Genomic DNA, 72,089 nt, shown 5'->3' on the forward strand with positions numbered 1-72,089 from the left:
CATGGTAATGTTTTCCTACTCCATGTGGAGCTTGATATTTCCTGTAGTATGAATCATTTATAGTTACCAGATTCATGGCACCTGTACATCTTCCAAAACTTAGTACTTAAAGCGTCAGTGTCCGCTGTTGCGTAATCACAAGCAGACCAAGACACAAAGACTAAGAATATTGCTTCTTGATATCTGTGATAATCCCCGTAGAAGGAACTAACATTCGTAAACGATTCCGGAGGAACGCTCATAGCTGTTAAACTGTTCATTAAGTCTCCGAATGAAACGTATTTATCAGTAGAGCTATAAACGAAGTGTTGTCTGCTACTCTGCGCGTGTCTATTCTGTACAGCCCTGGCTGGTAGTTCACCCGTCGGCCACGGGCGTCGCTGCCTGCGGCGTCACGACAGCTCGGTTCCGCAGTTTTAATGACAACGACGTGAGCCAACAATAACTCTGCGGCTCGGAAAAAAACTGCCTTGTGATTATCCACCGTGTTGATTACAGTTTCTTGTTGCTGCCTGGCTCCGAAATTACGCCTCGTAACAAATAGATTTGGCGATAAGCACCAATCCCGAATTACGCCGAAATCGTATTTACATGACTTCAAACAAGGTAAAAAACAGATGGCTACTTCTCAGGCATGGAATTTCGAGATAAGGAAGTGTAATGAACGTTACAACGGTGCAATTCCACGAATAAGGTGAGCTATCACGTGGACGTATTTTAGGCTTCGAGGACAGTCTGCAATGCGGAATTTGTTCTGCTAGTCATTTGGGCCATTTACGGTCACGGGTGGCTGCCCGTGTTAGGGCTGTACACCTCGCGAGCTGAAAGTGTTTCACTTAAACAGTGGCATACCGCTGAGCAAATTGGAGAGTTCAAAGTAATGATCACATAGCACTGAAAAATTGTTTGGGTGCGCGCTCTTGCCCTTTGCTCCACGCCAAAAAACACTATACGTGCTAAAGAAATGAATCCGTATGAAGAGACAGAATCTATAAATTCCCGTAGCCATTAAAGAAATATTAGTATCAAGTCTGTGAACAGTCTTAACTGTTCTCTTTTTTTTATTTTGACTCTTCTTTAATCCTCTTCATTTTTTTGGCTGCAAACTGAATATTAATATTGTTTGATGTTTTACACTAATACATAAATTGTTGTTCTCAATGGAGCAGAGTACTTCACAGATTCGTCGTCAATAGATGTCATCTAAGTAGTAGCATGAATATACAGGGTGGTCCATTGATCGTTAACGGGCCAAATATCTCACGAAATAAGAGTCAAACGAAAAAACTATAAAGAACGAAACTCGTCTAGCTTGAAGGGGGAAGCCAGATGGCGCTATGGTTGGCCCGCTAGATGGCGCTGCCATAGGTCAAACGGATATCAACTGCTATTTTTAAAAATAGGAACCCCCATTTTTATTACATATTCGTGTAGTACGTAAAGAAATATGAATGTTTCAGTTGGACCACTTTTTTCGCTTTGTGATAGATGGCGCTGTAATAGTCACAAACATATGGTTCACAATTTTAGACGAACCGTTGGTAACAGGTGTTTTTTAAATTAAAATACAGAACTTGGTACGTTTGAACATTTTATTTCGGTTGTTCCAATGTGATACCATGTATCACATTGGAACAACCGAAATTGTGAACTTATCATTTCTGAGAACGCATGCCGTTACAGCGTGATTACCTGTAAATACTACATTAATGCAATAAATGCTCAAAATGATGTCCGTCAACCTCAATACATTTGGTAATATGTGTAACGACATTCCTCTCAAGAGCGAGTAATTCGCCTTCCGTAATGTTCGCACATGCATTGAGAACGCGCTGACGCATATTGTCAGGAGTTGTCAGTGGATCACGATAGCAAATATCCTTCAACTTTCCACACAGAAAGAAATTCGGGGATGTCAGATCCGGTGAACGTGTGGGCCATAGTATGCTGCTTCGATGACCAATCCACCTGTCATGAAATATGTTATTCAGTACCGCTTCAACCGCACGCGAGCTACGTGCTGGACATCCATTATGTTGGAAGTATATCGCCATTCTGTCATGCAATGAAACATCTTGTAGTAACATCGGTAGAACAATACGTAGGAAATCAGCGCACATTGCACTATTTAGACTGCCATCGATAAAATGGGGGCCAATTATCCTTCCTCCCATAATGCCGCACCATACATTAACCCGCCAAGATCGCTGATGTTCCACTTGTCGCAGCCATCGTGGATTTTCCGTTGCCCAATAGTGCATGTTATGCTGGTTTACGTTACCGCTGTTGGTGAATGACGCTTCGTCGCTAAATAGAACGCGTGCAAAAAATCTGTCATCGTCCCGTAATTTCTCTTGTGCCCAGTGGCAGAACTGTACACGACGTTCAAAGTCGTCGCCATGCAGTTCCTGGTGCATAGAAATATGGTACGGGTGCAATCTTTGTTGATGTAACTTCCTCAACACCGACATTTTTGAGATTCCCGATTCTCACGCAATTTGTCTACTACTGATGTGCGGATTAGCAGCGACAGCAGCTAAAACACCTACTTGGGCATCATCATTTGTTGCAGGTCGCGGTTGACGTTTCACATGTGGCTGAACACTTCCTGTTTACTTAAATAACTATCCGGCGAACGGTCCGAACACTTGGATGATGTCGTCCAGGATACCGAGCAGCATACATAGCACACGCCCGTTGGGCATTTTGATCACAGTAGCCATACATCAACACGATATCGACCTTTTCCGCAATTGGTAAACGGTCCATTTTAAGACGGGTAATGTATCACGAAGTAAATACCGTCTGCACTGGCGGAATGTTACGTGATCCCACGTACTTCTACGTTTGTGTAGAATAACGTTTGTTGTAGGCGAATAAAGTGGTCCAACTAAAACATTCATATTTCTTTAGGTACTACACGAATATGTAAAAAAAAAAAAATGGGAGTTCCTATGTTAAAAAACGCAGTTGATATCCGTTTGACCTATGGCAGCGCCATCTAGTGGGCCAACCATAGCGCCATCTGGTTTCCCCGTTCAAGCTAGACGAGTTTCGTTCTTTGTAGTTTTTTCGTTTGATGCTTATTTCGTGAGATATTTGGCCCGGTCACTATCAATGGACCACCCTGTATACGGTGCCGGAAAAATAATTAGCGCATTTGGAAAGGCGACGTCGATTTTGATGCGATGACGGCATATGCCACCTAAGGGATAGCAGATGTACTGACGATGGTTTCAACATTGTCGGCCAACAGATAGCGTAGTGCCATAGTTACCAGAGTGCTGTCTGTGCCCATTCTTTAATAGGGAATGCTCACAGCCAGAAGGCTCCGTATGGTGCAAACGTGTGAAGCAAGCAGGCAACCATGTCACGCAGACGCACTTATGCTTCTTGCAGCCACATGAGCGAGTTTGAAAGGCGTCAAATTGTGGCCTTCTGAATGCGGGGTGGTGCTTTCGTCGAAATGCCACGCAAGTAGGACGTGTTGCGTCAGTTGTGCAACAACGTTGGTATCAGTGGACAGGTGAACGCTCGGACGAGTTGGCTCTGAGCACTACGGGACTTACCGAGCGAGGTGGCGCAGTGGTTAGCACACTGGACTCGCATTCGGGAGGACGACGGTTCAATCCCGCGTCTGGCCATCCTGATTTAGGTTTTCCGTGATTTCCCTAAATCGCTCCAGGCCGGGATGGTTCCTCTGAAAGGGCACGGCCTACTTCCTTCCCTAATCCGATGAGACCGATGACCTCGCTGTTTGGTCTCTTCCCCCAAAACCAACCAATCAACCAACCACTACGGGACTTAACATTTGAGGCCATCAGTCCCCGTGGACGAGTCTCCGGATGTTCATGCAGCATACACGCCAGCCAGGATCGTCGTATTGCAAAGATGGCAGTGGCGGATCGTATAGCTACCACAACATAGATAAGAGAAGTTGTGATCTCAGACGTGTCAACTCGAACTGTTGCGAACTGTTTATAAGCAGAACTACGGACACGCACACCTCTAGACCGTCTTCCACTGACGCCACGGCATCAATGTACACGGCTCCATTGGTGCCGTCGGAGTATCGCGTGGAAGATGGAATGGCGAGCCGTGGTCTTCAGGAATGAAAGCAGATTCTGCCTCCACGCAAGTGATGGTCGTTTTGCTGGTACGGCGGAGACCTAATGAGCGTTGTCTCGTAGAGTGAATTCGTCCAAGACATACTAGCCATATCCAAGACTTGTAGTCTGGGGTGCGATAAACTACAGCTCTCGTTCAGATTTGCTGTTGCTGGAGGGGACAAGGAACAGCGCACGGTACGTGCAGAATGTTGTTAGACCCGTTCTTTTGCCCTTCTTGCCACATGAAGGTGATGTGTTGTTCCAACAGGATAATGCTCGCCCACACACTTCTCGTGAAACTCAACGTGCCCTGTAGGATGGGCAGAAAGTTCCCTAGCCAACGCGATCTCCTAACTTGTCTCTAATCGAGCACGTGTGGGATATGATGGGACGAGAAATCTCGTGTGCGACTCGTCAGCCAACAAATGTCACCGAATTACGTGATAAGGTTGAGCAGGCGTGGCATAACGTACCCTAGACATATTTCGCCATCTGTACGACCGAATGGATGCCAGATTCAGAGCCTGCACTGCCGCCCGTAGATGATTCACAGTGCGTCGAAACCTGGTAATTCAGAACTGCTTGTGCTATTGATCTGATTATATAATCATTTCAGTCCAAAATATTGAATAAATTGGAAATCTCTGAAAGAGTGCACTATTTTTTTCTGACAGTGTGTGTTGTTTCTTTTACGAAAAATTTTGTCTGCTGAATGTACATTATTCCTATCGCACTACTATAATTTTTTAAAGACCGATTAACAATATCTCATAAAAGAAATATTAAGTCGGAGACAATTTTGAGTTAGCATTGAAGTCTCCTGCGCCATCTTGTGAGATGTGCCTTGCCGTCCCCTTTTTTCGCTCTGTTCAGGAGACGATATTTTCTTCACTTTCCGTTGCGTGATGACAGGGCACCGCACACCAGATACTCAGGACCTGCTGAAAATGAGATAAAGATCAATGGGAAGCAGATAGTTCTGGGCTAGGTGGGTTGTTTGGGGGAAGAGACCAAACAGTGGCCGGCGGTTGTGGTCGAGCGGTTCTAGGTGCTTCAGTCCGGAACCGCGATGCTGCTATGGTCGCAGGTTCGAATCCTGCCTCGGGCATGGATGTGTGTGATGTCCTTAGGTTAGTTAGGTTTAAGTAGTTCTAAGTCTAGGAGACTGATGACCTCAGATGTTAAGTCCCATAGCGCTCAGAGCTACACTCCTGGAAATTGAAATAAGAACACCGTGAATTCATTGTCCCAGGAAGGGGAAACTTTATTGACACATTCCTGGGGTCAGATACATCACATGATCACACTGACAGAACCACAGGCACATAGACACAGGCAACAGAGCATGCACAATGTCGGCACTAGTACAGTGTATATCCACCTTTCGCAGCAATGCAGGCTGCTATTCTCCCATGGAGACGATCGTAGAGATGCTGGATGTAGTCCTCTGGAACGGCTTGCCATGCCATTTCCACCTGGCGCCTCAGTTGGACCAGCGTTCGTGCTGGACGTGCAGACCGCGTGAGACGACGCTTCATCCAGTCCCAAACATGCTCAATGGGGGACAGATCCGGAGATCTTGCTGGCCAGGGTAGTTGACTTACACCTTCTAGAGCACGTTGGGTGGCACGGGATACATGCGGACGTGCATTGTCCTGTTGGAACAGCAAGTTCCCTTGCCGGTCTAGGAATGGTAGAACGATGGGTTCGATGACGGTTTGGATGTACCGTGCACTATTCAGTGTCCCCTCGACGATAACCAGTGGTGTACGGCCAGTGTAGGAGATCGCTCCCCACACCATGATGCCGGGTGTTAGCCCTGTGTGCCTCGGTCGTATGCAGTCCTGATTGTGGCGCTCACCTGCACGGCGCCAAACACGCATACGACCATCATTGGCACCAAGGCAGAAGCGACTCTCATCGCTGAAGACGACACGTCTCCATTCGTCCCTCCATTCACGCCTGTCGCGACACCACTGGAGGCGGGCTGCACGATGTTGTGGCGTGAGCGGAAGACGGCCTAACGGTGTGCGGGACCGTAGCCCAGCTTCATGGAGACGGTTGTGAATGGTCCTCGCCGATACCCCAGGAGCAACAGTGTCCCTAATTTGCTGGGAAGTGGCGGTGCGGTCCCCTACGGCACTGCGTAGGAACCTACGGTCTTGGCGTGCATCCGTGCGTCGCTGCGGTCCGGTCCCAGGTCGACGGGCACGTGCACCTTCCGCCGACCACTGGCGACAACATCGATGTACTGTGGAGACCTCACGCCCCACGTGTTGAGCAATTCGGCGGTACGTCCACCCGGCCTCCCGCATGCCCATTATACGCCCTCGCTCAAAGTCCGTCAACTGCACATACGGTTCACGTCCACGCTGTCGCGGCATGCTACCAGTGTTGAAGACTGCGATGGAGCTCCGTATGCCACGGCAAACTGGCTGACACTGACGGCGGCGGTGCACAAATGCTGCGCAGCTAGCGCCATTCGACGGCCAACACCGCGGTTCCTGGTGTGTCCGCTGTGCCGTGCGTGTGATCATTGCTTGTACAGCCCTCTCGCAGTGTCCGGAGCAAGTATGGTAGGTCCGACACACCGGTGTCAATGTGTTCTTTTTTCCATTTCCAGGAGTGTATTTGAACCATTTTGAACCAAGCAGTTAGGTCTGATCGGGAAGGACGAGGAAGGAAGTGGGCCGTGCCCTTTCGAAGGAACCATCCCGGCATTTGCCTGGAGCGATTCAGGGAAATCACAGAAAACCACAATCAGGATGGCCGGACGCGGGACTGAACCGTCGTCCTCCCGAATGCGAGTCCAGTGTGCTAACCACAGCGCCACCTCGCTCGGTGCAGATATTTCTATTGATACGATGTGACAAATATGAGAATGTCATACTGGGCATCGATATTTGGTCATACTCAAGGAGATACTTTCGGTGTGGACACCATACGAGAAATGATTTATGTCAGTGTATAGGAAACAACACTTTTGTGGAGATACTGCAAACTTGAGCAATTCAAAAGGTTATTCGATCTGATGAGTACCAGCGGCACCAGCGAACTCTGAAAATAGGGAGGCAGCCGAGCATGACTGCTGTTCTAAATTTAGGAACGGAACCAAACTATCCCAGGAGCTTTTGCGGAACGTCACTGACTAGTTATGGTTCAAGCTAACCGACTTACAAATGAAAGGGATGGATATGTAGCAACAAGCAAACTGATGCCGCAGAATATCGTACTGTGTGCAGATGTATCCAGAATCGTTTCAGGAAGAGCAAGATCACCGTTATTGCCTTCATTCGGCTTACGATGCTACAAACTAAAAACCAGTACCAAATAAACCAAATCGGATGACGAATTACTGTCTATTGCTATCGATGAGAGACATCTTCTTTCGTAAGAGAAAATCTTAAGTCTGCGTTAAGGGAAAGAGTGCCACAGGATGAACTGAGAGGAATGAGTTATTCAGTAGTCGCCTGTTACCACCAGTGTCTTCCAGTGAACCCGAACCATGAGAAAATAGTGACAAGCAGTTGGCATAAGGTCAGAACAGATGATGGGCCGGGGGATGGCGTGTTAGCCTTGATGGAATAGTAACGAGGGTCACAGATTGGGAAGCAATTTAACTTACGTTCATTTAATTTACCCATTATTCAAGGGGCTTTAAATAAGTTCAAATGGTTCAAATGGCTCTAAACACTATGGGACTTAACATCTGAGGTCATCAGTCCCCTAGACTCAGAACTACTTAAACCTAACTAACCTAAACATCAAAAACAGCCACGCCCGAGGCAGGATTCGAACCTGCGACCGTAGCAGCAGCGCGGTGCGGGACTGAAGCGCCTAGAACCGCTCAGCCACAGCGGCCGCCTTTAAATAAGTAATGTAACACATCTTTTTTTCTGAAAACAGGTTGTTTTTATTCAGGATTCCAATACGCCATATTATTCCCCACTCTTTTGGCTAGAAAACCCTTTTTTCCAACATAATCTCCGTTCAATGCGTCGGCCTTAAACGCCATCTTACTTTGTGCCTGTGTGCCCACATGCTACCACTTGTAATGGTCGCCTAGTCGTAGATATTCCTAATTGCTATAATCGCACTATTTCACTCCCATTTACGGAGCTTGTTAGCACTTGATGTTAGGTTGGCACCATTAAAATGCATTGTGGTAATCGCTGCTGCTTGCTGGATCGCTGCTGTGTCTCGATGCTGATGCTGGCTCTAGATCTGGTTGTCTAGGGTTAAAAACATGAGGTCCCGTGTGTTTTATGTGCTTTTGATGATAAAGAACGAGCGAAACCAACAAATATGTAAACTTCAAATATTTATTACTTTGGTGGCCATCTTAATTCCACTGTCCACCAAAGACCATGACACAACACAAAGTAGTACTTCCGTTACATGTTCTTTGCATTGTTTATCCACCTCAAACAATAACACACAAACACGCTTTACCAAAGTGATATTCTGACTACGCCCCCGACCCTTCTTGCTGCTGGTATTTATAACATTGTCAAAGAACTGCTAAAAAGAGATATAGTTTATAAGTCACATGTACATCTGTTATCATAATTTGTGCAGAAAAGTTATTAATTTGCATCGAGTGACATAATTTAACATGTTATTAAAATGACAGACAGATTTGTTGACTTGACAGAATAATTCTTTGTTACAAAAAGGCAGTTTTTTAGAAGTTTGTCAATTGACTTCTCTAATTTGCATAAATAAGTAAATAACATGAATTATTAAGAATTACATTGGTTTTCGTCTAAAATAGGATTGATTACATGAATACTGAGTGAAAACGCTCCTAGTGAACAAATAGGTTTCACTGGGTGATTTTTATTTACGGAGATCCAAAATACCTAAGTTGGCCACTATTTTTCGTACTTCATATTAATTATTTAAGATGAACTTAGTGTTTTTACATGATGACATTTGCTGTATCAGTGATCAAGTGATATTAACTTTTGTGTGGGTCAGTTATTCAGTATAATTTAATGGGTTGACTGTTTATGGAGACATGTTATGCAATCATTGTTAACATACACAATAACTTTTCTATAATCATAAATACTCGTTAAACTGGTTGAATTTGGAGGGTATCGCATACTTCGGTAAAGTAAAGCCTTTAATATGTTCCGTTACACACTCTACTGGTCGACGTTGGAGCCAACGTCTTGTCTACATCAGTAACCTCCCCATCATCTACATACTGCTTCTCGCGGAGTTGCATTCGTCATTTTGCGAAACAGATATAAATCGGAAGATGCGAGATCAAGGCTGTATGGTCGATCAGGAACAACAGTCCAGTGAAGTGAAGTGAGCTCCTCTGGGCTGCTCAGGCTTGAGTGAGGCCCTGCGTTGCCACGCAGGAGGAGAAATTCGTTTGCATTTTTGTGGCGACGAGTGGGAGTCTCCGACGTTCCAATATCCGAGGAGTCACAGCTGTATGCGGACGGCCGGCATGAGTGAGATCGAATAGATTTGCGTTATAAGGACAGTCACCTCATCTATCGACTCACCGTGATTTCGTTTACTGCCAGGTGTCTAGACATTCAGCAAGTGACTACGAATACCTGCGATGCTCTGGTTTTCCGCCAAAAGAGTCAGTGACCGATCTCTGCTTGGAACTCACCTCCGTTACAGACACCATTTTGAAGTTTACATATAGCGTCGCCACCTATCGGAACTGCTCGAAACTACAGGGGCTGAAGCAAGATTATTCCACGATGTCGCACAACGAATGCCGAATTTTGTGAAACGAAACTGACGGAGAAAAAAAGTGTTACATTACTCATTGAATGACCCTCGCAAGACAATAACAATTGAGTGCAGCAGCTGCAAATGTTTTAATAAGACATTAGGAACCCTAGTTGCAGGAGTGCCAAAAGAATACATTGCAGTGATAATACATGCATAAAATGTTTCTTTTTTGGATCACTGTTTGCTGATGTCAGCTGTTGCTGTGTTCTCCAGTCCCAGGATGGAGCTTGATGCACCTATCCTGTGCAAGCCTCTTCACCTATGCATTACTGCTGCTACCCACATCCCTTTGAACCAAACTGACGATTCCATTATGCCTCACAATTTGTCCTATCAACAACTCCCTTCTTTTTGTCAAGTTGTGCCATAAAGTTATTCAGCGTTCTTCTGTAGCACCACATTTCTCTTCTTGTCTGAAGTGTTTATCGTTCATGTTTCTCATCTGCGTACTGTTACACTACCGGCAAATATTTTCATTAATTCCTAACACTTAAATTTGTATTCGATGTTACCAAATTTCTTTTTTCAGTATTTTTTCCGGCCAGCATTTTATATTATCTTTACTTAGGCCATCATTGGTTATTTTGCTGCCGAAATAGCAAAAGACATCTACTCCTTTAATATCTCATTTCCTATTTTGATTCCCTCAGCATCGCCTGATTTAGTTCGACTAGATTCCATTACCTTTGCTTTATTTTTGTTGTTGTTCATTTTACATCCTATTTTCAAGATACTATAAAGTCCATTCACCTGCCATTCCTCTACCATTATAATTTGATTGAAAAACTTCAACGCTTTTATTCCTTCTCTCAGAACACTGATCACTTTACCAGAACTCTCCATGGTTTCCTTCACTGTATAAGACCGTAGACATGTTACAACCCTGTCTCACTGCCTTCACAACTACTGCTTCCCTTTTATGCTCCTCGATTCTTAGAACAGCGTCTGGTATCAGTATAAATTATGAATGGTTTTCCGCTCTCTCCATTTGCTTTGCTTGACAGGTGTATCCCCTTTTCTCTACTTCATTTGCTCCATTTTTAAATTTTCTCCTTTTGGCAATTAAAGTGAATATCCCGTGAGTAATGGGACTGAGGAGGTACAAGGACAGCCTGCATTGTTACAAGATACCCCCACTGTCCCTACCCCCACCCAATATCCCTCCTACTTCGTCATTTCCCCACTTTTCTAGGCCAATTGCCTTACATATAGGATTGGCGAACTTTTCTCCTATAAGCTGAGCCATGTAAAGGAATGTATGTTTGCTGGATTTCCTGCGTGTTTATTTAGAGCTCTTATCACTGTGATTTATTGCCCTTGCAGCTATAATTTGTGACCCAATACGGTTGCCAGGCGGTTTTACCAAGATAGCCTTATCTTAATCAGCATTATTTATGACCCCACGTGACCATCACAATCAAAATATTGCTACAGGCATCACAACTGCTGTGTTATATATAAAACGGCATTAAATATGAGGCTGTTGGCTGCCACTAGCCTGTAGCCAACTCAAAGGTCCAGTGGACAATGGCTCTCCATATGAGGACAGGCAATAGCTGGTAGCATACCTGGATAAACGTATTTATCACGCCACCATTTGCCAGGTACACATAAGACGTGTCTTAGAGCTGTTTCGTTTCCATTTTAAGATAGAGCCTGGCCTGGCTACTGTTTGGCGTTATGCACTGCTCTGTGAGCAACCTTGTTTTGGTATAGCCCGTATATGCATAAAAAAGATGGGTGCCGTGTCTGCACTTGGTTTAAACACACTACGGACCACAGCAGTTAGAATACAAGTTTATATCTTAGAAGAAGTGGCCACACAGCATCAACCTCATCTCGTCTTTATATGCACAGTTGCAGAGAGAGATTTTTCAGCTGTAGTATATTATTTCAGCTTTTGTCTAGGTACAGCCTACAAATCCAGCCATTTGGACTGTGTATGTACATTAACTTTCTCTCCTCTTAGCTGTGTAAGATATTTTCAGGAATGAGACATTATTAGCATTCCAGCAAGCTTTCCGTATAGAACTCCATAAACTTTGGTCATAAGCTTCAAGAGGGTGAAACTCCAGTACAGCTGCCATACAGGGGCTGCAACACAACAACAACATACGTCTTTGGCAGATTATTGATCTCTGTGATACATATATTACAATGGTCCTAGAAAGTTTCATCATTCCTCTATTGAAGTTCACGTATTTAGTGTCATCTCTCTCTTGTATCTCATGTTTATATTAAAGCCCCACACCTTCTGTTGCAGAGTCTGATTATTTCCTTAGAATACTGCTTTTCCTAAGTGTATCTACAAATCAGTGTAATAGTACTAACATGGGAACTGTAAAGGATTTTGGCAAATCTCTGCAATGCATATTGTGTGTGTGTGTGTGTGTGTGTGTGTGTGTGTGTGTGTGTGTGTGTGAATCCTAGAATATTCTGTTACTCCTTTGTTAAAATATAGTTAAATACTTATGAGCTCCCATCTCTCTTTTATATTGTAGCATAATCCTATTCGACAGTATGTGATTGCATAATTTATTCGACCCATCTAGTATTTTACAGGATGTATAATGAATCTGACATTGCTATGGGGCCCGCATTTTATAAAGAAAATCATGAAGGGCAATGGAAAAATGCTAGTTCATAAACAAACCCATTACTTACACTTCTCTCTAATGCTGGAACTCTTGCTGCCCTCCATCATTTGATCCCAGTCCCTGTTCCATTCACAAATGGCATGTGGATTGAATTATTTTTGTTAAGTTATTTGTGATAAACATCCATATTAGCTCTAATTTCTCCAATTTTCTCACTGTGATCATTTCAGTCATTTCTTGGGACTTACATGGAAGGAAGTAATATGTTACCAAACTCTTCCCAGAACGTACTCTCTTGGCTTTGTTTTCAACAGCAAACCTCTCCATGCTGTAGAACACCTCTATTGTAGTGTCTACCACTAGGCGGATGTGTGTCACTATGTACTAGATCTTGTCCACCTGTTGGGTTAATGTGATCTGGTAATGGTCCAAGACTGATGAACAACGCTCAAAAACTTGTTTAGTAAGTGTTTTGTAAGCCACCGCTTTAGTGAGTATATTATGTTTCCTTAACGTTCTTTCGATTCATCTGAGGCTGACATCTGTCATGTAACATGGTGGATCCACCTCTGGACGCTACATCATACTTCATCTGGCAACAGTGTAGGCTTCCTCATACCTGCTCTGCAGCACTGCTCTTGTATGGTATCCAGCGACCTTGCCTTTAGGCGTATATGATCCACTGCAATCTTAACTATTTCATCTCCCAAAGCTGCTTATTCTAACATATTCCTTTCCAGCGTTTCAGTTAATCGTTGATTGAAGTTTGCTTTGAAACTCTCACCAACCTGTGGTTCTGTGAAATTAATCAAGCCCATTATCATTAATATCCTACCTTTCTGCAATATCTACTGTTTTAATCTGCACTTCAAAACCAATAAATCATGGACAGAGTCTACACCTGGTTCTGGAAATGCTTTGCCGTTTAAAATCTGGTTTCGTTCGTCTGAAACCGTACGGTGCATCCAAGTCTCTTCTACACACAGAACCTTCTTTCATGGTACTTAAACCTACGAATAGCTATTAGTAAATTATGCTCTGTGCAAAATTCTATTCTGCAAAGTTCCTTTTCTTTCCTTTTCTCCAGTCTATGTTTTTCTACTATTTTCCCTTCTCTTACTTCTCCTGCTGTCGAATTCCAGTTTTCCATTACAATTAAATTTTGTTCTTTGTTAAAGATATGAATAATTTCTTCCACTTAATTACACATTATTTTAACCCCTTCTTCGTCTGCTGAATTAGTGGTTATATAAAGTTGTTCGACTGTGGTAAGAGTTGGCTTCGTGTCTATTATAGGCTACGATAGGGTATTCACTACGCTATTTGTAATACCTAAGTTGCATCCCTATTCTGTTCATTATTAGCCCTACTCCTTGCTCTTGACAACAACATCCTCCCGAGTAATCCCCATCCGGGCATCCAACTGGAGGCCTATTTAACCTAAGGAATAATTTACTCAAGATGACTCCATTGTCATTGAGCCGTATGGTAGAGCGGCATGATGTTGAGAAAAACAGCAGTTGTGTATCCCCCTGATTTCAGGAAATCACAGGCACACTTCGAGTTGCAAAGTTTTACTGATGTCGAAGCTAGCCACAGGAGAATGAAGTATTATGTAGTAGCAACGTTTGGAAGTATATATAAACAAAAGTCTTTCATACAACATGTCGACGTCAAGGCACTAGATTCATGTTCGTGAGGTGTTTTAATCAGATCCACGCCTGATCTTTAGTCCGAATGTTATCAGGAAGCCTAAAAGCTTTCATTTGTTCTCTCAGAGCTTTACCCCTTTTTCCGAAATACGCTTTGTTTCCTTTACGGCTTTCTCTATATACAAGTTGAATAACTTCAGGGATAGGCGACAGCGATCTCATTCCATTCTCAACCACTGATTCCCTTTCATCTCATTGAGCTCTTGTAACTGCAGATTGGTTTTGAACACACGTTGGGTAACTTTCACTTCTTGATTTTGCTCATGCTACGATCAGAATTTTAAAAAGTGCGTTCAAAAACTTTCCCTAGATCTATGAATTCTATAAACGAAGGCTTGCCTATTTTCAATCTATCTTAAAAGATAATGAAAAGTTTCAATATTGCATCTTGTGCGGCTGTATTTCTCCGAAACGAAAGTTAATTTTCTCCGAAGTTTATTTCTACCAGCCTTTCCATTCTTCTATAAACAGATCGTGTCAGTATTTTGCAATCGTAACTCATTAATCTGATAGTTGGGTAATATCGACACCTATCAGCACTTGCCTTTTTGCGAACAGAAATTTTTACATTCCTCTTGAAGTCTGTGGGTATTTCGCTAGTCTTTTTATCCTGCTCAATAGATAGAATAGATTTTTCAAGGATGAATCTCCCAAGAATCTTAGTGAACTTATATCTAAGACCAAGCACTTTTAAAAAATTCTATGAAGAAAGTGTAGTTCGCGAATGGACTCAATTTGGGCGATGCGAAGGTCTAGTTCTTGTGAAATGTTCTTTTTTTTAGCAAATAGCTTCAGACGATTCTTAGGTTGCTTCCTTTTACAAAACCAGGGCCGAACTTCTGCCTCACACACTCAACATCGACGAAACATCCAACTCTTAGCTTCCATTAACGTCAAGATTTGATACCACCAAAGAATCGTCTCTTACTGGAAACGAGTCCTGCTCTGTTGAAACAGTCTACGGAGAACCACGTGCAAGCCAATATACAAAGCCGTCCGAACAGCCCCCGGAAGAAGAAACGTTACCTACCGACTTCTGTGTCTTTTCAGCCGACTGGCTTCACCTGACGGAGTGACATACGGCCAGCCCGCCGCTCACCCGGCCGTTGTCAGTTTTCGCGATTTGGAACCGCTCATCAACTGGCATCACGAGGCAGAGAGCTCCCCGTAGATCAACAACGTATGGTAGCCCGGATGGCTACCCTTCAAAGTGCGAACATAGCCCAACAGTGCTCAATTTCAGTGATCCGACAGGAACCGGTGCATCCACGATGGAACGGCAGTTAACCGACTTCATCGTATCCTTACAGATTGCACAAGTATTCTGAGGACTCTTAGACTGCCTTTCAGGCTCACCTGATACACTTCGTAGGAGGAAGAGACCATGAGAAACTCAGAATTAGGCATCCCATTGTTCAAGATGGTCATCCCCTCCACATGAGTATTCTCTCTTCATCTCTTCCACATGGGTATTCTCTCTTCTCGAGCTCTGTGGAGTGTCGACTGCTGAGTAAATACAACTGAGGACGACACGAGTATAATGTTACGACCTGCCTCATCCCTCTACCTTCCCTTGCCTGCATTCTAGCTATCCCACCTTACAGTTTACCTGGTAGTGAACCGGAGGAACGAAGGCACCTGAAAACACTGGTCAGTATCTGATAAACAAATATCTTTCCTACCTTGTTTAAGCATGCTCTTTATAAGATTCCGAGTTACTCGAGTCAGAACATGAGAGTTATATGTTCGATGTTCTGCTTCTCTTACGTACAGAATGTATGTGACTGGCACATACTGTTGTGGACTGACAAGACAGACAGTCCACAGTGACGGGTAACCGAAATGCACGCATACACACACGCCGGCTGGCGTGTGGTCTGGAACAGGATACGTAATGAACGCTATAAAGAAAAGTACGTAGCTTCTATAATACTTATCTTTAATCCATCATTGTGGTACATCGCTCTTGACGATACAAATGAGACTTTAATTACAAGCACTGTAAGGCTAATGGCGCCTTGCTAGGTCGTAGCCATGGACTTAGCTGAAGGCTATTCTAACTGTCTCTCGGCAAATGAGAGAAAGGCTTCGTCAGTGTAGTCGCTAGCAAAGTCGTCGTACAACTGGGGCGAGTGCTAGTACGTCTCTCTAGACCTGCCGTGTGGTGACGCTCGGTCTGCGATTACTGACAGTGGCGACACGCGGGTCCGATATGTACTAATGAACCGCGGCCGATTTAAAGCTACCACCTAGCAAGTGTGGTTTCCGGCGGTGACACCACACATACCATCATACTTTCGGAAAGACATCATCCACACGGTTGCGAAGATATCAAGAGCCAACAACTGCGAGAATTATCGCACAATCAGCTTAACAGTTCAACCATCTAAGTTACTAGCAAGAAGAATATACAGAGGAATGGAAATGAAAACTGACGATCTGTTAGGTAACTACCAGTTCGACTTTAGGAAAGTTACAGGCACCAGAGAGGCTGTTCTGAAGTTGCTGTTGAATACGGAAGCAAGAGTGAAGGAAAATCAAGACACTATAGAGAGATAAAATGCAATTAGATGACAAAAGTCATGGGATACCTCCAGTGTCGTGTCGGACCTCCTTTTGCCCGGTGTAGTGCAGCACTCGTTGTGGCATGGACTCAGTAAGTCTTTGGAAGTCCTCCGCAGAAATATTGAGCCAGGTTGCCTCCGTAGCCGTCCATAATGGCGGAAATGTTGCCTGTGCAGGATTTTGAACACGAACTGATCTCTCGATTATGTCCTATTGAAACATCCCCTTAGAACAATTATACATGACTGTCCTTAAACTGACACACAATATTTTTAGCGCAACGGAATCTGACTTTCAATAATCCCTACAAAAGAATGGCCCTGACTAACATTAACCTATACCTTTCACAAATCACTAACCTCACAAAAATCTTCGTTACTCGAACTACTGCAATACAGCGAGCGCCACTACTGCCAGCTAAATAAAAGATTCAAACTACGGAAGGCACTAACTACTGATAGGCATAGTTAGCAAATGAAAGATTTTAATAGAGAACAAACATTGTATTTACCTTAATAGTGTTGAAAAATCATAAAATACATAGCAGTTCATAATATCCAGTCTTATAAATTTCAAAACTCCGCCATTTCTCTCCCCACATCCACCACTGCTGACGGCTCACCTCCAACTGCGCAACGCTACGCGCTGTTCACATCCATCTGCCCAACACTGCAATAGCCAACAACAATGCAAACCAGCCACAGACTGCACACAGCACAGCCAGTGATTTTCATACAGAGCGCTATGTGGCGTTACCAATAAGAAAACATAAACAGCCTACTTACACTATAAATGTTCGGTGAGATTCATGTCAGGCGACTTGGGTGGCCAAATCATTCGACCAAACTGCCCAGAATGTTCTTCAAACCAATCGCAAACAGTTGTGGCCCGGTGATATAGCGCATTTTCATCCACAAACATTACATCATTGTTTGGGGACTTGAAGTTCACGATTGGCAGGAAATGGTCTCCGCGTTGCGGAACATTAGCATTTCCAGATGACGATCGGTTCAATTGGGCCAGAGGACCCAGTCCATTCTATGTAAATACAGCTGACACCATTATAGAGCCACAAGTAGCCTGCACATTGCATTGTTGACAACTTGGGTGTATGGCTTCGTGGGAGCTCCGCCACACTCGAACCCTACGAACAAATTCTTACCAACTGAAATCGGGGCCCATCTAACCAGACCATGGTTTTTCAGTCGTCGAAGGTCCAACCGAAATTATCACGAGCCTAGGAGAGGCGCTGCAGGTGAGATTATCCTGTTAGCAAATGCACTCCCGTCGGACGTCTGCTGCCACAGCCTATTAATGAGAAATTTCACAGCACTGTTCCAACGGATGCGTTTGTCGTACATCCCACACTAATTTCTACGGTTATTTCATGTAGTGTTGCTTGTCTATTGGCACTGACAACTACGCAAACGCCGCTGCTCTCTATCGTTAAGTGAAGGCCGTCGCCCACTGCGTTGTGCATCGTGAGAGATAATGCCTGAAATTGGGTATCTCGGGAAACTCTTGACACTGTATACTTATATGTGTATGGTGTCTGTTCAAAAAATGTGTGTGTAATCTTATGGGACCTAACTGCTAAGGTCATCAGTCCCTAAACTGACACACTACTTAAACTAAATTATCCTAATGACAAACACACACACCCATACTCGAGGGAGGACTCGAATCTCCGCCGGGACCAGCCGCATAGGGTGTCTGTTCATTCGGACATGTCCGAAAGAACAGACACCATATCCATATAAGTATATAGTTCTGGCAATACCCGCCATGACTCTCTTCTTCTGTGCGAATGCACACATATTCCCCGAACACTTACGGGACTTGGTAAGAATGTCTTCCACGAGTAATGAGTGTGTTGGAGTGGGACACTACGAGTGTAGTGTGTGGACATACAAGGTGAAAATGTGGGTCTTGCGGGAGGCGTGCGCGAGATAGTCCCTGCAGTCGCTTTGTCATCTGTTCCCTCGGTGGCTCAACGGGCGTCCGGGGACGTTCTCCACGAATAATTGCAACGAACTATAACGAACAAAATGAGATTAAAATGGCTCTGAGCACTATGGGACTCAACTGCTGAGGTCATTAGTCCCCTAGAACTTAGAACTAGTTAAACCTAACTAACCTAAGGACATCACAAACATCCATGCCCGAGGCAGGATTCGAACCTGCGACCGTAGCGGTCTCGCGGTTCCAGACTGCAGCGCCAGAACCGCGCGGCCACTTCGGCCGGCTAAAATGAGATTATATATATATATATATATATATATATATATATATATATATATATATATATATATATGGATAGAGCGTCTGCCATGTAAGCTGGAGATCCCAGGTTCGAGCCTCGGTCGGGGCACACATTTTCACCTGTCCCCGTTGATATATATCAACGCCCGTGAGTAGTTGAAGATATTACTATAATTCTAATTTCGTTATTGACACTGTGGATTTCGGAATAGTGAATTTCCTGACGATTTTCGAAACAGAATGTCCTATGTGTCGCCGGCCGTGGTGGCCAAGCGGTTAAAGGCGCTACAGTCTGGAACCGCGCGGCCGCTACGGTCGCAGGTTCGAATCCTGCCTCGGGCATGGATGTGTGTGATGTCCTTAGGTTAGTTAGGTTTAAGTAGTTCTAAGTTCGAGGGGACTGATGACCTTAGAAGTTAAGTCCCATAGTGCTCAGAGCCATTTGAACCATTTTTTTGTCCTATGTGTCTAGCTCCAACTAACATTTAGCTTTTAAAGTCTTTTAATTCCCTTCGTGCGGCCATAATAACGTCGAACGCCTTTTCACATGAATCATCTCAGTACAAATGACAGCTCCGCCAGCACACTATTCTTTTACACTTTGTATACGAGATACTACCGCCAACTGCATACGTGCATATAGCTACCCCATCACATATGTCGCCTCAGTGTATATATTGTGTTGGTCCATTTAGTTTGTACGACGTGTTTGTACATCGAAATAAAGTATATAGTTGTTTGTCATGGGTGATCGAAAACTATTGACCAGCTTTGTAGGTTGCAGGTCTTATTCGAAGATGATACAAAAGACAGAATAGCATCGAAACAGTCTTCGGGCTGAAGGCCACAAAAACAGCACTCCTAATGTACAAATGGTCAAAGATTTTCTCCATCCAGAGGAGACGTCTCGCATCATCTAGGTCGCAGAGTAAAGTAATAATGGAAACCCGGAAGAGATCTGCGGAAAAGTGTAGCGATCGCGGGATATAGAGAGAAACAGCGAAGCTCCATCGGCAGCAGTGCGCGCTTCGGCTGGGACTCGTGGAGAAGACAGTGGTGTGCCGGCGAGACCAGAGCAGGGGAGGAGAAACTGCGCCAAGTTGTCCGGCGCGGCCGCCATTAGGGACAGCGCTAATGTCAGCTGCCGGCCAAGTTGGGCGCAATTAAACGCCGCCTTGGCCCTGGCGGACGCAGCCGCTGCCGCTGCCTGCGCGCTTATTGACTTTGGCCGCAAGTGTTGCCCGAGCTGCCCGCTGCGGCTGTAATTGCCGCCCAACAACACGCATTAACAATAACCAGCCGGCGCCGAGGACTTGGGAGAGAGCCAACCGGCGGCGGCCGAAGCCGCGCCGCTCCGGGCCCTTCTTCTGCTGGCGAGACTCTGCAGCTCTGCCGACAACGCGCGAATACAGCTGTGAACTGAGACGGCACATCACGGTGTCAGACTCAGGGGCTAAGTACGATGATGGCCATTAACATTTCAACACGAGAAAGGACACGTAGCGCCAAAACTTTACTTGTTGTGCCTATGCAGTACAATGAGGTGACAAACGCCATGGAATAGCTATATGCGTATATAGAGGAAAGGAGCCTAATATGAGACACACTTTTGTAAACCCATTTGAAAGACCTAAAAGTAAGTGCAATTGTATTTTTATGATGGTAATAATATCTTTCATTATTTAATTTTATCATACAATTATCGTATTTGCAATAATAAAACAATCTTTTAGAGTATTTATTAAATCTTCACAAATAAGGCATTTCGTAGAAATGAGATCAAAGTTTCCTAATATGGGAAAGTAATAATATTGTGCTTTAATTATTTTATTACAGAATAATGACATATGAATATACAATTTTTACATGTTCATTCATTTCTGTTATCCTTCACTGATTTGCCGGCCGCAGTGGTCTAGCGGTTCTAGGCGCTCAGTCAGGAACCGCGCGACTGCTACGGTCGCAGGTTCGAATCCTGCCTCGGGCATGGATGTGTGTGATGTCCTTAGGTTAGTTAGGTTTAAGTAGTTCTAAGTTGTAAGGGACTGATGACCACAGATGTTAAGTCCCATAGTGGTTCAAATGGCTCTGAGCACTATGGGACTCAACAGCTGTGGTCATAAGTCCCCTAGAACTTAGAACTACTTAAACCTAACTAACCTAAGGACAGCACACAACACCCAGCCATCACGAGGCAGAGAAAATCCCTGACCCCGCCGGGAATCGAACCCGGGAACCCGGGCGTGGGAAGCGAGAACGCTACCGCACGACCACGAGATGCGGGCATAAGTCCCATAGTGCTCAGAGCCATTTGAACCTTCACTCATTTCACACTACTTAGGTTTATACACTCCTGGAAATTGAAATAAGAACACCGTGAATTCATTGTCCCAGGAAGGGGAAACCTTATTGACACATTCCTGGGGTCAGATACATCACATGCTCACACTGACAGAACCACAGGCACATAGACACAGGCAACAGAGCATGCACAATGTCGGCACTAGTACAGTGTATATCCACCTTTCGCAGCAATGCAGGCTGCTATTCTCCCATGGAGGCGATCGTAGAGATGCTGGATGTAGTCCTGTGGAACGGCTTGCCATGCCATTTCCACCTGGCGCCTCAGTTGGACCAGCGTTCGTGCTGGACGTGCAGACCGCGTGAGACGACGCTTCATCCAGTCCCAAACATGCTCAATGGGGGACAGATCCGGAGATCTTGCTGGCCAGGGTAGTTGACGTACACCTTCTAGAGCACGTTGGGTGGCACGGGATACATGCGGACGTGCATTGTTCTGTTGGAACAGCAAGTTCCCTTGCCGGTCTAGGAATGGTAGAACGATGGGTTCGATGACGGTTTGGATGTACCGTGCACTATTCAGTGTCCCCTCGACGATCACCAGTGGTGTACGGCCAGTGTAGAAGATCGCTCCCCACACCATGATGCCGGGTGTTGGCCCTGTGTGCCTCGGTCGTAGGCAGTCCTGATTGTGGCGCTCACCTGCACGGCGCCAAACACGCATACGACCATCATTGGCACCAAGGCAGAAGCGACTCTCATCGCTGAAGACGACACGTCTCCATTCGTCCCTCCATTCACGCCTGTCGCGACACCACTGGAGGCGGGCTGCACGATGTTGGGGCGTGAGCGGAAGACGGCCTAACGGTGTGCGGGACCGTAGCCCAGCTTCATGGAGACGGTTGCGAATGGTCCTCGCCGATACCCCAGGAGCAACAGTGTCCCTAATTTGCTGGGAAGTGGCGGTGCGGTCCCCTACGGCACTGCGTAGGATCCTACGGTCTTGGCGTGCATCCGTGCGTCGCTGCGGTCCGGTCCCAGGTCGACGGGCACGTGCACCTTCCGCCGACCACTGGCGACAACATCGATGTACTGTGGAGACCTCACGCCCCACGTGTTGAGCAATTCGGCGGTACGTCCACCCGGCCTCCCGCATGCCCACTATACGCCCTCGCTCAAAGTCCGTCAACTGCATATACGGTTCACGTCCACGCTGTCGCGGCATGCTACCAGTGTTAAAGACTGCGATGGAGCTCCGTATGCCACGGCAAACTGGCTGACACTGACGGCGGCGGTGCACAAATGCTGCGCAGCTAGCGCCATTCGACGGCCAACACCGCGGTTCCTGGTGTGTCCGCTGTGCCGTGCGTGTGATCATTGCTTGTACAGCCCTCTCGCAGTGTCCGGAGCAAGTATGGTGGGTCTGACACACCGGTGTCAATGTGTTCTTTTTTCCATTTCCAGGAGTGTATTTACGACATCCGAGGCAAACAAAATTGTCTTCTATGACACCGCAATCTTCATGAGCCCAGCGATAACATTTCATGCACTGTGCCCATTTCTCCGCGTGTTTGTCTTCGGAAAAGCGCCCCGTACAGAACAGACATTCCTCGTCATCGTCGTCTCTGCTGTCTGAATCCCCACTGTCATCGAGATGGACATCGGATGCCGAGTCACTAGACGATTCTTGCGCTTTAGGTCTACGATTTGAAGATTTTCCACTCTTCTCCCCAAATACCTTTCTGGCTGCTTTCTTAGCTTCAGCCTCTGATTTCTTCTGTTTAGATTCTTGAAATTGCTTCACATAAGGAGTTGAAGTTATATTTGACTATCTCCAGGTGGTTTTGCGATGCGTGGGAGAGGTCTGATGTCTGCCGCGCTGACAGCTTCACCATCAACATCAGTAGTTTCATTTTAGTTTTTGGCATGTCTTTCTTGAAGAGTGGCAGAATGCCGATGAATCGAAAATTCATGTTCCGTAAAGATGTTACTGTTGCATGGAATGAGACCAGTTTTTGTGAAGGCATTCACAGATGCTTCCATTGCTGCTGCTCGGTTGTAAGCTGCCCCAAATAACCTGGCTATTAATAATGGGGAGATAACACGACCTGGGTTACTTGCCAACCACGTTTCTATCACTTGGGCATAGTACGTTTTCAAAGGCCCCATAAATCCGACGTCAAGTGGCTGCATTTTATGCGTTGAGTGAGGTGGCAAATATACAATATGAACATTGTTTTCCGTGCTTTAACACATCGAGATTCTTTGTGTGGGAATAATGCCCATCAAGAATCAAAGTGACAGGGTCATTTGAAGATGGCTTTACATGACTCACAAAATGATCAAACCACTGAGCAAAAATGTGAGTTTGTATCCAGCCACTTGGATGACAAGCTGATATTGATCCTGGAAGTGCACCGTCCATCAATTCCTGCCTCATATTTTTCCTTGGGAAGACGATTAGTGGTGGAACGTAAGTGCCAGTTGCGTTCATACACGTAACAACTGTGATGAGATTTCCCCTTTCTGCTGAAGTCAAGGCAGCAACTTGTCTCTTCCCTTTCATAACAATAACCTTGCTGTATTTGTGCTGCACAGATGTCACCCCAGTTTCATCAACATTTTCTGCAGTTAAAGCTTTCACTCTTGCTGCTGAGGAGTTCTCATTTATAAAATGGGATGTCTCTTAAGGAAAGCTCGGAGCCATTTCTTTCCTGCTGAAGCCTTTTCTGAATTGAAGGGATTCTTCTGCCTATTCCTGACAGCTAACTGGAAGGCCATGCTTCGTGTGTCCTTACATTTAAGAGCATAAAATCGCTCTTCCATTCCAAGGCAGTATTTCACTTGCCAAATTTTACTACTATAAATGATAAAATATTGTTATCTTATGATAGTATTGCGTAAATTACGAGGTGCATTCAAGTTCTAAGGCCTCCGTTTTTTTTCTAATTAACTACTCACCCGAAATCGATGAAACTGGCGTTACTTCTCGACGTAATCGCCCTGCAGACGTACACATTTTTCACAACGCTGACACCATGATTCCATGGCAGCGGCGAAGGCTTCTTTAGCAGTCTGTTTTGACCACTGGAAAATCGCTGAGGCAATAGCAGCACGGCTGGTGAATGTGCGGCCACGGAGAGTGTCTTTCATTGTTCGAAAAAGCCAAAAGTCACTAGGAGCCAGGTCAGGTGAGTAGGGAGCATGAGGAATCACTTCAAAGTTGTTATCACGAAGAAACTGTTGCGTAACGTTAGCTCGATGTGCGGATGCGTTGTCTTGGTGAAACAGCACACGCGCAGCCCTTCCCAGACGTTTTTGTTGCACTGCAGGAAGGAATTTGTTCTTCAAAACATTTTCGTAGGCTGCACCTGTTACCGTAGTGCCCTTTGGAACGCAATGGGTAAGGATTACGCCCTCGCTGTCCCAGAACATGGACATCATCATTTTTTCAGCACTGGCGGTTACCCGAAATTTTTTTGGTGGCGGTGAATCTGTGTGCTTCCATTGAGCTGACTGGCGCTTTGTTTCTGGATTGAAAAATGGCATCCACGTCTCATCCAGTGTCGCATCCGACGAAAAGAAAGTCCCATTAATGCTGTCATTGCGCATCAACATTGCTTGGCAACATGCCACACGGGCAGCCATGAGGTCGTCCGTCAGCATTCGTGGCACCCACCTGGATGACACTTTTCGCATTTTCAGGTCGTCATGCAGGATTGTGTGCACAGGACCCACAGAAATGCCAACTCTGGAGGCGATCTGTTCAACAGTCATTCGGCGATCCCCCAAAACAATTCTCTCCACTTTCTCGATCATGTCGTCAGACCGGCTTGTGCGAGCCCGAGATTGTTTCGGTTTGTTGTCACACGATGTTCTGCCTTCATTAAACTGTCGCACCCACGAACGCACTTTCGACACATCCATAACTCCATCACCACATGTCTCCTTCAACTGTCGATGAATTTCAATTGGTTTCACACCACACAAATTCAGAAAACGAATGATTGCACGCTGTTCAAGTAAGAAAAACGTCGCCATTTTAAGTATTTAGAACAGTTCTCATTCTCGCCGCTGGCGGTAAAATTCCATCTGCTGTACGGTGCTGCCATCTCTGGGACGTATTGACAATGAACGCGGCCTCATTTTAAAACAATGCGTATGTTTCTATCTCTTTCCAGTCCGGAGAAAAAAAAATCGGAGGCCCTAGAACTTGAATGCACCTCGTACATATAACAAACCGTTAGAGAACGAGTTCCCCCAAGATGCGATAGGTATCGTAATATGCAACACTGTCGCGTATTTGGATCCCCATACTATCGCATATTAGGAATTTCGCCATATTACATAAAGAATCACGCACTTGCTAACAACGTTTGTTGGAAAATTAACCTAATTGTCAATTATTATAGGTAATACCGTCACAAATAACACCAATAAAAGAGTTCAGTAATATCCAATCACCTTTATGCTGAAATATTGTCGCAAAAACTCCAAACACAAGAAATTTTGTATCAACCTCTACGTACTGTGTCCGGCTCGACTATGGGGTCCTACCTACTGTGTCGTCGTCTGGCACGCTACAGACTTGTTTGAGAAACTCTCCAACGGATTGCAACCCCTAACATGAGCACAGTTGACGTGTCTCATATTAGGGAACTATCGCATAATAGGCACCTTTCCTCTACAGACGGCGATAGTATCGGAATTGTCACTTGCACTCAGGTGAACCATGTGTAAATGTTTCCGACATCATTGTAACTGCACGACGGGAATAACAGACTTAGGACGGGAACGGTAGTTGGAGCTAGACGCATGGGACATTCTGTTTCAGAAATAGTTCGGAAATTCAATACTCCGAGATCCATAGTGTCAAGAGTGTGCCGAGAATACCAGGTATTATCTCTCACCACGTACAACAGCAGTGGCGTTTGCGTAGAGCTGTCAGTGCTGACAGACAAGTACCACTGCATGAAATGACCGCAGAAATCAATGTTGGACATACGAAAGTACTGTGAAATTTGGCGTTAATGGGCATGGCAGGAGACGAACGACGCGAGAGCGTTTGTTAACAGCACAACATAGCCTGCAGCGTCCTTCCCGAGCTCGTGACCATGCCGGTTGGACCCTAGACGACTGGAAAACCGTGGCCTGATCAGATGAGTCACGATTTCAGTTGGTAAGAGCAGATGGTAGGGTTCGAGAGTGGCGCAGGCCTCACGACCCAAATTGTCAACAAGGCACTGTGCAAGCTGGTAGAGGTTTATGATCGTGAGGGCTGTGTTTACATGGAATGGACTGTGTCCTCTGGTCCAACTGAAACGATCATTAACTGTGAATGGTTATGTTCGGCTACTTGGAGACCATTTGTAGCCATTCGTAGACTCCATGTTTTCAAAGAACGATGCACCGGTCGATAATTGCTTGTGATTGGGTTGGAGAACATTCTGACATCATGGGCAAATCATTTAGCCACCCAGGTCACCCGACATAAATCCCATCAAACATTTATGGGACGTAATCGAGGGGTCAGTTTGTGTACAGCAACCTGCACCTGCAACATTTTCGAAATTATGGACGTCTGTTGAGGCAGCCTGGCTCAATATTTCTGCAGGGGACTTCCAACGACTTCTGGAACCGTGCTACATCGAGCTGCTGCACTACACCGGGCAAATGAGACCAGACACGGTATTAAGAGGTACCCCATTGTCCCCCAGAGTATAATAAGAAGAATTCGTCAGTAAATCTGCAGTTGATCTGAGGGTATACTGGGAGCGAAATTTTTACACATAGCTGTCACCAGGGAAAGCAAGATTTACTTTAACCTTGCAGAGTATCGTGTGGCATTGGTTTTGAATGGCAGGCATCCATGCTTCATTCGATGCCGCTTCAGTACTACGTAAAAGCTCATCAATCATTGTGGCTTGCGAGAGATCGGGTGCGAGTGTCTCGATAACACATCCCCTGATGTTTTCTGTTAAGACAGAGATCTGGAGAACGTGCCGGTGAGAACTATAATCGAACAGCGTCTTTATCGATGTAGGTGAAGACAGTACAGGCAACATGCGCTGTCTTGTGTTATCTGCTTGAAAGATAACGATACGGAGACATCAAAGAGAGGGTGAGCCCACAGCCTTAAGAGGTTAGAAAGATATCGGATGCTGTCCAGATTACTGGCTTTTGATAACCAATGATGTTGTGTGCCCAGAGCTACCTCATACCGCAAACTGGTACATCCATCATGATGCTGTACGCAGAAGAGGGATTTATGCTGCTCCTGTGTTCAGTGTTGTTGCTCGTCGTACCACATTTGGCGCCCTGACTTCTGTTGCAGAGTGAAGGGAAACCGCAACAATGACCGCCGTGTTGACAGTCCATCGTCTTCCCGACATCGTTTCAATGTCTTTGTGCATTCTTGTCTTGCTGCAAATAAGTCCACTTCGCGATTCAAGAACAATAATCCAATGAGCAATACGTCCTTTATCTCGGATGCTAGTCGCGTAGGTCTCTTAGTCGCTGCGTGGCGTTGGGTATGACTGCTTATTCGCATGACTCTCATGAGATCCCGACCAACGTGAGCAGCAATACCATCGAACAATCAATCGTCCTCTCGATAGGAGCCGCTGTCGTACTCTTAGGAATTTCTTCTTGATACGCGAGTCGTAACATGATTTTGCAGCACACAAGCAACATTAAAATTCGATTACTTAATGAGAAACCCGGTGCGTAATCTTTTCTTATACCCTGAATGTATTTGGTCATACTCCTACCCCCTTTTTGCAGTTGTACTGAAATACTAATCATTTGAATATTCAAGCATGTAGTACACTTCATTCCTATTAGACTTTTGTTGCAGGCCACTTTAAAGATACTGAAATTTCAGTGGCTAGCAGTGTAGAGTCGCTGCCACCCCAGGAAAAACTTCGACGACTTCACGCACTCCCTGCCCTCTTGTGCTCCCTCCTTCTTGGCGACATCACGCTGTTTTGGTAAAATCCTCATAGCTTCTTAACTTGTTTACTCTTTAGTTAAGGTCCACACGACTTTATAAGTAAAAAGTACGTATTAGTATAATTCTTATTTGTATGCTACAGTTGAAAAGATGGAATTACAGACACTCGAAAATTGTAACAAATGAAAAATACATTGCTCATTCTTTCGTAACACTGGTTCACTTGACGGAAAGATATTGACTCCACTAACATCCTAAATCAAGAAATAACTGTCGCTTTACCAAGGAGCGTAGGTCATACGGATCTGTTGCTCGACGTAAACCAGTCCAAATCCTTTCCCTTCTGCTTCTTCTTATTCTTCACCCACCTCCTTCTTCGCTTTCCCTCGTCCCGTTTTCCTTTGTTCTTTTTATCCGACATTCCTCAAAGCTACGTCTCTATGGAAACGGCACCTAGGGCACATACCACAGTTGCCATACTCAAGTTACGCCACTGGACCCATCTAGCTTTCGCATCCAGAAGAATTATACTAATTTTTATGCGACAAGAAAGTGATTCATAGAAAGGTTGTTTGGTTACAAAATCAATAACTACGTATCTGTAATAAATAAATAAAAAGAAAGTGTTCGTGTTCTTGCTGCCTATTGAATGACACTCCGGCAAGAATTTTACGCTACTTTCCACAGAAAACAGCGCCGCCAAATCAAGCGATACACGATTTTTACGCCAAGCTAAGAATGTGGAATAAACTCCCGGTCGGTTTTCGGTAGCACAAGCAGACAGGGCGTTAGGAAACAAACTCCTCTGCATGAACTAATTTCTTGTCGCACAAAAGCTGACGTAGTACTTTAAGATGCCAGAGTTCGTGAAACACTCTGCATATTCCGCAAAGCACTGTACAGATAATGGATAACATTAGCCGGTGCCTATGCTATCCTATTTCCTTACCTAATTCTGTACACGACACAATCTCTGTTATGTTACTCCTACGGCCCCAGTGTAAGATATACCGTGGAGCCAGTAGAAATGCGCATGCTGTGACCAGTAAGTGACACTCAGTTCCCCGTTAACACTTGAGTGAAAATGATAATTTTACAAAAATAAAATTATTGATGCTATGAAACAATTTATTTGTTGCACTTTAAATCCATTTCCTACATCTTTATGCATTTTTGTGACAAGTGACTATCACCGTCACAGATAAAATAATCGTCGGATGGATAAAGGTATTAGACAATAAAAGAGTTATTTGCCTCAGTGGCTTGGTACTTCAATGTGTTTTCTGTCCCAAAAGGAAACCCTTTAGTACTACAAATGCAGTTCGTAATAAATAAACGAACCCAAATTAGAATTGACAACTATCAGTAATTACGCCACCACAGTAATGCAATGATATGTAAATAATACGCACACAAGGAAACTTTTTTTTAGATGTTGCATTATTAATATGATTAATATGATTAAGTTAAGAATATAAGAAAAAAAAGTCCACCAAGCGTTAATTTAGTTCAAAACAAAAACAAATAGTCTTGACTTACATGAACGAGATGCGTTTAGAAAAACGTCTAGGTTACTAAGGAGGAGGCTTCTAAACTTACTTTATTTCATGTTTTTATTATTGCTGCAGTTATGGCGTCTTTCTCTATTTGAATTCCAGCTGGAGAAGCTCCCTAATTTAAATTTTATTGAAGTAGGGAATTCCTTTCATTAACATAACTTTGATTTACCAATTGTAAAGATATATATTTAAATAAGTACCGCTACGTTAAGAAACAGAACAGAAATGCGTAAGAAACAAGGTCAAGAAGACACAAAAGGGAGAATGAAAAGAAAGACTCTAATGGAAGACCTTTCAAAAAGAAAAGAATTAGGGTACTGTGAGACTACAAGTTCAAATGGCTAGGTGTTGAATTCCCTGTTGGCACGAGTAGCTTTTTCTGTACTTCCCGCCTCTGAAGCTCCGGCAATGATTTGTTAATGTTAAAAATTTCATTTTTCACAGTGGAACGGAATACATATCAGACTGTCCCACGGTAACTTCTTGTGTATTTCGTTCGAAGATCCAAAGATGTCAACAACATACTACTTAAAACTATGCCTCGAAAAGCTCGGCACCGGTCAAGACAACTTTCATGTTGAAGACTTCTTTATTGAAGTTGCTACCACAGACATTTTAAACCGAAGCAGACAGATGTGTTAAACAAATAAAGTTTGTCTAATATATGTTTCACACATACAAGTCAATTAAACAATAGTGAAACTGTCCTTGTTTCTTCAAAGGTAACTTGGAATAGTGTGGCAAATGGTGGTGGATTACTAATATTTTCACTCGTATCATTTCGTTACATTTATTGGGTGCACGCAGAACATCACATTGTGCACAACAACGAAGCTTTATATTTCGAATCTGTTCTGTCCGAGCTTAATCTTCTGTATTGTTTAATGTATTTGTCTGTCCTACAACTACTTTTATTTAAAATTACAAAAACTATCTGTAACTTAAGAACGATATACATAAATTGCCGACTAATGATACTCGAGTAAATCAAAATAGTTACAGAATATCAAGAAAATTTTACATAACGTGATTGGAGCTCAAGCAGCGATTTTTTTCTATTAAGAAAATTGTTGTATTATTATTATTATTATTATTATTGTTATTGTTATTGTTATTATTATTACTATTATTAATTTTCTTCAGATACACATCGGTGATAATAAGGTCACCTTTCTTTAAAAGATATTCTCTAAATGATTTCTATTATACTACCAAATTGACCATACTGAGCATTGACGATCATAGGAGCTTGTTTCTGCATTCCTTGATGCCAATTTCATAAGGAACTCAAATACTCTGACAACAGTAAGCACAAAGAAAAAGAAATTTCTTTCCAAGCAGCTGCTCTGTACCTGTCCAGATTCCTCCGACTAATCTAAACTTCCATTCGCTTTCCCTCTATTGGTTTTTATTTTTTTTCCTTCAGTTTCATATCAATTATTAGTGCAGTTCGAATGTACTTGAACGATATGACAGACTTCATACATTTATCTCTGTTGCTTTAATCTTGCGACATGGGCTTCTTTCTTTCTTTTAAGTGCATCTTCCAGTTTTTATCTACTATTACGTATAACGGTCGTGAATTTCCTTAGAATGACATGTCCATGTTATTTTCTTGTAGACAACAATATCATCAGTGAAGAATCTGACGATTCTGCTGACCCAGTTAGATACACTGTCAACGAACGTGTCAGTCTTCGTCAACACACAATCACCCTTACTTTCGTTTCTGTTGAACACTCTACCTCCAGTATGGCGTTTGTGTCGTAACAATCAAAAACTGTTCGAGACAGTGATGGATTTCAGAATGTACTGAGTATTTTGTTAATTTGAACAGTTACCAGTGCAATCGGAAATATGCGGATGCGGAAAATGCAGGGTGTTTTATGAAACGTCCCCTTAGAACAAATGTACACGACTGTGCCTAAACTGACACACAATATTATTTAGCGCAACGCAATCTGACTTTCAAACATCCCTACAAAAGAATGGCCCTGACTAACATTAAACTACACCTTTCACAAATAACTCACCTCACAAAAATCGTCATTACTCGAACTACTGCAATACAGCGAGCGCCACTACTGCCAGCTAAATAAAAGATTCAAACTACTGAAGGCACTAACTACTGATAGGGATAGTTAGCAAATGAAAGATTTTAATAGAGAACAAACACTGTATTTACCTTAATGTCATCAAAAGTCATAATATATGTAATTTCAAAACTCCGCCATCTCTCTCCTCACATCCACCACTGCTGGCGGCTCACCTCTAACTGCGCAACGCTACGCGCTGTTCACATCCAGCTGCCCTACAATACAATGGCAGACAACAATGCAAACTAGCCACAGACTGCACACAGCACAGCCACTGATTTTCATATAGAGCGCTACGTAACGTTGCCAATAAGAAAACATAAACAGCCTACTTACACTAAAGAAAGCATAAACAGCCTACTTACAGTTTTAAAAGTAACACAACCTTACAAGAAAGTGACAAAGTTACCACCAATATGCGATTCATATAATTGAATACATCGTTGTGTGGCCTTAAACATGTACTGGAACGTTTCTTGCTGTCTGCAATTCCGTAATAATATGAAGCTTCATTTTCTAAGCAGCCCCTTTAAGGAAACATCCAAGAAAAAGTCAGTTAGGGAAAAACCAGTAACGAGCATTCGCCTACGCTACATTGTACGCCAACAAAAATTTTCGTACGTTCGGTAGAGACTCGTGCAACTCATGCGGATTTTCCGTAGCCCAGATACTTAAATTATGTACATCCATTACAATGGAGCCGTACGTCGTCGGACACAAATCAAACGAGCCCTTCTGCCATTACACGCGACATGACCCATTCACATAAAGCTACAAATTTTATATTGTCTTTAGTAATTCATGAACTGTATGTAATCTGTAAATGCATCCTCAAACACTTGTGCTAAGCCGCGTGGTAGTTTAGACTTTCTGGATGGCTGTCACACAGACTTTGTAACATTCGAGAATATGCAACTTCTCTGGTATTTGTATTTTCATTTCGTCACGTTGTTTGCAATTGCCTCATTCCCTTTCTTTTGAGACCTCAGCTGCTTGACAGTTGACGTGATTAACGCATCCGCATCACAATTTTACATGCAAAAGAATTAGTGACACATTTAATACACAGGGTGAGGCTGCTTCGTTTTTTGAACATCTTGTACGTGTTCATTTGTGACTTAAGTTCACCAGGTGCCGTGAATGAAAGAAGTTTTCTGCTTTCTACACGAATAATGGTGCCTAAACTCTTGCAGATTTTCTGAGATTTCTCATGAGAAATCATGACCCGAGTTTAGAATTGAATTTTCTCTAAGTCATTTCTCGGATATCGTGTGTAACCGCTCTTTTTCCCTTCTTGCAAACTGGAAAGGCTAAGTATTTTCTGCCGGCCGCGGTGGTCAAGCGGTTCTGGCGCTGCAGTCCGGAACCGCGGGACTGCTACGGTCGCAGGTTCGAATCCGGCCTCGGGCATGGGTGTGTGTGATGTCCTTAGGTTAGTTAGGTTTAAGTAGTTCTAAGTTCTAGGGGACTTATGACCTAAGATGTTGAGTCCCATAGTGCTCAGAGCCATTTGAACCATTTGAACCATCTAAGTATTTTCTATAGTTTCTTGAGACAGTTCGCTCTGCAGGAGTTTCCCGACAAATGTGAGATTAAAAATGGCTAGGAGGAATGAGCACCACAAAAACTGCGTGTCAATTTTCGACTGGTACATTTCAGTCAACACTGACCCTAATGATAGGAAACATTGTTGAAGCAATTAGTATTTATTACAGCCAAAGTCCAACTACAAGTATCGTACATATTCTGCTAGAACTGTCGTCTCAAGATTCGCGTAAGTGAATTTTTATTATTTCATAGCAAAAAGCAATGCCATTATTTCGGTGTGTACAGTATTTTATAGTGGTATACATTGTTTGATGCTGTCCTCCAACGTTAATCATGTTGCCTTTTCTTTCCAGCACCTGATAAATTCGTACTTCTCGTCCAAAAAATTTTTAGCATCCTTCTGTGCCACCACCTTTCAAGCAGTTCGAGTTCCTTCAACTTAGGTTTACCCGCTGCCCATGTTTCACATACATTCAGTGTTGCGCTACTAACGTTCAAGGGAAAGACCCTCTCGAAAGTATATTTATCGTTACGGAAATTATTATTCGTCTTCTACAAACAGCTCCCGATGTATATCTTTTTTCGGTCACCTTTGTTAATCTTGCATTTTCTTTCTCCGTTTTCCTTCTCTATGAGGATTTGTAATTCGTTCTTCTTTTTGTATTGTCTCATATCATTTCCCTCTTTGCTGTCATTATCCTTAACCAAGTTCTAAAAAGCCTAGCCATTCAATTTAACAACCGTATTCAAGTTTTCCTTCGTTACATCCTCGACTCAGTCACCTGTGAAACTCAACACTGTTATCTGTTCCCCTTGCACTTCTTCAGAGATCGGAAATTTACTTTGATTTCCTTCTTTGCTTTCTCAGGCATACGTGTCAAACATCCCATTCTGAAAGGACGAATATTTGATGTTTTGCCAGTGTAACATTCACAACCGTTCTGTTTGTATGTACTTCTGTCTCTGTAGAAGATTCCAAATCACCTTACAATAACATATATGAGCTCTACATTAACAATCGTCATTATTGTAGAGTCGCATTCGTGTACCAGTTAAAATGTGTTTTACTAATTTCTGATACATTTTTAGTACATTAGTCAATGACGTTTTATTTCAAATTAAGGCAACAAACTACAACTGTATGTCATTTGAGAAGTGAGTTGGTCATCCATTTCTATCTCCTGCAAGCATTATAAATTTTTGTAACTGTGACTCTTTCAACATCAGTTTCTGAGAGTGCACTGAATAAACTTTATTATAAAAATAGAAGAGTTTTAGTATTATGCTGTGTCTGATCCCTTGTTAAAGTAGAGAACACCTACAAGTGCGAAGGAACGATTATCAGTTCTAGTAAGTAAGCTTATAAAAGCTACATTTTGGAAAAAATGAAGTTGAACTATTAAACTGGTGTTAACTGTTTAATTACTTAAGGGCACAAATCAAATCAATATATGAATAAGAGAAGATACAAAGTTAAAAATGAGACGAACGTATAACCAATTACTTGTTTTACTTCAAACTTTTGTCCTAACACTGAAACGCGTTGTATCTGAACAAAAATTTAAAGATCTTGTTTCCAAAGCCGGAATGTTATTATGAAAGTAATTTTGCCTAAAAGCAAACGAATGCCCTCACAACAGAATAAGGACGGATTCCACAGAAACAATATATGAGCATTCAGTATTCATACAGCTTCTCTGCTCTTCTGCGAGAATATCACCTGCAGAGAAGTTTGGAGACAGAATATCTGAAGTCTGTGTAACATCCAACCCGTGTATTTTTCCTCAGTTGTAAAAATACCGAGCTGAGAACTAGAAAGAAAACTCATTTGCCTGGAAAGGAGCAACGGCAGCGCATTGTATGTATTTGTCTGAATAAAATCAGCAGTTAATTAATATTCATCGATCACAATGTGCTTTGGACGCTTAATTTCATCTTCAGTCAACTATTTCGGACCTTAGGCCATCACTACAGAAGGCGACGTCAACGACAAAGCTATAATAATTGAATTTACATCCCACATTGCATTGCTTCAGGTAACCATGCAGATGTCCTTTAGAAGAAGCATGTATTTGTTGTAAATTTAATGTGCAAGAAATAACGATTTATTGATGACAGTATATTACAGTTTATAGTGCATTCCCTCGAAGTAATTATTATGACATCGCGGGAAATGTTAGCACCTTTATGTCAGTAGGACTGAAAGTGCTTATTACGAAGATAATATGCAACCATATTAGCGATCAGTACTACGGTACACTCTGTAGGAAGTTCATCATCTGAAAATTGTGAATCCTATTTTAGAATAGCTTTTTCTTAATACAAAATAAATCAAACAGAACTTCGGTCCACTTTACATAGATACGTACATTCTGGAGGAGTCCGCCTTGAACAAACCATAGTGTCTTCTTGCTCCTTACATTCCGCACATATGTTGCTACTGATACACAGTCCTTAACAAGATTTTCTTTATTTTAAATGCTGGCACATTGGATTTCCCTTGTTTCTGTTTGCCTTCTTTATTATAAATGAGTGTGTAGCATAAATTTTCAGCGGTTGGTGTTTTGTGTAGATTGATACAGTTGATCAGCAATAAAACCATGATAAAAGTTCAGTTACATAAACTTTAAAAAAGAAGTAATAACTGTAAGTGAAAAATTTGGTCAACATAATTATAATTGCAGTATGGAAAGAGTATTGCAGATTTGAAACTCATAATTACAATCACATATAAAAAAGTATTGCAGATTTGAAACTCTTAAAATATTAGTTTTAATTGGGAAGGTAGATAGTAACTCGATCAAACTGACGAGTTGCTAAGTAAAATAAATGTAAACCTACTGAGGATGGTGGAACAGAGTCGAAAGATGGAAGGGAATTGCTCAACAAGATTATATATTTTACAGAAGAAAGATTTTTTTTGTTTTGGAAATGGGTTAAGCGTCAGAATGCCTTCTGTTCTTGACGATTCGCTGTTAAATAAAATTCTCTGAATTTTTTGTTTGATATTATGGTTAGTACAATTATACAGAAAAATATCGATACTAATTTTTTCTTCACTACTGGAGACGTATCTTGTATTATAACAGAAATGATATGTGCAGACTGTATTTTTTCTCTGTAGTAAATAATTAACCATAAAAATTAGTTTAACAGCAGGAAGTACATATTATGCATTGACTGCATAAGTCTGTTTTGCCTAGTAACAAGGAAGTAACAGCAACATGAATTAGATAACGTAGTAATGTTAATAATAGCACAGTTCAATATCTGAACAAACAGGCACAGTTCAATATCTGAACAAACAGGCTTCAATTACCGCTCTTGAAACATTAATTGAGGTCGCTATTTCTTTACAAATAAATAAATAAAATAAAAATAGTAATAGTGAATTAAGAATAGAGACGAAGGTAAATGCACCATTCCATTGTAGATTCTTATACCAATCACATTAGATAGTAATTTTTATATTAAACCTACAAATACCACAGGATTCTCAACATGATGCACGTGTTAGTGAAGTATGTATTTTACACCTAAGTTAGACAGTAGTCTGCTATTTACTAATTATTCCGAGACGCCTCATATATATATATATTGTGTTCTAAGATTAAAAATAGTTGTAGAATCTATTAAAAAAATACCGTCACATTCCTACCGTAATACCTGGAGGCATCTGGTGAGAATGTGAGACGCATGGTGTTGATATTCTGCCTTGGGTAACCAGTGACATGCTTGTCGGCAGCGTTCTCAGACGTGTTAGGCGGGTTGTCTGCCTCCACGGCGCTTCCCGCTGAGCTGTAGAAAGTGGACGCCACAGTATTTCCAACGGCCGGTGACTTGTCGCTGCCGTTGCAGAAAAAATATTTAGTGTTTACCAACAGGTCTTTGATGTTAGTAGCCTACGACTAGAAATGTGTTCCACTCAAGTGTGTTGCAATCCATCAGTAACTACATAACCTGATGCTTCTGGTAGATTTCCAAAAGGATATAAGAATGCAAGAAATGTGAATCAGATCCGAACGTCTCGTCGACGAGTCATTATCTGACATTTTTGTAGTAATTTGTCTACGGTCTTTTTGAATGAACTATCTCAGTCATTACATTAAAGTGGTTTAGAAAAAAACATGGGAAACGAAAGGAAGGTAACTGGACGTGCATTCGGAACTCTTTTGCTCTCTTTAGTGTCCTAACCACTGCACCATTGACGCCTGGTAGTAAGATTGCATGTTTATGCATCGACTGAATATGGTATTATTATTCAGCATCGTGCATGTGGAGAATGGCAATCTGAAACGCACACAGTGAGAACATTCTAAGGAAATCTTGTTTGCAGAGAAAAATTCAGTGCATTTTTAACCAATTTACAGATTAAAAGACGAGTATAAACATTAAAGTCAGCTGAATCAAAAATGTTAAATTTGAGGCTTTGATTTCTTTTAGATAGGTGTTTATTTAGTAATTTAGAATAAATGTTGTGTAATGAAGTATAAAAATGTTCATATCTAGTTTATTTCTAAAAAAAAGTCGCTATTTACGTAAATTTTTGATTAAAAAAAATAAAAACATGTTGAAGGATTCCATCTTGAATAAAACAGTATATCATCACATTCGCTGTTATCTGTACATGTTTCTCTGCATTTCCAATATCCTGAATGGGTTTTTCTTTATTTTACTTGGACCCACACTGGGTTTGTCTCTTTTCTGTTTACCTGTTTTACCGAAACTTAAGTTTTAGCGGCGGTTGTTTGAAATAGAATGATGATTTAATAGTTTGAAAATCGTAGAAAGTGCATTTGTAGAGACCCAAAAAAACATTGTAAATAACAGACTTCTAAGAAGAAGACAACGCAGTTGTAATAGGACTATGGCAGAGCTATTGCAAACGACAAACTCTCATGGTACCACCTTTAACAGAGAAGGCAGACAGCGAAACGAACAACAAAATATGCTGTTAAACAGAATAAAGGTAAAATTACTGAGAATGTTAAACTATTATCAAATATTTATGGGAGTTAGTGAAAAAGAAGACGAGTTTGACACATGGAGTAATCCTCAAATATGTTTTAATGGGAGAATATATTCTTGTAAATCTTTCGTTCCAAAACACCTTGTATGTGTGACTATCCCCTGATAGACAGAATTATTTTGAAATATTTTGCATGATACTGAATGCGTATTACCAGTTATATATTAAGAGAAATGTATCAACATTAAAAACGCTACAAACAAGGTGTTAGTTGTACATGTTTCAGATCTAAACTGCAGAGATAAAAATGCAAAACTCTCATTTTCAAGTAAGAATTAAGAGAGAATTTTGTGGACCAATCTTAATCTGACGAAATGTACACTGTTTACATGAGTGTTAAACGTTTTATATGTTTTCCGTATATTTCCAGCTGATTTCCAAGCCTGAGCTGAAGGCCTGAAAAGTATGAAGACAAATAATAAGAAATATAAAGGAAGACAAAAGATTTAAAATATTGTGCTAGTTTTTGGGGCGTAGTCCAATTTACTAGTAAATAACATTCATCAGCTAAAGTTAATTACTTAGAGATAAATATTTTTATTATTATAAATGTCCGGGGCAGTAACTATTCGTTCAATGGAGACTTACTTGACGAACAAGAGGTTCTACAGCAAATCCGTTTTAGGTGTGTAACGAAATGTTTTTGGTCTTCATACCTCGTGAAATGAGCCATTCTTACTTTCTACATGAGTTACACCATCATTTGTAAGTGCCGTACCTTGAAAGGATTTACGCAAATCGGAAATTACGATCTCTTTTAAATATCTATCTTCTCTGTTTTACTAGATTATTAAGAAGATATTTATGTGTTAATTGCTATTTTAAGATTAATCAAGTAATACAATTACGTCACAAATAATACAAATAATAATAATAATGCTAGTATTTTGCCCTGAAAAACAGTTACAGTCGTAACGATGTGTTATAATGTTAGTTTTTTATGTATAAAGTGAATATACGTTGAACTTTTAAATGTACACAAGCGATAATCGTTTAGTAAATTATTACTGAATTCTCAGCTCGCGTCTCGGAAGCTTAATTCCATTTACAGTTAACAATTTCGAGTTTTAAGTCGTCAGGACAGCTCATAGGGTCGCAGTGTTAACTGAGGAGTTATTGAATTAACTTTCCAGATGGGAAAACTGCAGATAATGTTGCAGCTGTTTTTCAGAAGAATAAATATTTCTGTGAAAAATTTAATATTCTATCTTCTGTTATGTCCATTTCAATTATTTTGAAGCTTCTAACAGCGTTGGGTCAGTAAGAGTTACACGATTGAGTTAAATTCAGTGATTGTCATAATGAGAATGAGCAAAGCATCCGATATACATCGTGAGTAATAGATATAAAATGTAAAATAAGGTTATGGAAGATTTCTGTTGCTTCAACGATATTATGTACTGCACATTTAAATAAGTAACGCACAATACTTTAGTTCGTGCTACTTGTTGCAGCATGTTTCTAGATTTTGTACACAAGGTCGCACAAATTTCCTGTTTGAGGTAGTAAAAATTACGTGGGAAGTAGTTCGAGACAACTCTGGAAACAATATTGTAATTTTGTTATTTGCTTAGCACGTAATGGAATGGATGCTTCCTCTGATTGCTACATTGACCCTTTGCACCATTTCCTCGGCCGCTTTTGACAGTAATCCGATTAGCCCTTCACAGAAAACCTTATCACATATAGAAACGAGAGTTCAAACCCATGAAACACCAGTTTACTTATTGCCTCGCCTTTCATGAAGCTTACAGGTGTCACAGTGAATAAACGTCTACCGTCCCCTCGTTTCACACTTTCAATAAGTCAGACGCTGTCAGAATGACACACCTTTATCAACAGATGGCACCGCGCGTAAACTGCTCACAGCTGAATACAAACGTCGTTCATTCTTGGACAAAACTTCGACTTCTGAACAGCACTGAAAAAATCAGCGCCAGTATTTTCCTAGTGACCAAAGCTTAATGGAGCACAATAATGAGAACCATCAAGCTGCGTCGGTGCAGCACTTCTGTTCTGTGCCTTCAGAAAACTTTGCATGAATTTTTAACATGAAACAGAACCTAATTCCTTTTAGATATCTGCTTTCTTCCACCGTGGGAATGAGCGACAAATCGTTGTGTGGATAGTGGAAACATAAATGAGCAGAAACTGTGTTCTGACGTACTTTAAGTCATCAGCTTTCAGTTAGCTTTCTCACAAATGCTGACACTTGTCAGTCCTTTTATTTTCTCAAATTTACTACACACAGTATCAAGGATAATCCGTATACAATTCGTTGTCTGCCGCTACGCTTTCTCCTGCCTTTTGTTCTTTAAGTTGTAAGTTTATTATTCCTGTATGCTGTGCGATAACATGACACACCAACCTGTCCCATCTTCTCGTAAGAGCGTACCGTACACTTCTTTACTCACCTGTTCCTTTTCCTTTTTAGTCATATTGTAATACATCTGTCCACTTAATTTTTAGTTTTCTTAGCAAAACAATATTTCTTTGTGGTGTACTGCAAAAAACTTTAATATTATAATATTTATCTGACAATATGAACTAACGTGAACTTTTGCTTATGTTGTAAATCATAGAAGACGGGAGATTAGGGTTCAATATCCCATCGACACTGAAGGCATTAGAGACGGACTGAAAATCAGTCACAATTGCAGACATTTGTAAATAAAGAAAAATGTTTAAAACCTCTACATTAGACGTCAAAAACAGAATTTCTTAGACTATGACAGATGTACAGAAAGCATTCTTAGCCACCTGACAGACAGAAACAACTTCGAAACATTATGCAAATATAGATACCAGGGAAGTCCTTTCTTGTTCTCGTTCGTTTGTTAACTAACAACTGTTCACAGGCTGTACTTTGTGTGCGGACGAAAAATAAAGCAATCACGGCGGCGTTGAAAGGAGTAAAGTATTTATTCTGGTTCAAGACGGACTGAATTCATTGCCAGGGTACGGTACGCCGATCGATGTCTCATAATTCACAAATTCCATGCCCAGTCAGGAACATTCTGTGTGCTTCTGGATAGCACCTGCTTGTACACCTTTCCTAAACGCCAAAAATAGGAAAAAAAATATTCTTCAAACCAATTATCTAAATCATAAAACTCGGAAGACTTAGTAGTATTTGTTACTGGATAAATTATACAGTAGTGTAGAACTCAGTTATCTTCATGTTTTTTACATATAACATGACTCGTGTCCTTGTGTCCTATTTGCGACTCATAAAAAACAAATAACACTAAGTTAACGTCTTTTGATCAGTTAAGTTGCGACCAAGCAATATCGTTGCGAGAGACTAAATGTTTTAATACGGCTCTCAGTAGACATGGGAGAAAGTTCAGCTTCTTCTAGACAAAACTTTAAGCTGAGTGCAATAAATTTGTAATAAACAGATTTCAAATTGTTGTCAGCTGGAACAGAGATGTGATTGTAATTTTTAAAGCAGTATTATTATTTGCATAAGAAAGAAAACCATCTCATCCTTCGAATCAATATCTCACATAATTTACATTGACGATTGGAAACGACTGATATATTAAGTAGTCCAGAGTACAAATTGTTGATGAATGTAGATGCGATTGAAAATTTATTTACAGAGACGGTAGGACGCGTGCAAGTGAAAGTACTCAAGATATTAACAAAACTGAACAGATTACTTGAAAGCTTATTCTTTGATTGCTGAAACTGAGTGTGAACTTTCCAACTTTGAGTGTTATCTATTTCCTGAAACTGAAAGTTAGGGCAACGACGCTCGTCTGCCAGATGCCTAACAGTTTGTTTCTTACGTATAGTAATGGGCCAGTAGCATTGTAGCTTCTTCCTTTGCTCTCATTGTGTATGTTTCACTTGCATACTGTCTTGTCTTGTACTTTAAGGTACATCTTCTTCAATGCCGCAGCGGTATTTAGAACAGGTATACCTCTTTTGCTGAATATAGCTTGCTCGCTTGTCTCAACTACTTCCTCGAGCTGACCGAACATTGCAATCTTTATTACCATTACTTTTCTGGGTGGTATAAAAAAAGTCATTTTTCCCATTTTACTACTCTTCACCACCTTCGCCTTAGGTTCATTTATCTGCATACCAATTTTTTGGAAAGAAATAACAGCACTAGTTGCTGGTTTGTTTTCTGTCATTCTGTCTTTCTGTCACCAAGCCCATTTCCAAATGGTTATTATCCTAGGATAGAGGAGTACGCAGACAGATTCCCTGTCGAATTAGTACTCGTCTTTAACTCTCCCAGAATTTCGGCAGGAAGACCTACGTCACCAACGTACTTTTGTTTTTAGTGTCCCTTCTCTTTTCATTTTTTCTCGTTTTCTGAAATTTTCTTTTGCTTCGTTCACCGTTTTTCCGACGCCAGGCTAATTAACAGTGGCAATAAGAGGCAGTCAAGGGCTGCAAGTACTTTTTATCTTCTAATTTTATTATTTCCATGTCATCCTCAATTTCTTTACTTCATTTTCATTCTGCTCCGTATTTAGGAGATCTTATTCCAACCAACATTGACGAAAGTTTTCTCTAAGTTCACTAATGAGCTGTAGATATTTTGAATTGCTTTGTTCTTCTTTCCATTCCTAAGTGAAAACTCATAGCTGTTTGTCTGGTACACTTCCATTTTATGAACTTAAACAGTTCTTAGTGCGTTACTCTCTGTTATCCCTGACTCACTACATTTTCACTGCTATGATTTTGTTAGTATGCAGCGAAAAGTAAGAATATCGTATGTGATGTATCCTTTATTATATCACATAAAGGATGCCATAAAAGCTGTGAAGTGACAATAAGTCGTTTTACAAACGTTTCAACAGCTTGAACAACACACCAAATGTTTCCTAGCGTAGTTTTCGCGTAGGTTGTTATCTACTCATAGTTTGTCTTAATCCAGGCATTATAATAATGGAGCACAGAGCTTCTGAATTCGTAGTCGAGTTCATTCATTCTGACACCCGATGGCTCCTCAGTAATTTTACTGATTTTGTAGTAATTGAACGCAAAACTGACTGACGCTGTCTTTCCAAGATTTGATGAAAGAATAAATTCTCGATGCATGATTGGCAACAAAAATGCTCTTCTGCATCTTAGACATAAAAGTAAAATACCACTGCATCACTCTTGTATCTTATAGTAGCCTAATATAAATCAACTTTCAAAGCGTAGCCTACAACGAAAGCAAAGATATTAGTCTTAGAGAGTTACTCTAGGGAATAGGGACATTATAAAGTCGTGTTTTAGTTGCAGTCCCCATAACGGCCTGAGTGAGTTACTTTCAGTAAAATACGGGTAAAAAGTAAGTTCATAATATGGAGGTGGCCAACATCCAGCAGTGCTAAGACAATTAGTACAAATAAAAATCGCAGTTTTGGTAATAGTCGCATCCAGATATTTTGTCACTATGATTCGGAAAAAAGAAGATCAAGAACACATCATTGGGTTACACTGTGCTGAATCTGGAAGCACAATATCGGTGAATTGGTCAATTTTTAATTGTAACACAAGCTTTGTTATTTTCCTTTAGTACTTTCAGCTCGTAGTCATATACAGCTACACACATATAATTACAAACTATTGGTGTCTGTTCACTACAACCGTTTTGTGATAAACCAACTGCTGTCAATAACTGCAGGAACGTAATAACTGTGAGTTGAATTTCCTGGTGCGACAGGGGGTGGATAGATAGATTACAAACTTCAGTGTTATGCAAAACAATTTCATGGCTTTCAAGAATAAACCTTTGGATAAAATTAAATAAAAATACAATTTTTGTAGATTTTTGAAACTAAACGCGTAAGGATAGAGTTCTCAAAGCATTTGTGACGATGGTAAACTTTCACATTTGTGACGATGGTAAACTTTCAAAATCGAAACTACTAAGAACCGATTTGTTAAGCCAAAAAATAGAAACCGCAAAATAAATAACACTTATAAGGATTATAATTCAATATTGCCATTTATTGAAAAAAAAAAACACCTTATATTACATTTTATATCTATTACTCACGATGTATATCGGATGCTTTGCTCATTCTCATTATGACAATCACTGAATTTAACTCAATCGTGTAACTCTTACTGACCCAACGCTGTTAGAAGCTTCACAATAATTGAAATGGACATAACAGAAGATAGAATATTAAATTTTTCACAGAAATATTTATTCTTCTGAAGAACAGCTGCAACATTATCTGCAGTTTTCCCATCTGGAAAGTTAATTCAATAATTTTAAATTGAAAAAAATTGAAAAAAAAACAAGCTTGAATTAAACGAAAAATAATAGATTGTAACATAGTCATTTACCGGCTAAACTAAATCTCGGTAGTTTGGCTTCAGAAAACGGAGCCATAATGAGCCGATCTCAGATAAATGGTGTCACAGCACATCGTGTGAAACAGAAAATAAACAAAATATCATCTTCATATATGGCATAAAACTCATGATATGGTAAAATTTAACATCGTTCAATAATTTTAAGTAAGTGATGAAGTTTTATTCAGGATCCATGACATGTATAGGTCCCACATTTTTACAGAAACAGTGCGTAATTACACTGTTACGACTAGAATGTAATACAGAAAAATAGTGTAATTTTTGAGCGAAGTAAGGCAACAAATAGAAAGGTGAGGAAGAAAAGTAAGAGAAAAAGTTTGCAGCATTGAATGGAAAATACAAGGGAAACTTCATATTTATCGCCAACATGGGAAAAACAACTTTCTGGCCGAAATAAGCGCTAAATAAGTAGGTTTCGGATATATGCTACTTTTTAAATCTTTGCACGAATTCTAAAAAAAGAAGAAACAAAGAAATAGATTCGACTGTGTTTGATAAGAAACGGTAACTCGTAATTTCCTACCCTGTAAACAGATATTTACCACAAAAACTGATAGTTATATCGTCAGACTTACATAGTCCACACATTCTTCGACAACTGCTTCACAACCTTTCCTCCTAATCAAACCTAATTATCTTGTAGGTACCTTAATTTTTCCTTTCCCATTAAATAGATGCAAAGTCATGAGAATAATTCGTTTAAGAAAGGGGGAGATTATTAACAGAATCAGTATAATAGAAACTAATTACTATATTATAAATTAAGAGCAATACACATTACAATCAACGTAAGACATTCATACTTATTTTTTGTTTCATTAATTATTTTCATTTCATGGTCTTACTAATTAATGAAACTTTTATATATTCTTATTTTTAAATTAAATTTGTATAAATTAATACCTTTACTATAGCATCATTATAGTTAACAATTTAAAAAGTACTCTTATCTACACCATTTTCATTGTTATTAGTGTTTTATGCGACTTCCTTTAAACACACAAGGGACATGTTTTCTGAAAGCAATGAACAAATAATAATGTCTCAGTTGGAACATGGTTACTCATTTTCCATATTGGTTCATTTCAAATAAACCGTCCCGTGCCGATCCAGTTAAGCAGATACATCTAAAAATGCTTTCAGGTATAAATTACAGCTGGAAACTTTGGTGAAGTAATCATTTCATATCAGGCAAGAGGAATTCAAGAAGAAAGAAAACGAATGGCAACGCTGTCCTAGATCTGAAACACTATGTACAGAATCATTGCTGACATAGCTTATAATACTGTCTAAAAAGTAAACCTAATCAAGTTTTTTGAGGATAAGAAGAAAAGAAAAAAATGAATACAAAAGCAGACGAAAGGTGTGCACAGGAATGGGGAGGACGGAAACAGAACACATGTTCTATTCTAAAATAGTGTAAAGGAAGTGAAAATAAACATCGTCTGATTCATATAACAGAACAGGTTACATTATCTCTTAAACTTATTATGTAAACATTCGAATAATGGATTTGTATCGAAATAACTTCTAGAGGAAGATTAACACACGCCTAAGAAAGTAAAAATGGTTTTGCACTATGAAAATAGAAAAACTATGATGTTCATTTTCCTACGTGTTGCATTCGAAAAATATTTTTTTTTAATTCGTTATTCACCAGTTGCTATAATTTTTTGTCAGATAAAGATTTCTGAAGGAGGAACGTTAGAGGTTTAAGGTCCCATAGAAAAGATTACTTCTTCAGGAGAAAAAGGATGCGAAAGTCCGTTCGGTACCCACGAAAACACAAAGCAGAATATACAGACGGGTGTTTTAATCCCGGTAACGTGGAGTACGAGTCCATTATCTTAACACAGCTTTAAGTCTCGATATAAAGATTTTGATAGTCAATCGTTATAGAGGATGATGGTCAGAAACAGTGTGAAATACTTGCTAGGGTGTTGCAAGGGAGGTCGTGCTGCAAAATAGCTGTTAACAAAAAAAAAAAAAAAAAAAAAAAAAAAATCGTTGAGCCGTTTCGGATTTATTTAGCATTGACGTTAGCCAATCAAATCGTCGCGCGCGCAAATTAAATTGCATTCTGAATAAGGTATCGGGATTCGTCAGACCATGCAGCGCTCTGAAACCACCCTACAGTCCAGTGCTGCTGGTAAGGTACCCATTTCAGCCGTAGTTGCCGATGTCGTGGTGTTAACATTGGCACATGCATGGGTCGTCGGCTGCGGAAGCCCATCGTTAGGAGTGTTCGGTGCGCTTTGTATTCAGTCACACTTGTACTCTGTCCAGCATTTAAGTCTGATGTTAGTTCCGCCGTAGTTCGTCGCTTGTCCTGTTTTACCGGTCTGGCCAGCCTACGACGTCCGACATGTGCAGTGAGGGATGGCCGCCCAAGCGCACGAGGGGTGGACGTGGTTCCACCTTGGGTTTGCTAGTTTTTGAAGACACTCACGACAGTACTTCTCGTACACTCAACAAGTCGTACACTTTACCAAATGCTCCTGACAATTTGCCCTCGGTCAAACTCAGATAGATCGCGCGCCTATCCCACTCTACACACGGGCAGCATGCTCACTGATACTACATACACCATGGGTGTCTGACTAGCAGTCATTCCTCACCAGGTAATGCTGCTGTCGCCTGGATGGGTTTATATCGATAGTAGATTGATGGTCACAATGTTCTGACTAATCAGTGTATTTTGTGACACGTAAGTAGTGCCGGAGCTTCGTTGTAAGACAAGAGTGTTAGTGCTTCAGTTAAAGATTACATATTTTAAAGATGCATTCGGTACTTTCTAAAGTAACGGTATGTAAACACATAGTGCCGTTCCGCTACAAGGTGCTGCGCATCTCAGCGAGGTTCTGTGCTAAAATCGTGAAAGCGTACGTTCCAAGCAGAGACAGGGAACATGTTACGTTCTCACACATACAGTCCACTAAAAGCCCGTGATCGGAAGAGCAGAGAAACTAGTGCTCACGAGTAGGTTGTTCGTCAGTGATTCTTCCTTTTTACCATCTGTGAAGAAAGAAGAAGGGGGGAAATAATAGTGGTTCCTGAAGTGCATTCCACTGACCACCTTAAGTGGAGTATGGATGCAGATGTAGACGTAAGTGCATTTTTACCAGTTGTCCTTGACAGACAGCCTGTCAGTTGCTTTATATACTCGTACGTATTTTGTTATATCACACGATTTAGCAGAGTAATCCAGAAGATAAGTCTCCATGACACCATAAAAACAAAGAAAATAGTGGCCTGGGAACATTTACTGGAAGAGACAACCAATCGATAATCTATTTCTGAACATCTTCAACGTCGAATTAAACGTTTGCAATACAATCAAATCATCTTTTATATACAGACAATTTGTTGATGTGTACGGAAACGTCATCTGCAATAGGTACTGTTATATTTTCGTTTGCTTTTGTTTATCCAACGGTTTCGTCAGTAACTAACGTTAAAGTTTTTGTTTATACACGCGATGTTCGGAAACCACCTGTAGCCGGAATAGGCAGTTTAGTGTCGACTTCTGGTTGAGATGGATAATACTATGTCCATATTTAACAGGAAAGATATGTCACATTAGCTCGACGAAAGTCGCTGCGTGGCTCTGGTGGTGGAGTTTGGAGAAAGTACGTTTATAAACTGATGACCCTCTTTCACTTCGTTCGCTACTGACACATTTCATGTGTTTTGCAGTGAAGCAGCTCCATGAAATGTGTGATCATTTTACGAATTAATTAATTAGTTTTATGTTCTTCAGGGCGGCTTTACAGCTGCATAAAACTAGCGATAACTGTATAAATATTAGTTTTCATGAAAATGGTACATATTTTTTCTATTCCTTTCATAATTATCTGTACACCATTTGATTTATATTTTTATTTTTTATGCAAAAGCGACGTGGGACGAATTTCACCTCGTAGAACAAGGAGATGGATATCTTTTGGGCAAAGATATTTACTACGAGATGGATGTGAAACGTCCCCTTAGAAAAATTATAAATGACTGTGCTTGAACTGACACACAATATTATTCGCGCAACGCAATCTGACTTTCAGAAATCCCTACAAAAGAATGGCCCTAACAATAACCTATACCTTTCATGAATCACTTACCTCACAAAAATCTTCGTTACTCGAACTACTGCAATACAGCGAGCGCCAATACTGCCAGCTAAAAACTACTGAAGGCACTAACTACTGATAGGCATAGTTAGCAAATGAAAGATTTTGATAAAGAACAAACAATGTATTTACCTTAATAGTCTTCAAAAGTCATAATATATATATCAGTTCATGACATCCAGTCTTAAAAATTTACTGTCTCTGGTGGACACACGTCAGATCATCCGCTCTCAAAACTCCGCCATCTCTCTCCCCACATTCACCACTGCTGGCGGCTCACCTCCAACTGCGCAACGCTACGCGCTGTTCATATCCAACTGCCCAACACTACCATGTTCCAACAACGCAAACCAGCCACAGACTGCACGCAGCACAGTCAGTGATTTTCATACAGAGCGCTACGTGGCATTACCAATATAAAAACCTAAACAGCCTACTTACAGATGGTCAAAAACTTCACTCAATACCCTCGGCGGAATATGTGTATGTGCGAAGTTCTGACCGGTATGTGAGCAAGAACTGTAGTGGGGTATCATACTGAATACCCCTTTTCTCTTGTTGTGAATGTTTCGTCGCAATGGCCAGGATAGGATTTTCTCCAGTAAATGACTTTTCAGTCCAGTAGTTGTAAAGCTATGGCTCCACATTATCGCTGCTTCACCTGCTCTACAAATTTTTCATAATGGTAGACTGCCTGCTGGAAAAATCAGAAAACTGTCGGCACCAACAACGCAGTATCTGATTGCTCGTGATGCCTGACCCATACAATAGGCAGATTTCATTACGAGTATCGATCACCGCTAAGTAGACAGATTAAAGTAAGGAGGTAGTCATAAAAATATCATTTCGTTGTGGTCGTCATCTTGGCTATAGTGACCTTAGCCTGCATCTGGGACCTGGCCCTCTGCATTAGCTCGAAGCTAATGGCTTTTTCTTTCCCTAAGCCATCTACTATGGATTGCGATCAGAACTTAACGTTAATATAAGGGCCAGTGACTTTCCAGAGGTAACAAATATTTTCCATCATCTGCTCGTAGTAAACTTGCGAAACATGTTAGCAGCAATCAGAACTTTTGAGTAGAGTGCCGCAGCAGAAGAAGGCAGTGACCAGTGAGAGTGATTACATTCTGCTCAATGGCTGATTGACTGGAGATCCACCATGTTTAAATATTTTCGGGATGTGTGGCAAACTAGTAAAATGAACGATGCGACTTTCAGTCCTACTGCGTGTAACATGCGTTTGTCCTCTGGGGTGGTGGTTGTTTTGAAGGTGTTTAACATTTATGAAGTCGGTAGTTACAGATTCTTTACGACTATCTAAGTTTCTTCCGATGCAGAGCCTGCGAAAATTCTAACATGCGTTCCAGTACGCGGGTGTGCAATTGTGATAAGTCATTTTATGTATCCTAGGCAACTTCAGCGGTTTAGTGAGTATACAAATCCAGGGTAGGGTGCCATCAGCTAGCTGGGCGTGGTAAGAAAAGAAATGGACTTGGAAAAGTCTAATTCAAACCAATAAAATACATTTGTTTCTGTAAAATAAGATATGTGGTATTTATATGTAACTTTTGATCTATTAATCCGAACTGTTACCCTACTCTTTTTGGTTGAGATCTCGGTGGGCGTCGTTAGGAGCCAGGAGGGATGTGGATTGAAGTACTGTCCGAAAAACGCTGCACAAATATTCCGTCAGAGCTTGTTAATATTTGAAAACGGCGTAAAGAACGGAAACTTGCGTCACGTGTTCCTAAAACACAGAAACGTAGTAAGACAAGATTCTAGTTACCTTTGGAATCAATCAGCTCATACAGATACCTGGATAATGTCTCAGTCATAGGGTCAACCGTAGGTAAAGCAGATGGCGGACTTCGGTTCACTGGTTGAATATTAGGCAAGGCAACCCTCGGCAAGGCAATCAGTCTGGAAGGGAGATGGTTCACAAAATCTCGTACGATACATCCTAAAATAATGTTTATCTGTGAGGGACTCCTAAAACATAGAGCTAACAGGTGATACTGAAATTCTACAAAGAAGGACAACGCGAATGATCACATATTTGTATGAACCACAGAACAGCGTCATAGATCTACTGAGAAACCTGAACAGTCAGACGTTTTAATATGGACGACAATTATTCCGCAGAAATCTGCTAACAAAGTCTCAATACTTGTTTTAGGCTCAGTACCAAAAATGGAAAAGGAAGGAAACTTTGATGTACGAAGTAGCAAAATTTCCTCTTCCTGTCAGACTTTAGAACCGCAATGCTCAAATTTTCGAGTTGAAGCCATCAGAATTGGCGTAAGCAGCTAAAAACTGTTCACACACACTGGACAAAGCAGTCATAGTTTGGGATTCCAGAGCAACAACATCGGCAGTTATAAGCACATAAGATCCAAAGTCATTGAAGTTGAAGAAGTCCCAGAAGTAATTAAGTTATTGCAACAGAAGAAAAGACAATTCCAGTTCAGTGGATACCATCTCACTGCGGCTAAGATGGTAGCGAAAAAGCAGATATTCTTGCCATAAAGGGCACAAACATTGAACAGACCGGAAAAACTGACACGTACTTTGCAGTACAACGCTCAGTTAACAAAATATCTCAAAAGGAACTGAAAGGATCCTATAAAATTTCATGCAGAGAAGAGAAGCAGTAGCCATATTCTGCTTGATTACTAGACATGACCGTCTGGCAGTCTCCACCTGCATATAATCTCTATGCTGCCGTCTCAAGAATGTATTCTGTGACACAGGACTGGTTTAATCATGAACAAGGAAGATGGAAAAGGGTTTGTGGTACGTCATTAAACAACTGCAGTTCAGACTTAATAACATTGCACTTGGAAACAAGGAGGCTAATGCCGATAAGTCAAGCGCCAGAAAATTAAAATAATAGTAATAATAATAATAATAAAACAGAAAACAGGACTGAATTCAACAGCCAATGAAGAAAGGGTTACAAAACTACAAAAAGCATACAGACTTACATGGAACCATTACAATAAAAGAAATATTTCTGTCAATGCCAAATTAAGACATTACAAAACAGTAGTCTTACCTGAGGCCTTGTATGACTCAGAAGCAACAGTAATCAGAGGAAGAACTAAAATCAAGGAAATGGAAAAGCAAGAGAGGAAAATTCTGAGAAAGATCTATGGGCCAGTTCAGAGACAGGGGATCTGGATAAAGAGACCAGCAAAGGAATTGTACAAATAGGCAGAGACAATTACAGACAATATCAGAAAAAGAAGGGCAAAATTCTATGGGCACATTCATAGGATGAATGAAAATAGGCTGACCAAGAAGATTTTTAACATAGTGGTGACGAATAAGATGAAAACTAACTGGGTAAAGGAAACCATGGAAGACCTCAAAAATCTAAACATCTCCACAGAAGAAATATCAGACAGAGGAAAATACAGAGAAAAAATCAAAAAACAGAAATTCGAAGAAACACCAAAAGAGAAGAAACCAGGAAAGAAGTGGACAGAAGAGAGGAAGAAGAAACACAGTGATTTTATTAAAGGTTTTTGGGAAGAGAAAAGAAAGAGACAGAAAAAAGTGCCATGAATTTGAAATGTACCAATTTATGTACCATATTGTCATTGTGAATATTGATTGTGTTTTAACGCTCTCCTTAATGGGGAATTAACGATAATAATAATAATAATAATAATAATAATAATAATAATAATAATAATAATAATAAACGCCACCCGAACAGGCCTTGAAGGTCCAATGGTAGTGACTGGCCGCCGTGTCATCCTCAGCCCCTAGGTGTCACCAGATGCAGGCAAGGAGGCGAATGTGGTCAGCACACCACTCTCCTGGCCGTTGTCAGTCTTCGTGACCGGTGCCGCTACTTCTTCATCAAGTATCTCCTCAACTGACCTCACAAGGGCTGAGTGCACCCCGCTTGCAAACAGCACTCGGCAGACCCGGACGATGGCCCATGTAAGCGCTAGCCGAGCCCGACAGCTCTTAACTTCGGTGATCTGACGTGCACCGGTGTTATCAGTGCGGCAAGTATCTTGACAGTAATAATAATAATTATAATAATAATACTATCCATAGGTTTTCAGGACACTAGAAGAAACGCAAAATCAACTGGCATGACGTGATCAGATTTGGAGAAGAGAGCACATTCTCAGAAAGTGAAAGAGTTTTGGAGGAAGGCATAGGAAAAGAAAAAGAGTAGTTAGAGTAGTTACCTTCACGTGAACTAGGATAATGGAATGTAGTCGAATTAAGTCGGGTGATGCTAAGGGAATTAGATTAGGAAATGAGACACTTAAAGTAGTAAAGGAGTTTTGCTATTTGGGTAGCAAAATAACTGATGATGGTCGAAGTAGAGAGGATATAAAATGTAGACTGGCAATGACAAGGAAAGAGCCGGCCGGTGTGGCCGTGCGGTTAAAAGGCGCTTCAGTCTGGAACCGCGTGACCGCTACGGTCGCAGGTTCGAATCCTGCCTCGGGTATGGATGTGTGTGATGTCCTTAGGTTAGTTAGGTTTAATTAGTTCTCAGTTCTAGGCGACTGATGACCTCAGAAGTTAAGTCGCATAGTGCTCAGAGCCATTTGAACCATTTGAATGACAAGGAAAGCGTTTCTGAAGAAGAGAAATTTGTTAACATCGAGTATAGATTTAAGTGTCAGGAAGTCTTTTCTGAAAGTATTTGTATGGAGTGTAGCCATCTATGGAAGTGAAACATGGACGATAAATAGTTTGGACAAGAAGAGAATAGAAGCTATCGAAATGTGGTGTTACAGAAGAATGCTGAAGATTAGATGGATAGATCACATAACTAATGAGGAAGTATTGAATAGGATTGGGGAGAAGAGAAGTTTGTGGCACAACTTGACCAGAAGAAGGGATCGGTTGGTAGGACATGTTCTGAGGCATCAAGGGATCACCAATTTAGTATTGGAGGGCAGCGTGGAGGGAAAAAATCGTAGAGGGAGACCTAGAGATGAATACACTAAGCAGATTCAGAAGGATGTAGGTTGCAGTAGGTACTGGGAGATGAAGAAGCTTGCACAGGATAGAGTAGCATGGAGAGCTGCATCAAACCAGTCTCAGGACTGAAGACCACAACAACAACAACCTTCACGTGGTCCTTAGTTGGCCTATAACGATTAAAAAAGTTCAAATGTTCAAATGTGTGTGAAATCTTATGAGACTTAACTGCTAAGGTCATCAGTCACTAAGCTTACACACTACTTAACCTAAATCATCCTAAGGACAAACACACACACCCATGCCCGCGGGAGGACTCGAACCTCCGCCGGGACCAGCCGCACAGTCCATGACTGCAGCGCCTGAGACCGCTCGGCTAATCCCGAGCGGCGATTAAAAAAGTACTAGTATTAACGGAATTATGTGTAAATATATATATATGGTGCTCATAAATGATCTGAATAGTTTTTCAGTGTGTTGCGGAGTACTTTCGATACTTTGCGCCGTTTAATTAGCATTGAATTTAGCAAAACAGACTGTTGCTAGCGCAAATTGAAGCGGCCCGCCTAGCCAGTTTCGCCAAAAATGTTCTTCTTTTGGTTTCCTAGAACTGAACAAGACAGCGATGCTAAAATTTGACGTAGAACGGTAGTAAGGATCGAACCCGAGAAAAAGGCTGAGCAGTGTCCTGCGCTATCATCTATACTGCGAAAACAACTGACACCTATTGTACCGCTCGCGCGGGATGAATTTTCGTGGGCAACGGCCGGATTGGATAACTTTAATTCTTATTGAGTCGGAAACGGCGCAACGAATCGAATATTTTGTGAACAGTTACTTCTCAGCACAACCTACCCTGTAACACTGTCACAAGCTTTCCGAACTGGTTCTGAACACTTCGTGTATAAACACCATTGCGTATCGCTTCTGTAGTGAGCAATAAGATAAGATTACACTAATTACAGCAGTCGTTTTCTCCCTGCTCCACACGTGATTGGAATGGAAAGAAACCGTATTATGCGGTAGGATGGGAAGGCACCCTATTCCACGCACCTCACAATGGTTTGCAGAGTATGGATTGTAGACTGATTGTGATCAGCGTACATTTTCCAGCCCAGTGGTCGGAAAATGACAATCAAATGGCGGGGCATGACAATCAATCCTGTCTGTCACGTCTTAGCGAGGCCGGCGTCCATTATTAGAGATTTTTAGTCAGTGCGCGAGTGCAGAAAATTGATATTGATCCGCCAATAAACGTTTTCTAAATACTATTCGAGCTGTCCGCATGTCGTGGTCTCGTAATAAGCGTCGCTGTTCCTAATTCCCCCGGTCCCGGCTTTGATTCTTGGCCGGTTCGGAGATGTTCTTCGCCCGGGGACTGGGTGTTTGTTTTGCCCTCATCATTCATCACGTCTTCATCGATGCGGAAATCTCCGAAGTGGCGTCAAATAGAAAGACTAGCATCAGGCAGTCAAACTATCCAGATGGAAATGACCTTCTTCGTCCGTAAAAATGGTTGGTTCAAATGGCTCTGAGCACTATGGGACTCAACTGCTGTGGTCATAAGTCCCCTAGAACTTAGAACTACTTAAACCTAACTAACCTAAGGACATCACACACATCCATGCCCGAGGCAGGATTCGAACCTGCGACCGTAGCGGTCGTGCGGTTCCAGACTGTAGCGCCTTTAACCGCTCGGCCACTCCGGCCGGCTTCTTCGTCCGTAGTTTGTATGAAGTAGCTTGGCAGCTTTCGATCTCTCCAAACATTTAATAAATGACTACAACATTAATACATCTGTTTACAATATGCACAGTATACCAAAGTTATGCATTTCATTTGGTTCACAGAGTTTCCGTTACACAATGTATTACCAATATTTCCGCATGGCTATTGAATGTTATATTATCACACAATGTTCCTAATTGTCTCGCTCTCACAGTGAGTCTCCTGAGATGTGGGGGCGGAACTCGGTGTGTGGCGGCTGAAAAAGACCCGCCGACGGATACATTTGCATGCCGTGAGTGGAAGCGAAGACGGTGTTCCGTAGTGGTGTCCGTAGCGCCCACCTTGGAAAATGGCGAGTCCTGGAGACAGCGTGGTTCGCGGTCGACACAAACACCATCGATACCGGACGATCATTTCAACTTCGGAAGAATACGTCACGTAATGTGTCTCGCGCGTGGGTTACAGGCGCAGCCGTGAGTCACTCTTCACACTGTCGCTGAAACTACTAAAATGAGGCGAAGGAACGTTTCACATGGCTATGCGTTGTACACGTGCCAGACTTGCTCGTAATACTGAACATACAACTTGCGATACTGGCAGATCAGCTTTCTCAGAACCGAATTCATACAGCGGTTTAACGACCATTGGTCATGTATACCGCCAAGCGTAGTTTTTAGGCGGTTTTCCACACTCGTTAGCCTACTTCTGGGCTGGTCCCCAATCTCTGCCTCAGAAAAAGCGACACACAAACGGTTAAAATACAGATACAAATTTTATACGCACTCAGGAAAAATTGCTCACATGACTTCTATCCCTCGGGTTAGTTGACTACCGTGTTTACTGGGTCATAGAGTTTAAATACAATGAATTTGTGTAATGACAAAAACAGCTTACCGTGTAGGACGGAATGAACGCTACGAGAGTGAGAGTGAATTCTATGCCATTTAATATTATCCATTCTTCGAATATGGGGCGACGGTTATCATACAGCATCAGTTATAACTCGTAGCCTTCAGTCACTTAAGCTGTACTTAATGCAATACAACCACGTATTTCAACGTACAATGTTCTCATCATCAACGCTAAAACCGGTTCAAACGGCTCTAAGCACTATGGGACTTAACATCTGAGGTCATCAGTCCCCTAGACTTAGAACTACTTAAACCTAACTGACCCAAGGACATCACACAAATCAATGCCCGAGGCAGGATTCGAATCAGCGACCGCAGCAGCAGCGCGGTTCCAAACTGACGCGCCTAGAACCGCTCGGCCACAGCGGCCGGCTCAACACTAAACTGATGGGGTTATGGGGTTAATACTCTTAGAAATCCTAATTTAAGACGAAGACCAATAATTATTTTACTATACAGATGCAGGAATGTGTTCGTAGAGTTTTTAGTTACTCATCGTATGGTTTTGAAGCATCTGCAGTGGCCTTGTTTGCAGACAAAATAACTGGATTTTAGATCCGCATGACATGAAAACAGTAACTTTTTGTATAAATTGAAACGCATGGGAACAGCTGACCACCAACAGGGACCGCGGATGCAGCAGAAACAAGAAAAGTGTTTTTGCGCGTGAAGTTCCGCAAAAATCATGTGCCGTGTGGTCTTTGTGTGCGCATTTCAACAAACGGTGAGAACAGGTATTTCGAAACTATATTTACATCTTCATCTGCATCCATACTGTGCAAGACACCTGACGGTGTGTGGCGGAGGGTACTTTGAGTACCTCTACCGGTTCTCCCTTCTATTCCAGTCTTGTACTGTACGTGCAAAGAAAGATTGTCGGTATGCCTCTGTGTTGGCTATAATCTCTCTGATTTTATCCTCATGGTCTCTTCGCGAGATATACGTAGGAGGGAGCAATATACTGCTTGACTCCTCGGTGAAGGTACGTTCTCGAACTTCAACAAAAGCCCGTACCGAGCTACTGAGCGCCTCTCCTGCAAAGTCATCCACTGGAGTTTATCTACCAACGCCGTAGCGCTTTCGCGATTACTAAATGATCCTGTAACAAAGCGCGCTGCTCTCCGTTGAATCTTCTCTCTCTCTTCTATCAACCCTATCCGGTACGGATCCCATACTGGTGAGCAATATTTCAGCAGTGGCCGAACAACTCTACTGAAACCTAACTGTAAGTAATCGCAAAATATAGTCGTGAAACATTTTCTCTTAACAAAATTACGTTTATAGATAAAGTGAACTGTTAACTCGTCAGCCAAATTCATTGTAACGTATTTTAGTTACAGATGATCGAACTGTTGTTGTTGTTGTGGTCTTCAGTCCTGAGACTGGTTTGATGCAGCTCTCCATGCTACTCTATCCTGTGCAAGCTTCATCATCTCCCAGTACCTACTGCAACCTACATCCTTCTGAATCTGCTTAGTGTATTCATCTCTTGGTCTCCCCCTACGATTTTTACCCTCCACGCTGCCCTCCAATACTAAATTGGTGATCCCTTGATACCTCAGAACATGTCCTACCAACCGATCTCTTCTTCTGGTCAAGTTGTGCCACAAACTTCTCTTCTCCCCAATCCTATTCAATACTTCCTCATTAGTTATGTGATCTACCCATCTAATCTTCAGCATTCTTCTGTAGCACCACATTTCGAAAGCTTCTATTCTCTTCTTATCCAAACTATTTACCGTCCATGTTTCACTTCCATACATGGCTACACTCCATACAAAAATTTCAGAAATGACTTCCTGACACTTAAATCTATACTCGATGTTAACAAATTTCTCTTCTTCAGAAACGCTTTCCTTGCCATTGCCAGTGTACATTTTATATCCTCTCTACTTCGACCATCATCAGTTATTTTGCTCCCCAAATAGCAAAACTCCTTTACTACTTTAAGTGTCTCATTTCCTAATCTGATTCCCTCAGCATCACCCGACTTAATTCGACTACATTCCATTATCCTCGTTTTGTTTTTGTTGGTGTTCATCTTATATCCTCCCTTCAAGACACCATCCATTCCGTTCAACTGCTCTTCCAGGTCCTTTGCTGTCTCTGACAGAATTACAATGTCATCGGCGAACCTCAAAGTTTTTATTTCTTCTCCATGGATTTTAATACCTACTTCGAATTTTTCTTTTGTTTCCTTTACTGCTTGCTCAATATACAGATTGAATAACATCGGGGAGAGGCTACAACCCTGTCTTACTCCCTTCCCAACCACAGCTTCCCTTTCATGTCCCTCGACTCTTATAACTGCCATCTGGTTTCTGTACAAATTGTAAATAGCCTTTCGCTCCCTGTATTTTACCCCTGCCACCTTTAGAATTTGAAAGAGAGTATTCCAGTCAACATTGTCAAAAGCTTTCTCTGAGTCTACAAATGCTAGAAACGTAGGTTTGCCTTTCCTTAATCTTTCTTCTAAGATAAGTCGTAAGGTCATTATTGCCTCACGTGTTCCAGTATTTTTACGGAATCCAAACTGATCTTCCCCGAGGTCAGCTTCTACTAGTTTTTCCATTCGTCTGTAAAGAATTCGTGCTAGTATTTTGCAGCTGTGGCTTATTAAACTGATTGTTCGGTAATTTTCACATCTGTCAACACCTGCTTTTTTTGGGATTGGAATTATTATATTCTTCTTGAAGTCTGAGGGTATTTCGCCCGTTTCAAACATCTTGCTCACCAGATGGTAGAGTTTTGTCAGGACTGGCTCTCCCTAGGCCGTCAGTAGTTCCAATGGAATGTTGTCTACTCCGGGGGCCTTGTTTCGACTCAGGTCTTTCAGTGCTCTGTCAAACTCATCACGCTGTATCGTATCTCCCATTTCATCTTCATCTACATCCTCTTCCATTTCCATAATATTGTCCTCAAGTGCATCGCCCTTGTATAGACCCTCTATATACTCCTTCCACCTTTCTGCTTTCCCTTCTTTGCTTAGAACTGGGTTTCCATCTGAGCTCTTGATGTTCATACAAGTGGTTCTCTTTTCTCAAAAGGTCTCTTTAATTTTCCTGTAGGCAGTATCTACCTTACCCCTAGTGAGATAAGCCTCTACATCCTTACATTTGTCCTCTAGCCATCCCTGCTTAGCCATTTTGCACTTCCTGTCGATCTCATTTTTTCGACGTTTGTATTCCTTTTTGCCTGCTTCATTTACTGCATTTTTATATTTTCTCCTTTCATCAATTAAATTCAATATTTCTTCTGTTACCCAAGGATTTCTACTAGCCCTCGTCTTTATATCAACTTGATCCTCTGCTGCCTTCACTACTTCATCCCTCAAAGCTACCCATTCTTCTTCTACTGTATTTCTTTCCCCCATTCCTGTCAATTGTTCCCTTATGCTCTCCCTGAAACTCTGTACAACCTCTGGTTCTTTCAGTTTATCTAGGCCCCATCTCCTTAAGTTCCCACCTTTTTGCAGTTTCTTCAGTTTTAATCTACAGGTCATAACCAATAGATTGTGGTCCACATCTGCCCCTGGAAATGTCTTACAATTTAAAACCTGGTTCCTAAATCTCTGTCTTACCATTATATAATCTATCTGATACCTTTTAGTGTCTCCAGGGTTCTTCCATGTATACAACCTTCTATCATGATTCTTAAACCAAGTGTTAGTTATGATTAAGTTGTGCTCTGTGCAAAATTCTACCAGGCGGCTTCCTCTTTCATTTCTTAGCCCCAATCCATATTCACCTACTACGTTTGCTTCTCTCCCTTTTCCTACACTCGAATTCCAGTCACCAATGACTATTAAATTTTCGTCTCCCTTCACTGTCTGAATAATTTCTTTTATTTCATTATACATTTCTTCAATTTCTTCGTCATCTGCAGAGCTAGTTGGCATATAAACTTGTACTACTGTAGTAGGTGTGGGCTTCGTATCTATCTTGGCCACAATAATGCGTTCACTATGCTGTTTGTAGTAGCTTACCCGCATTCCTATTTTCCTATTCATTATTAAAGCTACTCCTGCATTGCCCCTATTTGACATTGTGTTTATAACCCTGTAGTCACCTGACCAGAAGTCTTGTTCCTCCTGCCACCGAACCTCACTAATTCCCACTATATCTAACTTTAACCTATCCATTTCCCTTTTTAAATTTTCTAACCTACCTGCCCGATTAAGGGATCTGACATTCCACGCTCCGATCCGTAGAACGCCAGTTTTCTTTCTGCTGATAACGACATCCTCTTGAGTAGTCCCCGCCCGGAGATCCGAATGGGGGACTATTTTACCACCGGAATATTTTACCCAAGAGGACGCCATCATCATTTAATCATACAGTAAAGCTGCATGGGAAAAATTACGGCCGTAGTTTCCCCTTGCTTTCAGCCGTTTGCAGTACCAGCACAGCAAGGCCGTTTTGGTTATTGTTACAAGGCCAGATCAGTCAATGATCCAGACTGTTGCCCTTGCAACTACTGAAAAGGCTGCTGCCCCTCTTCAGGAACCACACGTTTGTCTGGCCTCTCAACAGATACCCCTCCGTTGTGGTTGTACCTACGGTACGGCTATTTGTATCGCTGAGGCACGCAAGCCTCCCCACCAACGGCAAGGTCCATGGTTCATGGGGGGGGGGGGGGGGGGGATGATCGAGCTACCATTATAGAATAGTGCACAGAGGGGGCCTGCATAACTAAATGACAACATACAAAAACTGCACTGAGGACGAATTTCGTCTGAGCAGTTATTGCTTAAAATACTTTGACGTTTTACAGAACTGAATGAAGAGTACCCACTGACGATAGCACAACCATGTTTGGGCTAATAGCACCGGCCGCTGTGTCTGAGCGGTTCTAGGCGCTTCAATCTGGGACCGCAAGACCGCTACGGTCGCAGGTTCGAATCATGCCTCGGGCATGGATGTGTTTGTTGTTCTTAGGCTAGTTAGGTTTAAGTAGTTTTAAGATCTAGGGGACTGATGATCTCAGATGTTAAGTCCCGTAGTGCTCAGAGCCATTTGAATAATTTATTTGGGGTAATACGAAAAACGATTGTTTGCGTAACGATCAGACCTGAAATCCAGGGCCGGCCGGAGTGGCCGTGCGGTTCTAGGCGCTACAGTGTGGAGCCGAGCGACCGCTACGGTCGCAGGTTCGAATCCTGCGTCGGGCATGGATGTGTGTGATGTCCTTAGGTTAGTTAGGTTTAATTAGTTCTAAGTTCTAGGCGACTGATGACCTCAAAAGTTAAGTCGCATAGTGCTCAGAGCCATCTGAACCATTTTTTGAAATCCAGTAAGAGGTCTTAGTTTTTTGGTTAGAGTTTTAACCATATGAATAAAGTACTGACAGTTTGACGACGAGACCATTCTATAACGAAACTCGTTGATTAATTATCTGTGGGAGGACTAAAGTGGTTGAGTGCCACCAATTACAAGTGGCCATGGAGCCACTTTACCATGGTTATCCCACGCCTATAGGTCGACCAGAGTGACCGAGTTAGTGGCGCAGCTGCCAGACACTGCTCTTCTACTTGACTGGACGCCAGTCCATACCCCGTCCAGCTTTAGTATTTAGGTCCCCTGTAATTTCACTAAACGGCTTAAGATGAACGCCGTAACGGTTTCTTTGAAAGGGCTCGGCAATTTCCTTCCTCACATTTCCTCAGTCCATGCTTGCTCCAACCCTAAAGAGCTCGTCGCCTACCGGACGTTAAACCCAAATCTTCCTTCTTTCCACCTGTATGAGTGGATTAGAGTTAGGGTAGAAATCACTTGTCTCTTAGAAATCGTGAAAGACTGAGAAGTCACAGACTTCACAGTAACGGGTAAATCGATGTCACAGACATTAGCGAAGGCTCGCATCAATCAGCAATGATATGTCGGAGGCGCTCTAGAAGACCACGCCTCCTTCTCAGCAACAGCAGCGCCCTCACGCCGACGTCAGTAAAGTGTTGAGCATGTTGACCTGAACTACAGCAGTCAACATCGTTTTCTAGGACTAACGTAACAGTTAAAAGTTTCTGATGGAGTTGTTCATTTAAATGTGGAGCATAGTACTACAAGAGAACAGTTTGTTACACTGTGCATAAAATGTTATTTTAATACTCCATAACAGTTGTAACTTATCAAGCAATCCCATTACAAAAACGTGTGTCAAAGTTATGTAAATCTCTTATTCGTTTATGTGTTAAAGTGAACTGATATTTCTACTTTAACGTACCACCACATCGAGTAGTCAAAGAATAGACAGTTGTGGCCGAGCAAAAGTTGTTTCGTCTGGTCACAATAATTTCTGTCACAACTAGACAGCGAGTCATCTGGTTTACAACATTCACAGTAAAATGGAAGTCACATGTAATTTTCACTGTCCTCAAGAACACCTAAGACTAGCGTTATAACACTGAAATCGGTGTGCCATCTGTTGACCGACGTTCGCAAAAAAAATGGTTCAAATGGCTCTGAGCACTATGGGACTTATGAGGTCATAAGTCCCCTAGAACTTAGAACTACTTAAACCTAACTAACCTAAGGACATCACACACATCAACGCCCGAGGCATTATTCGAACCCTCGGTCGTAGCGGTTCAAATGGTTCAAATGGCTCTGAGCACTATGGGACTTAACTTCTGAGGTCATCAGTCCCCTAGAACTTAGAACTTCTTAAACCTAACTAACCTAAGGACATCACACACATCAACGCCTGAGGCAGGATTCGAACCTGCAACCGTAGCGGTCGCGCGGTTCCAGACTGAAACGCCTAGAACCTCTCGGCCACTGCGGCCGGCTACCGACGTTCGCACTTTGTTTTAAGAACCTCATGTCTATCGCTATCGATGTATGACCAATTTACTGTCGAAGAAATTAACCACATGTCCTAAATTCGATCTCATACTGTGCTGTGCGACAGTTTATGTCATTATTCTCAACTTCACAAGCCTAATATCTTCTCACTTATTGCTATAAAAATGCAAATCATACTTAGCACAGACTGTTTTGTTGGGATGAAATTTTCTCTGCGTACAGCCCTGTCCACTTCTCACGTGTAAGGTGTCAGGCAAATCCAACACCTTCCATGAAAACCCTGACATGATAAGCAAATCCAGTAGTATGTCACATAACTCCGAATAAATCGTGACATTAAATTAACCAAAGTGATACGAGTAACGAGTGAGCAAATGGAATACCACAGACTAACACAAGAATGCCTAAATGCATGTCATACCTTCCCACCGTGAGACAGACGCAGTTCCGAGGGGAGAAACGAGAACAGAAGCCGAGAGCAGAACCGTGTTAAGCTGGAAGGCCCTACGATAAGGGACGGACACCCACGTCGCCAGCTAACCGCTAGGACCACACCCCAGCCGCAAGTTTTAGCGTGAGACTTTTTCGCGTCTCTTTTACGTCAGAACCACCCCCCCCCCCAGCCCATGTTAAAAGCTAGAGCCCTCCAGAAGAACAGTATAGATCTTACGGTAATACAAAAAGGGCCACCCCAACCGCAAGTTTTAGCGTGAGACTTTGTCGCGTCTCTGTTACGTCAGGACCACCCCCAGCCCATGTTAAAAGATAGAGCCGTCCAGAAGAACAGTATAGATCTTACGATAACACTAAAAGGACCACACCAGCTGCAAGTTTTAGCGTGAGACTTTTTCGTGTCTCTGTTATGTTGCAAACTTTAAAAACATTTCCCCACCACGAAAAGTATAACATTTCTCATTGGATAGACAGAATTTTTGTAGGCGTAGCTTAAGGTTAACATTGACACCCTGACTGGTCAGATGATAACACAGCCAGATAGTTTTTTTAAACCAACTTCGGTAAATTGTAGTAAGGAGAAGTTAGGAGAGAGTTGCTTCCGAGACGGTGAGGTGAGCAGAGCTGTGTTGTCTGCCACCCCCTGACGAACACCGACAAGGTGATGAACGCACGCAATGCCGCATAACAGCGCAAAAGCTTCACTCAGAACTGCAGAAGTCTCATCTGTTACACCCCCTTTTTGCGTACTACTAGTGTAGATCGTCAATTAAAGCTCATGGTGTTCACGTTTGCCACTTGAAGTAAAAATCTGAAACGAGATGATTTTTCTGTTATATAGTTATTGAGAAGCCACATCAGCCACTGTAATTTACGACAAGTTAGATAAGTAATTAAAGATAATTGAGGGTCACTGTAGACCGTTTTGATAGTTTTCTCTTTTGTGAAACTTAATTTAAATCTAGATTATAGATGTGATATGGCATAGGTCATCCTTCGATCCATTGTAGAACTTGGAAACCCATTCAGGGAATATTCGTTCACATTTTTGTTGAACGCAGTTGGTTTTTACCATCCTGTATTAAAACATTTCCTTTTATCAATAGTGCAATTTATAAACAATGTTTTGTGAGTAGAATAAAATTTCCAATGGTAAACTTAACTGCTTTTTCGGCGTTATTTTACCAGCTAACTAGAAATAGGAAAGCCTTGAACCCCTTCCACTAAATTTAGTTAGTATTAAAATTCTTTTACAGGGAGTGCAGTGGAGCTGACGCTGAAATCATTGAGTATTTGGTTATATCATCGTTAGTCTCACTGAACTCTTCTGAATTCTACATGTCATGTGTGGTCTGGCGTCTCCTTACCAGCAACAGGTCCCAGGTTCAAACTAGTCAATTCCCTAAAAAACACGCTCAGAGCGTCATTGCGTGAAAGTGGTAGGGAGACACGATATAGAACAAACAGACACCACGCAGAATGTTAGAAAATGGCGACCCTGCCAGGATGGTAAAATACCATGATTGAAGGTCGACCACATGCCTAGCTAGGTCAGAAAAATATCCTGTTGAAAAATTTTCGTAATAAAAAAAAATTTTTTTTTCAACGTTATCAAGAGTCGAAAACAGTAGCTGCAGCGATAGATAGTAAGAAAGTATTCAATAAAAGTGAGACATTCTGGCAGAGACAATAGCATAATTAAGTTATGGATTTTAATATTGTTAGAATTAAGTTTTCTCTCCAATGCAAGCGCACAGGTGGCGGATACATCGTTGACAAGTTGGTTCTGACCCAACAAGTAAGTGAATGGTTTGTCAAGTCATGTGTGCAAAAATTTTATGAAACGCGTGAAATCGTATGAGCGCATGTTGACTCGAAGTAGGGCGCGTGAATTGCTTTTAAAACAGAAAATAAGGGATTCGGAAAGATTAGAAATGGCAGATCGAGACCTTGACTGAATTGAGATAGAGACCCAGCATGAAAATGGACAGAGAATAGAGGACAGTACAACAGACGATGCAGTATCGCGAGAAATAGGACGTATAACGCACCATAACGAGGATAATGTACGTCAAGGCACAGAAAACATAAGTCAGCATACGACAGAGGAGCAGGAAATTAGAGAGACAGTCGATGAAGATTCGAACTTGCGTCTTGAATACGTATAACCCATAGTACAAGTAATCAGAGCTTCCTCACCACAGAGTACAAGGAATGCGAGCAGAAACGTGTCACAGCACAGTTCAGTGCAATCGGTTGCGAACCAACACTTGGGCAAAAACACAGAGCGTAGGACGTCGGAAGAAAACGCTATAGGACCCACCAATCTGGCAGAATTATTACAACAAATTACGGAAACCATGACAAGGCAAAATAAAGACATAGCGAACCAAATTCAAATTCAGAATGCACAAACGACGAAACAAATGCGTGAGACAAAACAAAAAAATTCAGTTACACCTAAGTCGTATTGAAGACGAGGCAAAAGAATCTCGAGAAGTGATAGGAAACTTAATAACAGGTCACAATCAATTGAGAACAGACATTGACAAGGTACAAGCGGACGTAGAAACATTGCGTAATGACATTCAGGACGAGATCAAAACATTACGTAACAACACCCAGGGAGAAGTTAAGAAACTAGAGAAACAGATAAACGAAATTACTATACAAGCAGCAGGTGCAGCGCGTGAAGTTGTTGAAAACAGTGTGTTACACAAACGTATCACAAAAGCAGCGCTGAAAAGATATGATAACCGCATAGTCAAAATAGAAGCGCAAACGAAGCGACAATTTCAGAAATTGCGAACAGAGTTGTTGCAAATCATTGTAGAGCGTAGTGAACAAGATCGAACAAGCACAGAGTCTGCAACCACATCCGTATCTGTAACAGCACCGGAAAAACAAGCAGTTAAAGAGTATATCACGCATTTGCGATTCCAATCACAGGCGGAAAGTAACATACGTGAAATCAGAAGCCTGCACAGCAACAAACACGTTCAGAAATTCTTGATGAACAAACGTCATCACAAACACATGCGGAACCACAAATGTATGTTTCAAGACAGTTTGGATCGTGCAATGAAGCAGCAAGGTTAGCCAGACAAGATACCGAACCAATACCTGACAATGGAAAGCCAGATCGTGAAGAGTACAGTGCAATGCATTCAGCTACACGTTCACAACCGATGGAAGAAAATTATTGCGTACCACTCCAACGATACTACGCAAGGGTAGGCGAAAGTTACAGTGGGAAATATCCAATGGATCTACCACAACCGGAAAGAAGGACGGGAAAAATGATCAGAAACAAAAATGGCGAAGAATCGCGAATTTCATATTGAACTATGACGAAGTACGACAACGATCGTTTCCTCACAGTCAGAAAATTTCAACACTTTCGAGAAGGAAACTCATTACATCCACGAACTTTTATTGATCAATTCCGAGTAGGATTACCAGAACACTGGACGCTAGCACACAGATTAGACTTTATATATGCACACATGTCAGGAACAGTCGCAGAAACCATGCAGAACGTTGCAGCGACATGCCGATCGTACGAAGATTTCAGAGAGAAGTTTCTCTCACGATATTGGTCAAGCGAAGCACAGAACAGAGTGAAGTACGAATTATTACAGAACCCATATTTTGAAAATTCAGGAGAGAAGAGTCCCGTGAAATTTTTCGAAGTAATGGCAAACAAAAATCAATGCTTAGATGTACCATACAGTGACGGAGAGTTGATTAAATTATGCGCGATGAAGCTACCATTGAAATACCAGCAATCATCAGTAGCTCGCGGAGGCAATGACGTCGAAGCATTTAAAGGTATTCTAAGGGAACTAGAGTTCATATTTTCGGAAGATGACGCAAGAAAAAGACGAAGCGCACGTGAAAACGAAAGCAAAAAGCAGTGGAATCCACAAGACACAGTACGAAGAAACAATAATTACGAACCACGTGATAACGTCGCACCAAGAAACGACAATAGATTTCAACAAAGAACCGGTTATGGATTTAGAAGAGAATATGGCAACAACTATAATTCACCCAGGAACGGCAACAACTATTACAGAGGGAATAACGACAACCGGAATGGGTACGGGAGAACCAATAGACCGACAAATTATCAACAAAGAAACCACTATCAACAAGCTGAACAAGAAAAGAGAATACAGATAGAAGAAGTGGAGGTAAGACCACCAAACCCTGATAAACGTTCGAATTGACAGCTAAGCGCCCATGCCAAAGAGAATGACGCACCAACCCAGGACAATTGCAGCACCTTGAACAGAGAAGTAAAAATCTTATCAAGAGAAGAGAAGAAGGAAGAAACAAATCCGCAGGGACCAGATGAAAACGAAGACAAGAAAATAACAATATCACGTTGGGACAAAATTAATTGGGAGAACACTAACGAGGAAGATGAATTACCAGAGGCATGCACAACGAATGTAGGAGGAAAGGACGAAGTAATGAGTATTGCAGAGCTATTTGAGATGGAAACCAGGGAAAGCGAATTCAATGAGGATAATGCGCAGTCGACAGAAGTTGAAATTAAGTTACGAGTGGGCACACAACCCAACGTATATAATGAAGGAAGTTATGAAGCGATAATTAGAGCATTTAGATGCGATTATGTGGAAGTTGCGACAAAGAAGGAGAAGATAGACGAGGAAGAGGAAAAAGTAGAGGATGTTGAAGAAAGCGTAAATGAAGGAAGAAATAGGGAAGAGGAAATAAAAGAGAGAGAAGTAGCAGTCGAAGCTTATCCTACAGAAAGTTCGAATTCACAAGGGAAATTCCTAAAAAGAATCATGTATGATTCAGTGGAGGATTCGTTGATGCAAGAAGAAGAAGAACAGAACCAACCCTATCAAATTCAACCAATTGTGAAGGCCATGGTAAAGCATATCCCAGTCAATATTGTAATTGATAGCGGAAGTGAACTGACTGTGATCTCAGAAAATTTATTCATGGAGTGTAATGTCAATGAGGAATTGCCAGTTCTAAAAACACATAAGAATAAAGTAATAGGTCCTATTAGAAACAATGCTGTGGAAGTTACGAGACAAACAAGGTTAACTCTTTCGTGTCAAGGTCAACAGATCGAAGCCAACTTCATGATTATACCTAAACGAACTATAGATTTCATTATAGGTGCAGATTTTTTAAATGAGAGACGAGCGATAATAGATATGGGTAAAGGTAGCCTAACATTCGGGAATGTCACACTTCTCTTTGAGAAAAAGCTAAAATTAGAAGAAATACCAGTTATAAATAAACAATTAAGAATGACGTGAGATAAAGAGGATGAAGAATTAGAATGGTATGCACAAAATGGGGAATCGCCTAACTCATGTTAGAAGTTCATAAAGAAATCGACGAAAAATTGCAAGAAGTTCAAGGTATTTTGGAACACTGTAAAACAGAAGCAGAGGTATTTTTACCTAAGACTGGCAGTATTAAACACTTTCAGTACAAGTTTGAAGATTAATTTTATTACTGGTAAATAATCAGCACAATATTTCAAGATTATGTTGCAGATAAGATCGTCAGGAGAAAGAAGAATGACGAGAGAGGATGGTGGGAAAAAGAAAGTAGTTTCAATAAAAACAAAAACAAAAATAACACCAATAGTACCATAGATTAAGGTGAAGGGATAAAGCGTAGATAGTCCAACAGCATGAAATACTACGACACTACACAAAAATAAAAAAAAAAAGGAATTTGAGGTTTCTTGTAGACGTTAAAACTCAAAATATCTTAGAATTGTAACATGGAAAGGGCGCCGAAATTTGTAAAGCTTTTTAAGAAGGCGTAAAACAATGTAGATACTAGACATATGTTAGATGATTATAAGTGAAACTTTTTGTAAGAACCATTGTAAAAACTCCAGCAAGGACGAGATGCAACGACCCACAAGTTGCAACGAGAGAAGTATCAAGAGAGAAAAGGACATAATTAGCAAGACACGATTCCTACAAGGCAGAAGCGCTGAGAGAAAGGAAAGGACAGCGAGACCAGCAGAAGGCCCTTGTATCGGAAATGGGCCGTAAATCTGCCCGCTAAGCGGAACCCTGCTGGGACAGGACACGGAACCACACAGTGGCGGAACCCTGCAGAGACATGACAGGACACCGAATGCCAGAAGGGACTGGACTGACAAGCACACACCGGACTTGCACCTTCACCGGTCGTAAACCCCAGAACGCCCCGACTCTGCGGAGTGAGCAAAAATCGGCTCGACGAGAAGACCGCTTGGGCAAGCCACCACTGGCAAAAAAAAAAAAAAAAAAGTGTAAAAGTCAGACTACTGCTATTAAACAGCACGCTGATGCACAAAACTGAAGAAAACTTCCACAAAGTAAAAATGACACGCCCAAACCATTTATCAAACTGTTACTAAGAGGAGAACTTCAAAGCGACTAGTTATCAATAAATATTTCCATATCCTGCCCAGAGAAGAACCAAGAATCAAGTAAGAAGCAGAGAAAAAGCAGGAAGAACAGAACTTGAAGTTTCGCAAGTGAGACCAAGAAAGAAGATGGGTGAAGAATAGACGACATACCTTCCCAAATCCCTATCCTATTGTAAACTAGTCGTCTGTGAAGTATTACAACGAAAGACGAACGCTTTCAGCGACACATAACGATGACTTTCACGCATACAAAGCCAGTAAACCACGAGATTCTGCACTCACAGCTCCATTCCATTATGGGACCTCCACAACAGCAACACACACTTCCAAAGCCAACAAGGAATGACGAACGAAGCTGTACATCAAATACTTGCCCACATCCATCTCGCTCAAGTCCATCACCTTCGTGCAAAAAAACATTTGCCAACCTCATTCTTAAACATTCATAGGATTGTGTGAAATCAAATTATGTGATGTAGGAATTGTGGAAAAGAAACGTGTGAAAAACTAAATAAGTTAAGCACACCAGACAGCGATTAAACTACAAAATAACAGTCATCGACTATGGACTTAAGTAAAAAATAGACTGTCGATAAAAATAAGTCATTAGTTTGAAATGGACAGTATATAAAGGACAAAAGTAAGGCATAATAAATACTAAAACTATATGCCACTTATTTTCTCCTCATAAAAACGTAACGTTTGTTTATCCTGTGTTTAAAGTTACGTTGTAAACGCAGCTTTGTATCTGTGTATTTTATGTATGACATGCATTCATAATATGCATTTTTTTAATACCCGTAAAACCTTTGTGCGTTATCTAATACCTGTTTTCTGAATTTCACTTGCCCTCTAGGTGGACGCAGAACATATGTTGGAGGTGTCAGCGTCACTTTATTCACTAAATAAATATAAAAAAGTATTTCCCTTAGAACTTAAAAAAAGCCCCCATTCTCGACTATGGTGATGCTATTGTTGAAGGACTTTGGTATCAAATCTCACGCAAGCTAGAACTGGCGACGAACGCTTGACTTCGTTATATATGTCACTTGTGTTTTCGACGATATCACTCTTACCTGCGAGCAGTTATCATGGCACCATACTGATAAGTGTAGAGATTATCATAATATGTTTGCTCTGTCGGCTTCTCAATCATTTCACTCCATTTATTGATCTTCAATCCTTACACTACTATCGGAACAGCACAGTAGAAATAATCGTTCTCAATAAAGTAAAAGTTTCTCTGTGCAATTACATAACACTACTACGTTCTCTAAATAATTTTCTGTATTAAGAACCCAATTTTAGAACAATCTTCCTCAAAACCTAAGAGAAAATGAAATCCTTCCCGACTTCAAAAGACATTTAATGGCTCACCACACATCACAATAGCCATCTCTTCCATATAACAGTCTGACCCTCACTCTTGGCACTTCCCCCCCCCCCCTCCCCCCCGGAACATTTCCGTCCAGATATTTTTTATTTGCATCTTTCCTAACAAGCACTGTCATTGTCATTTCAGTCTTCTCCTCTTTCTCTATCCCTTCCGTTTCTTTAATACTGAACATGAGTCCAAATGCCCCAAAGTAATCTGTATCATTTTAAATTCTCTTTAGTATTACACTGAGGTTACAAAAGTGGTGGAATACTTCCTGTTATCGTGTCTGATCCCCTTTTGCCATGCGTAGTGCAGCAACTCAATGTGGGATGAACTCAACAAGCCGTTGTGGAACCCTGCAGAAATACTGAAACACGATGCCTCTATAATTGTCCATTGTCCATAACTGCAAAAACATTGCTGATGCAGGATTTTCTGCACGCTCTGACATCTCGATTATGTCCCATAAACGTTCGGTAGAATTCA

Source organism: Schistocerca cancellata, chromosome 3, assembly GCF_023864275.1.
Source record: "Schistocerca cancellata isolate TAMUIC-IGC-003103 chromosome 3, iqSchCanc2.1, whole genome shotgun sequence".
Taxonomy (NCBI): domain Eukaryota; kingdom Metazoa; phylum Arthropoda; class Insecta; order Orthoptera; family Acrididae; genus Schistocerca; species Schistocerca cancellata.